The sequence below is a fragment of the Ranitomeya variabilis genome, chromosome 1, assembly GCF_051348905.1.
Source record: "Ranitomeya variabilis isolate aRanVar5 chromosome 1, aRanVar5.hap1, whole genome shotgun sequence".
Classification (NCBI taxonomy): Eukaryota; Metazoa; Chordata; class Amphibia; order Anura; family Dendrobatidae; genus Ranitomeya; species Ranitomeya variabilis.
The window spans coordinates 365062047-365134135 of record NC_135232.1 but is presented as its reverse complement, the minus strand read 5'-3'; positions in this window follow the sequence as shown (position 1 = coordinate 365134135).

The following is a 72089-nucleotide window of genomic DNA, read 5'->3' as shown; positions in this document are numbered from 1 at the left end:
AGAAGCAGAAGAGAAGCTCGTTGTTACAGGACCACGAGTATGAAAATCGCATATGAGTGACGTGTCCATGTGTCGACGACTGGAACCTGCAGAGCTGAATCCTGACATCGCAGCTTCTGAATTCTCACAACTAATGCACTGCACACTTTTAGGATTCTCCCTGGCCGGTGGACGGTCATGTCAGCACAAGCATGTGATTTGTATACTTCTGACCACATTCCGACTAGACGTGCCCAGCCTCGCTCAGTTCATTATCATAGAGTGAGGCCACACATGTCTAGTCAGCATGTGACCGCATGTATGTAAATCGCCAGCACGAGAGAATCCTGACAGTGTGCAGTGCGCACTGTGAAAAGTCAGAAGTCTGCAGTCACAAAGAATGACTGCAGACTCATTACAAACCTGGACATCCCCTTTAATGCTCCTAACATAAATAAAAACATGAGAGTTAGTTAGTATCACAAATAACATTTACATCCAGGTACCTTATAGATGACGTCGCCTCTGGAGTTGTTCTCCTTCATTTCTTCATCTTGTCCAGACCCCATGATGAGTTTTCTGATCCACAGCCGTCTCTGCAGACTTCCATCTTCTCCGTTCTTTTGCAGAAAATCTCCACATGACGCCCTTAAAGATACAAGTGTCATTATAATGCTCCTGAATAAAAAATTGCCCCTCACTATATTGTCTGCATAAAATATGACCCCCACACTGTCCGTCTTATGGTACTTGCTCTTCACACTGACCTCCCCTTTCTATACCGGACCCCTCTTCACACTGACCTCTCACACTGTGTCCCCCCTATAGGGCCCAGTATTTATACTGTACTCTCTCATCACACTCCCCCTCCTTTGTATACTATCCCCTCCTGGCTGTGCCCTTACACTGTCCCCCATGCTACGCATGCACACATCCCAACACCCTCACTCCCCGTACTCTGTCCACATACGTTTTTCACATCGCTACTCATACTGTATCCGCATACATCCCCCCGTTTGACCCCAAGCTGTCTGCACCCATCCCCCATACTGTTTCCTCATATATGCCCCCCCATCTCCCCCTTTGCTCTTCATTTTGTGTCCTCAGATCTCCCCCACACATTAAATCCCCCATCTCCACTCACATTAAATCTCCCCCCACAATAAATCCCCTCATCTCCACTCATATTAAATATCCCCAATCCAATAATATATCCCACTATCCCCACTCACATTAAATCCCCCCCACTCACAGTAAATCCCCCCCACAATATATGCCCCCCATCCCCACTCACATTAAATCCCCCCCACAATATATGCCCCCATCCCCACTCACAGTAAATCCCCCCACAATATATGCCCCCCATCCCCGCACATTAAATCCCCCCCACAATATATCCCCCCCATCCCCGCACATTAAATCCCCCCCCACAATATATCCCCCCCATCCCCGCACATTAAATCCCCCCCACAATATATGCCCCCCATCCCCGCACATTAAATCCCCCCCACAATATATGCCCCCCATCCCCACTCACAGTAAATCCCCCCCACAATATATGCCCCCCATCCCCTCACATTAAATCCCCCCCACAATATATGCCCCCCATCCCCTCACATTAAATCCCCCCCCACAATATATGCCCCCCATCCCCTCACATTAAATCCCCCCACAATATATGCCCCCCATCCCCTCACATTAAATCCCCCCCCACAATATATGCCCCCCATCCCCACTCACAGTAAATCCCCCCCACAATATATGCCCCCCATCCCCACTCACAGTAAATCCCGACCACAATATATGCCCCCCATCCCCTCACATTAAATCCCCCCCACAATATATGCCCCCATCCCCACTCACAGTAAATCCCCCCCACAATATATGCCCCCCATCCCCACTCACAGTAAATCCCCCCCACAATATATGCCCCCCATCCCCTCACATTAAATCCCCCCCACAATATATGCCCCCATCCCCACTCACAGTAAATCCCCCCACAATATATGCCCCCCATCCCCACTCACAGTAAATCCCCCCCACAATATATGCCCCCCATCCCCTCACATTAAATCCCCCCCACAATATATGCCCCCATCCCCACTCACAGTAAATCCCCCCCACAATATATGCCCCCCATCCCCACTCACAGTAAATCCCCCCCACAATATATGCCCCCCATCCCCTCACAGTAAATCCCCCCCACAATATATGCCCCCATCCCCACTCACAGTAAATCCCCCCCCCTGCACTTTCGGTGTCTTCAGCTCCACTGGAGCACTTACCACCGCTCTGCATCTCCTGCTCTGCCGCGCAGGTGAGTGACGTCAGCAGCGTGATCACATGACCTGATCACACTGCTGGCGTCGCTCTGACCAGGCAGTCAGAGCTTCAATTGTACTCGCATCTCAGATACGAGTACAATTGAACATTGGGAGCCGGCGCGCCGCAGCTTCTCTGTGCCGGCTGTCAGCTTGACAGTCGGCACAGAGAACAGCTGACTCCCAGTGCGGGGGGTGACAGAATGCAGCCGCCGGGGGAGACACTGCGGACCGCCGCTTTAGGCGTCCCGACTGCGCCCCCCTGCCGGCTGCTCCCCCCTAGATACGCCACTGACTCACCCCCGCATTGTGCCGCCCCTCCGCATTGTGCCGCCCGGGGCGGCCCGCCCCCCCCCGCACCCCCCTTCCTACGCCACTGCTCTCTCCCCATTCCGTTGCCCCATGAGACCTTACATGAGGTCCATTCTATGATATCAAAATTTATTTGGCAGGGAAAAAAACCCAGAATCCGTCAAAAAACTATGTTCATACACAGAAAGTTGGGGGGGCTTTCCATGCCTAATTTTACATTGTATTACAAGTCGGCACAGCTGGCACAATTGACTAATGCCTGTGCTACCACTTATGCTCCGAGATGGGTTGACCTGGAATCGTCCCTCCTACTACCATTTTCCTTGCCTGGCCTTATGTGGTCCACACAAAAACTACCAAAAGGTCTACACATTACAGCACCTTTCACAGCTCATTCCCTGATCCTTTGGAGGAAGGAAAGGTTTAAATTTGAACTCCAATCTAAGTCCGCCCCTCTGACCCCCCTCTTCTGTAACCCCATGTTCCCACCGGGACTTGACCCACGTTCTTTTGCTTGGTGGAAACTTAATGGAATCACCACACTAAAACACCTTTGCTCACCCTTTAATATAATTCTATCTAGACAAGAATTCCTACATAAACACAATCCACCCGCTAATGAAACCTTTCGTATCTATCAGGTTTTCCATTTCGCAGAACAGCTTCTACAACATAAAATCCCTTTTCGCGCAACTATCTTTGAACAGAGGTGTATGAATGACCCACTGGGAAGGGGAACCATTTCTCTGCTATACAGTTCTCTCAATACGGCACATGGAGTTGACAAACTACATTACATGAAACAGTGGGAGGAAGACCTGGGTATCCAATTAACTTTGGAAAATTGGAGGCGATGCTGCGACACAGTTTCCAGGGGTAGTCATCAAGCCTCCCTAGCAGAGACATCCATTAAGGTCATGCATAGAACATACCAAGTCCCAAGTAAACTCCACACTATATACCCCAACATTTCAGATAAATGCTTTAGAGGATGTGACGCAGTGGGAGATATGAAGCATATTTGGTGGGAATGTCCGATAGCCTCGACCTTGTGGCGGGAAGTAGGATTCATAATTGAAAAAATGTATGGCGGGGCAATACAACCTGACCCGACCACATTCCTCTTGGGAGCTAAGTACCCAGGATTCTCTAAGGCTACGTTCACATTAGCGTTTGGCTAATGTGCGTCGGGTTTGCGTCGGCGACGCAGCGGCGACGCATGCGTCATGCGCCCCCTATACTTAACATGGGGGACGCATGCGTTTTTTTTTGTTGCGTCGTGCCACACATGCGTCTTTTTTGCCGCAAGCGTCGGACCAAGAAAACGCAACAAGTTGCATTTTTCTTGCGTCCGATTTTCGGCAAAAACCGACGCATGCGTCGCAAAACGCAGCGTTTTTGCGTGTGTTTTGCCGCGTTTTTGCGTGCGTTGTGCGTTGCGTCGCCGACGCAGCGGCGCACAACGCTAGTGTGAACGTAGCCTAACAAATTCCACAGGCTGATAAGCCAGTTGCTTATGGCCGCTAAGCTACATATAGCTACCAATTGGAGGACGCCATTCCTCTCTGTCCAAGCAGTTAGAGATAAAATGAATACAATCCTCTTATATGAACGTATACACGCGACTAGGGAAGATTTGCGGGAGACCTTCTACCAAATTTGGAAACCATGGATGGATCTTAACACAAACTCGAATCTTGAACAAACCTTGACTTTATCTATATGAGATTCCATTATCTTTTGAGTGATTCCGATGACACTGGGGTTGCGCCTGTGTTGGGTGGGGTGCGGGGAGGTGGAAGGCGGAACTCGCACAACGGAACAAAGTATAATCTTGTCTTGTAAATATGCTGCAGTTTACCGCGAAGTAAAGTGCAAAATCTCATTTCCCTCCCCTTTTTCCCTCTTTTATGTCCCCCCATGTTCTTGTCCCGTCATATTTGTATTTTTGTAATCTGAGTTAATATATGTAGGCTTTTTCTCTTTGTTTAGTTTGATGCCTACTGAACTCCCTTGTAAGGGAATCTGTTGTTCAACTGATATGTTATTGAAAATAAAAATTATTGAAACTAAAACCCTATCTTGGAAGCAAAAATAATTGTAATGACTAACAAAATCCAAGGAAAAAAAATAAATAAATAAAAAAAATAAAAAATAAATAAATAAATAAAAATAACAGAGTGTAACAATTGCTAAGTAGTAGAAACAATAAATGATTTTACAATAACATCCAAACAACCAGCTAGGTCATTATTCTTTATTTTAATTATGTTTTAACTTTGTACACGTTTTTTTTTTTTTTTTTTTCCATGACAGAAAAATCTACAAACATTGAATTCAAGAAGGTTGTGTGTAAATAGCCAGCACAGACAGCTGTGAAATTAATATGTGATAAAATAATGTAGAATTAAAGAAAGATGGAGATGAAGCTCAGCTCTTCAGAAAATGCAGAACCATGACCCCATGTTAGAGGGTATTAGTAACGCTAACCAGTTACATACAAGTTAAAAGCAAGAATCACTAGCTGTATGTTATAAAATATGTCAAGCGTTATTATATTCACTAATCCAACAAGTTCTAGAACCAAATTTCTACACATGGTGTTTATTGTAGAGATCCATAAACCCGCTGCATAAGCCTTTGTCACATTATCATCAAGGATAATTTTCATCATTTTTGTTTTATAACTGGAGCGGCCAATTCTGTAGCATTATTCTTTCCATAACTATTATGTGGTAATGGTTGATAGAAACCCCTTAGACCCCATTAAAATCAATGGTGTATGTCCGGATTTGAAAGTAGCTATTTGGCTCTATTTTAAGCTACAGATATTACAATAGTCTGAACAGATCCTAAGATGTAACTTCATATGAAACTACTGTGGTACATTATAAATTACAAAATAGTTTTGAAGCTTTGTGTAGAAATATATCAGACAAAGAATATAAACTACTAGACACTCTAAAAGGATAGTTAAACACAGCCCCTGGACACGCTGAAAAATTATGCTGGCACTGGACAATTCATTTACCCATATTTATATAGAAAAGGTAAGAATCACAACTGAAGAAGACGCCGATAATACACGAACAAAAGTAGCATCAGGAAAATAAAATACTGTAACAATTATCAGTGAACTATATGCGATTTTAATTAATTATCTGCTGGTCAAATAAATATTATTGGGGCTATAGGTTTATGAAAATGTCAATAAAATTCTTCCACAATCTAATAAAATTAATACAAATGTACTTTTTCTAATATGCCAACAAACTCGCACAGATCATGCTAAATCTTTCTGTGGTACGTGTGAAAAACTGATAAATGCCTGTCCAACACCTGACATTATCGCTGAACTATATGATTTTAAATCAGATCAAACTAAAATCTTTCTGTAATACGTATGAAAAACTGATAAATGACTGACCAACACCTGACATTATCGCTGAACTATATGATTTAAATCAGATCAAACTAAAATCTTTCTGTGACACGTATGAAAAACTGATAAATGACTGTCCAACACCTGACATTATCGCTGAGCTATATGATTTTAAATCAGATCAAACTAAAATCTTTCTGTGACGCGTATGAAAAACTGATAAATGACTGTCCAACACCTGACATTATCGCTGAACTATATGATTTTAAATCAGATCAAACTAAAATCTTTCTGTAATACGTATGAAAAACTGATAAATGACTGTCCAACACCTGACATTATCGCTGAACTATATGATTTTAAATCAGATCAAACTAAAATCTTTCTGTAATACGTATGAAAAACTGATAAATGACTGACCAACACCTGACATTATCGCTGAACTATATGATTTAAATCAGATCAAACTAAAATCTTTCTGTGACACGTATGAAAAACTGATAAATGACTGTCCAACACCTGACATTATCGCTGAGCTATATGATTTTAAATCAGATCAAACTAAAATCTTTCTGTGACGCGTATGAAAAACTGTTAAATGACTGTCCAACACCTGACATTATCGCTGAACTATATGATTTTAAATCAGATCAAACTAAAATCTTTCTGTAATACGTATGAAAAACTGATAAATGACTGTCCAACACCTGACATTATCGCTGAACTATATGATTTTAAATCAGATCAAGCTAAAATCTTTCTGTGGTACGTATGAAAAACTGATAAATGCCTGCCCAATTAACTAATAATTATACATAATACGTCCGTAAATCAGTCTGCTGTGTTATAAAGCTCATAAAATGAGAATCACAGTATGAAATAATGATGCATAAACACAGAATATACATATGTCCGCAAACTCGCACAGATCAAGCTAAAATCTTTCTGTGGTACGTATGAAAAACTGATAAATGTCTGTCCAACACCTGACATTATCGCTGAACTATATGCGATTTTAATTAATTATCTGCTGGTCAAATAAATATTATTGGGACTATAGGTTTATGAAAATGTCAATAAAAGAGAATAAATATTGTTGGTACACTTTTGATATTATTATCAATTTGTTGGAAACGTATCAGTAATCAATTTAATACATTTTGATTCACTATGATTTTGGTGTAATGTCTATTTAACACGCTTTATGCGATTTTAATTAATTATCTGCTGGTCAAATAAATATTATTGGGCCTATAGGTTTATGAAAATGTCAATAAAAGAGAATAAATATTGTTGGTACACTTTTGATATTATTATCAATTTGTTGGAAACGTATCAGTAATCAATTTAATACATTTTGATTCACTATGATTTTGGTGTAATGTCTATTTAACACGCTTTATGCGATTTTAATTAATTATCTGCTGGTCAAATAAATATTATTGGGACTATAGGTTTATGAAAATGTCAATAAAAGAGAATAAATATTGTTGGTACACTTTTGATATTATTATCAATTTGTTGGAAACGTATCAGTAATCAATTTAATACATTTTGATTCACTATGATTTTGGTGTAATGTCTATTTAACACGCTTTATGCGATTTTAATTAATTATCTGCTGGTCAAATAAATATTATTGGGACTATAGGTTTATGAAAATGTCAATAAAAGAGAATAAATATTGTTGGTACACTTTTGATATTATTATCAATTTGTTGGAAGAGTAACAGTAATCAATTTAATACATTTTATACTCACTACGGTATCCGTATGATACCTATTTAACACTGCTTGTGTGGAATGTTTGTATCTCCAACACAGAAAGCCTGGCTGTCTGGTTAGTGATCAGTACAGATACATTTTAACAGCTGCTAGCTAGTGGAATGTTTGTATCTCCTGTTGGAAGAGTATCAGTAATCAATTTAATACATTTTGCTGACACTTTGATAACAATTTATTATCAAATGGGCAGCCTGCAGCTTACAGCGATACTGAAGTCCGATAATTGTACAGACTCTAAATCTCTGATAAAGCTTTCTGTGTTTTGACACAATGCCCCTGTAAAATGCTATTTGCAGACATGTCTGTCATGTGAAACTCACGATTCTAAAACACACAATGCCCTTATTCTCAAAACAGTTACATATGAGCATCTAATACTAATCTAAGACACAAATGACATGGCATGTGATTCTTGCAGGATTCCTGAATCTTGTGTAAAATGCTGCTTGCAGACATAGACCAATATCACGGGGCTCTTACATTGTGTATTACTGGGATAATAAACACTGTATTAACAATATTAAACACTGTGATAGGGAGAATGAGCCTGTGTTTCTACTATCACAGGCTTATCAAACAAGGGTAAACTCTAATACAGCACATTAATCTAATATAAAACAACTACTGGGATAATAAACACTGTATCAAATACAGTGGTAATAATATTAAACTATATAAAAAGGGAGGGAGAGCAGTCACACAGCTGCTGTCTGAAGACAGGGTAGGGGTGGGGTTACACACTTTGATACACTCTGATAGGGGCGTGTCCACCTGTCAAATTGAGTTTGACGAAACCACCCGACGCTCTACTACTAGGGTTAGTGATCTGCAGGCCCTCTCCAGACAGCCTCCATACATTCAATTTAGAGAAGATAGAATGGTGTTAAAAACAGATCCTCTTTACCTTCCAAAGGTAGCGTCAAAGTTCCACAGACTACAGGAGATAGTTCTCCCCTCTTTTTGTCCTAATCCCTCTAATCAAAAGGAAATCAAACTTCATTCGTTAGATGTAAAAAGATGCCTGTTCAGATATATTTCAGTTACAGACTCGTGGAAGAAAGATAATTCCTTATTTGTATCCTTTCAGGGAGTTAGGAAAGGACTTAGAGTGTCCAAAAACACTTTAGGCAGATGGATTAGAGAAGGGATTTCTTTAGCTTATTCTGCAGGTGGCATGGAAATTCCGGAAGGTATGAGAGCTCACTCCACTCGAGCCATGGCAACATCCTGGGCGGAGAGGTCGGACGTATCAATTGAGGACATTTGTAAGGCGGCCACATGGTCATCTCCGTCTACTTTCTTTAAGCATTATAGACTAGATCTGGGTGCTTCCTCTGATCTCACATTTGGAAGAAGGGTGCTGGAGGCAGTAGTACCTCCCTAAGACTCTTTTTTCTGTAATTCTCTCGTTGGTGCTGTCATAGCGACTGAATAAATACTCAAGCTACTTACCGGTAGCGGTGTTTTTCAGGAGCCCATGACAGCACCCTTATATTCCCTCCCTTGCTTTCTTGTATGGCCTAACACCTTTTTGTTTCTTTGGAGTCTTAAGTTACTCACATGGGTGAAGTATAAAAGTTATTTATGTGCTACTAACCAAGAAGGTCCTCTCATGCTCTGTAATCCAACTGATGCGGGAGAGAGGTACCGCCCTTTTATGTCTGTAGGTTTCCTGTACCCGAAGGGCAGATCCCCTCTCTCGTTGGTGCTGTCATGGGCTCCTGAAAAACACCGCTACTGGTAAGTAGCTTGAGTATTTCAGCGTTATTATGGAGCAAAAACATAAGCGCCACCTTCACAGAATGCAACCTTAGTGCTGCAGAAGGTGGCTCTTTTACTTAAAAACGCCCGGGGGGGTTGACAGGTTCCTTTTATGGAAGGACTGGAGGGGTGTGAGAGTGTTAGAAGGTAGGCCACAAAGGAGGATGTTGCAGTAGTCGAGGCAGGAGATGATTAGGGCATGCACAAGCATTTTGATAGAGTGAGGGTTGAGGAAAGGACGGATTCTGGAAATATTTTTGAGCCGAAGGTGACAGGAGGTGGTGAGAGCTTGGATGTGAGGTTTAAAGGACAGGGCAGAGTCAAGTGTTATGATCTGGTGGCCTAAGAGCAGCATGAGACGTACTCTGGAGAAGGTAGTACCTGTACTGACCGCAGACCCTGAACTTAACACTGCAACTAGAAGTAGCTGTGGAATGTACCTATCACTCCCTAGACATCTCGACACAGCTGGAGGACTAATTACCCCTAGAGATAGAAAAGGGAAAACTATCTTGCCTCAGAGAAAATTCCCAAAGGATAGCCAGCCCCCCACAAATATTGACTGTGAGAGGAGAGGGAAAAAACATACACAGACTGAAATCAGAATTTAGCAAAGGAGGCCACTTCTAGCTAAATAGAAAGGATAGGACTGAGTACTATGCGGTCAGTATTAAAACACTAGAAAATATCCACCACAGAAAATACAAAAATCTCCACAGCTAACTAAAGATATGGAGGGTATATCTGCATCTCCAGAGATACCAGCTTGGCTAAAACAAATCCTTATTCAGACCAAGCTGGACAAGACAAAAACATGGAAAAGAACTGAACAATAAGGCCACAGCATGTGGACAGCAAAAATCAAGGCCAAAACTTATCTTTGTTGAAAGGAACAGCAAAGCAGGAGAGAGCAGGCAAGGATGTGAATCCTCCAGGAACAATGGACAACTGGCACTGACTAAAGGGTCAAGCAAGGCTAAATAGCCCAGTCAGGATTGCAAAAACTTGACACACCTGATGAATGCTGCGATCCAGAGACAGCAGCACTACCACTTATAACCACCGGAGGGAGCCCAAGAGCAGAATTCACAACAGTCAAGGGTTACTCCGAGGCAGTGGATTACCGGGACAGGGGAAAGTGTGAATTCATTTATTGTGATAGATAGATCAGGTAGGGAAGGTGTGCGAGATGGAGGAAAGATAATTAGTTCAGATTTGTCCACATTGAGTTTGAGGAAGCGAGAGGAGAAGAAGGAGGATATGGCTGATAGACACTCTGGGATTCTGGAGAGCAGAGGGGTGACATCTGGGCCAGAGAGGTAGGTCTGAGTGTCATCGGCATATATATGGTACTGGACGCCATAGGACTTTGAGTTGTCCCAGGCCAAGGGTATAGATTGAGAAGAGAAGGGGTCCTAGGACAGAGCCTTGAGGAACACCAACAGAGAGGGGGTGAGATGAAGAGGTAGTATGGGAGTAGGAAACGCTAAATTTGTTGTAGGTAAGGTATGAGGAGATCCAGGATAGGGCAAGGTCTTTGACACCAAAGGAAGAGAGCATCTGTAGTAGGAGGCAGTGGTCAACTGTGTTGAAGGCAGAGGACAGGTCTAGAAGGAGGAGTATAGACAATTGTCTGTTAGCTTTGGCTGTAAGTAAGTCATTCGTAAGTTTGGTCAGGGCCGTCTCAGTGGACTGGTGGGGACGGAAGCTAGATTGTAGGTTGTCGAAGAGAGAGTTAGATGCAAGGTGAGAGGAAAGTTCAGTGTGAACATGCTGCTCGAGTAGTTTGGAAGCAAATGGGAGCAAAGGTATGGGGCGGTATCTGGACATAGCGCTTGGGTCAAGGGATGGCTTTTGAGGATAGGTGTGGTTATGGCATGTTTGAAAGCAGAGGGGAAGGTACCAGAAGTTAGTGATAGATTGAAGAGATGGGATAGGGATGGGATAAGTGTAGTGGTGAGGTTGGGGAGGTGAGATGGGGTCAAGTGCACAAGTGGTGAGGTGTGATTTGGAGAGAAGATGAGCAAGCTGTCCTTCAGTGATTTTGGAGAGGGAAGTTATGGGGTTAGGGCATTGGTCTGGCATACAAAGGGGTTGTGGTGGTCGGACAACAAAGACTTGCCTTGTTTGGTCTATCTTATTTTTGAAGTGTAAGGCAAAGTCCTCGGCAGAGATTAGGGCAGTCGGAGGGGGCAGTGGTGGGCGGATTAGGGAATTAAAGGTGTTGAACAACTGTTTGGGGTTGTGGGATAGGGAAGATACAAGGGATGTAAAGTAGGCGCTCTCTTCCAACGCTGTTGTGCAATTCCGGATACTTGCCAAAGATTTTTAGTGATGTTATTGTGCCAGGGTTGTCTATTGATTCGTCGCACTCTGCTATGCATGACAGGGGCGACCGAGTCGATGGCTGATGCAAGAGTGGCATTGTAGAAACTAGTGGCAGTGTCTGTGTCGTGGAGTAAAGCTATGGAGGACAGTGGCTGAATAGAATCAGAGAGTGTGCGAGGGTCTAGGTGTGCGAGGTTTCTGCGGGGGTGCACATGTTGCTGGACATGGGTGACAGGTGAGGAGGACAGGGATGAGAAATTGAGTAGATGGTGGTCAGATAGAGGGAGAGGGGAGGTTGTGAATTTAGATAGGGAGCAGAGACTGGTGAAGACCAGGTCTAATGTATGTCAGTCTGTGTGGGTGGCTGAGGAGGACCACTGAGTAAGTCCAAAGGATGAAGTAAGGGACAGGAGTCTGGAGGCCGCAGACTGGTGGGTGTCAATGGGGCTGTTGAAGTCATCCATGATGATGGTGGGAATGTCAGCAGAGAAAGAAAGTGAAGCCAGGTGGAGAATTGGTCAATAAAGGCAGTGTTCGGGCCCGGAGGTCGCTATATGATGGCCATTTGGAGGCTGGAGGGAGAGTAGATGTGGACAAACTTCAAAAGAGGGGAGGATAAGGGAGGGTAGAGGTGGGATTGGGTTAAAGGTACAGTTGAAAGAAAGGAGAAGGCCCACTCCTCCACCATGTCTGTTGCCAGGGCAAGAAGTGTGGGTGAAGTGGAGGCCGCATTAACACAGCACAGCAGGGGAAGCCTGTGTCAGAGGGTGTCATGTTGTGTATCCGCTTTTTGGGCTCCCCTGGTGGTTGCTGGTGGTACTGGTGACTTGTTTGCACTTTGCTTCTTCTGTTCACCTGCTTCCATCAGTGTTTGGGTGTTTCCTATTTAGCCTTGCTCTCCAGTCATTTCCTTGCCGGTCATCATTGTAACCAGAGCCTTCGGTTGCATGTTCCTGCTACTAGTCTGCTGATCAGCTAAGTGGACTTTGTCCTTTTGTTTTGTACCTTTTGTCCAGTTTGCAGTTTTTGTAATTCTCTGTAGCTGGAAGCTCTTGCGGGCTGAAATTGCCACTCCTGTGTCATGAGTTGACACAGGAGTCTTAAAGTAATTTCAGGATGGTTTTTGAAAGGGTTTTCAGTTGACCGTGAAGTCCTCTTTTGTATCCTTCTGCTATCTAGTAAGTGGACCTCTCTTTGCTAAATCTACTTTCATACTGTGTATGTCTTTTCCTCTTAATTCACCGTTATTACATGTGGGGTGCTGCTATCATCTTTTGGGGTATTTCCCTAGAGGTAAGCCAGGTCTGTTTCTTCCTCTACCAGGCGTAGTTAGTCCTCCGGCTGGCGCGTGGCATATAGGAAGCCGTAGGTATGCTCCCTGGCTACTGTTAGTTGTGTGGTAGATTTAGCTCACGGTCAACTCGAGTTTCCATCACCCGAGAGCTCGTTCGTTACTTATGTGTTTTTTACGTTCCCTTGCCATTGGGAACCATGACAGTATGACCGGCCAACAAAGTGTTAATTGTTTGGGCTGAAGCAGGAGAAAAAGAAGTGTTGAAGGGAAATTTTTTTTTTTTTCTTTCCCTCAGAGTTTTGCTGCCTAGCCCTTAATTGCTGTCTAGCTGCTTCTTACCTCCTCTCAACCCTTGAATGGCTCTGACCTTAGCTGTTTAACATGGATGTCCAGAGTTTGGCTGCAGGTTTAAATAATCTTGCTACGAAGGTTCAAAATTTACAAGATTTTGTTATACATGCTCCTATTTCTGAACCTAAAATCCCTACACCAGAGGTGTTTTCCGGAGATAGATCTCGGTTTTTGAATTTCAAATATAATTGTAAATTATTCCTTTCTCTCAGACCTCACTCCTCAGGAGATCCTGTCCAGCAGGTTAAGATTGTAATCTCTTTGCTGCGAGGTGACCCTCAAAATTGGGCATTTTCATTGGCACCAGGGGATCCTGCGTTGCTCAATGTGGATGCGTTTTTCCTGGCTTTAGGGTTGCTTTATGAGGAACCTAATTTGGAGATTCAAGCTGAAAAAGCTTTGATAGCCCTATCTCAAGGGCAAGATGAAGCGGAGATATACTGCCAAAAATTTCGTAGGTGGTCTGTGCTTACTCAGTGGAATGAGTGCGCCTTAGCGGCAAATTTCAGAGAGGGCCTTTCTGATGCCGTTAAAGATGTTATGGTCGGGTTCCCTGCGCCTACAGGTCTGAATGAGTCCATGACAATGGCAATTCAGATTGATCGGCGTTTGCGGGAGCGCAAACCCGTGCACCATTTGGCGGTATCTTCTGAAGAGACGCCAGAGAAAATGCAATGTGACAGAGTTATGTCCAGAAGCGAGCGTCAGAATTATAGGCGTAAAAATGGGTTATGCTTCTATTGTGGTGATTCTGCTCATGTTATATCGGCATGCTCTAAGCGTACTAGGAAGGTTGACAAGTCCATTTCAATTGGCACTTTACAGTCCAAATTTATTTTGTCTGTAACCTTGATTTGTTCATTATCAGTTATTACCGTGGATGCCTATGTGGACTCGGGCGCCGCTCTGAGTCTTATGGACTGGTCCTTTGCCAGGCGCTGTGAGTTTGATTTAGAGCCTCTGGAAGTCCCTATACCTCTGAAGGGTATTGATTCTACACCTTTGGCTTGTAATAAACCACAGTTCTGGACGCAAGTGACTATGCGTATGACTCCAGACCATCAGGAGGTGATTCGCTTCCTTGTGTTGTACAATTTACATGATGTTTTGGTGCTTGGATTACCATGGTTACAGTCTCATAACCCAGTCCTTGACTGGAAGGCTATGTCTGTGTTAAGCTGGGGATGTCGGGGGGCTCATGGGGACACTCCTATGGTGTCCATTTCGTCATCTATTCCATCTGAGATTCCGGCATTTTTGTCTGATTATCGTGATAGTTTTGAAGAGCCTAAGATTGGTTCACTCCCTCCTCACAGGGATTGTGATTGCGCCATAGATCTGATTCCTGGCAGTAAATTTCCAAAGGGTCGTTTGTTTAACCTATCTGTACCTGAACATGCTGCTATGCGCGAGTATATTAAGGAGTCCCTGGAAAAGGGACATATTCGTCCTTCTTCATCACCTTTAGGAGCCGGTTTTTTCTTTGTCTCTAAAAAGGATGGCTCTCTGAGGCCTTGTATTGATTATCGTCTCCTGAATAAAATTACAGTCAAATATCAGTATCCGTTGCCTTTGCTGACTGATTTGTTTGCTCGCATAAGGGGGGCTAAGTGGTTCTCTAAGATTGATCTTCGTGGGGCGTATAATTTGGTGCGAATTAAGCAGGGGGATGAGTGGAAGACCGCATTTAATACGCCTGAGGGCCATTTTGAGTATTTGGTAATGCCTTTCGGCCTTTCTAATGCACCTTCTGTCTTTCAGTCCTTAATGCATGATATTTTCCGGGAATATTTGGATAAATTTATGATTGTGTACTTGGATGATATTTTGATTTTTTTCTGATGACTGGGAGTCTCATGTTCAGCAGGTCAGGAGGGTTTTTCAGGTTTTGCGGGAGAATTCTTTGTGTGTAAAGGGTTCAAAGTGTGTTTTTGGGGTTCAAAAAATTTCATTTTTGGGGTATATTTTTTCCCCTTCTTCTATTGAGATGGACCCTGTCAAGGTTCGGGCTATTTACGACTGGACGCAGCCTACTTCTTTGAAGAGTCTCCAGAAATTCTTGGGCTTTGCTAATTTTTATCGTCGATTTATAGCTGGTTTTTCTGGCGTTGCTAAACCTCTGACGGATTTGACTAAAAAGGGTGCTGATGTTGCCAATTGGTCCCCTGCTGCTGTGGAGGCCTTTCGGGAGCTTAAGCGCCGCTTTTTGTCTGCCCCTGTGTTGCGCCAGCCTGATGTTTCTCTTCCCTTTCAGGTTGAGGTCGATGCTTCCGAGATCGGAGCGGGGGCGGTTTTGTCACAGAAAAGTTCCGACTGCTCAGTGATGAGACCTTGTGCGTTCTTTTCACGAAAATTTTCGGCCGCCGAGCGAAACTATGATGTTGGTAATCGGGAGCTTTTGGCCATGAAGTGGGCATTTGAGGAGTGGCGTCATTGGCTTGAGGGTGCCAGACATCAGGTGGTAGTTTTGACTGATCACAAGAATTTAATTTATTTGGAGTCTGCCAGGCGCCTGAATCCTAGACAGGCACGTTGGTCGTTGTTCTTTTCCCGGTTTGATTTTGTGGTCTCGTACTTACCGGGTTCTAGGAATGTGAAAGCAGATGCTCTTTCTAGGAGTTTTGAGCCTGACTCTCCTGGGAATTCTGAACCTGCTGGTGTCCTTAAGGATGGAGTGGTTTTGTCTGCTGTCTCTCCAGATTTGCGACGTGCTTTGCAAGAATTTCAGGCGGATAGACCTGATCGTTGTCCGTCTGGTAGACTGTTTGTTCCTGACGAGTGGACCACTAGAGTCATCTCGGAAGTTCATTCTTCTACTCTGGCAGGTCATCCGGGAATTTTTGGCACCAGAGATTTGGTGGCTAGATCCTTCTGGTGGCCTTCCCTGTCTCGAGATGTGCGTGTTTTTGTGCAGTCTTGCGATGTGTGTGCTCGGGCCAAGCCTTGTTGTTCTAGGGCTAGTGGGTTGTTGTTGCCCTTGCCTATTCCGAAGAGGCCTTGGACGCACATCTCTATGGACTTTATCTCGGATCTCCCTGTTTCTCAGAAGATGTCTGTCATCTGGGTGGTGTGTGACCGTTTTTCTAAAATGGTTCATTTGGTGCCATTGCCTAAGTTGCCTTCCTCATCTGAGTTGGTCCCTCTGTTTTTTCAAAATGTGGTTCGCTTGCATGGTATTCCGGAAAACATCGTTTCTGACAGGGGTACCCAGTTCGTGTCTAGATTTTGGCGGGCAGTCTGTGCCAGGTTGGGCATTGATTTGTCCTTTTCGTCTGCATTCCATCCTCAGACCAATGGCCAGACGGAGCGAACTAATCAAACTTTGGAGACTTATTTGAGGTGTTTTGTGTCTGCGGATCAGGATGATTGGGTTGCCTTTCTGCCGTTGGCGGAGTTTGCTCTTAATAATCGGGCTAGTTCTGCCACTTTGGTTTCTCCTTTCTTTTGCAATTCAGGGTTTCATCCACGTTTTTCATCTGGTCAGGTTGAATCTTCGGATTGTCCTGGAGTGGATGCGGTGGTGGATCGGTTGCATCGGATTTGGGGACAAGTGGTGGATAATTTGGAATTGTCCCAGGAGAGGACTCAGCAGTTTGCTAACCGTCGTCGTCGTGTTGGTCCCCACCTTCGCGTTGGGGACTTGGTGTGGTTGTCTTCCCGTTTTGTCCCTATGAGGGTTTCTTCTCCCAAATTTAAGCCTCGGTTCATCGGTCCTTATAGGATTTTGGAGATTCTTAACCCTGTTTCCTTTCGTTTGGACCTCCCGGCATCTTTCGCTATCCATAATGTGTTCCATCGGTCGTTGTTGCGGAGATATGAGGTACCGGTGGTTCCTTCTACTGAACCTCCTGCTCCTGTGCTGGTGGAGGGTGAATTGGAGTACGTCGTGGAGAAGATCTTGGACTCCCGTATTTCCAGACGGAGACTTCAATATCTGGTTAAATGGAAAGGCTATGGTCAGGAAGATAATTCTTGGGTAACTGCCTCTGATGTTCATGCCTCGGATTTGGTTCGTGCCTTTCATAGGGCTCATCCAGATCGCCCTGGCGGTTCTTGTGAGGGTTCGGTGCCCCCTCCTTAAGGGGAGGGTACTGTTGTGTATCCGCTTTTTGGGCTCCCCTGGTGGTTGCTGGTGGTACTGGTGACTTGTTTGCACTTTGCTTCTTCTGTTCACCTGCTTCCATCAGTGTTTGGGAGTTTCCTATTTAGCCTTGCTCTCCAGTCATTTCCTTGCCGGTCATCATTGTAACCAGAGCCTTCGGTTGCATGTTCCTGCTACTAGTCTGCTGATCAGCTAAGTGGACTTTGTCCTTTTGTTTTGTACCTTTTGTCCAGTTTGCAGTTTTTGTAATTCTCTGTAGCTGGAAGCTCTTGCGGGCTGAAATTGCCACTCCTGTGTCATGAGTTGACACAGGAGTCTTAAAGTAATTTCAGGATGGTTTTTGAAAGGGTTTTCAGTTGACCGTGAAGTCCTCTTTTGTATCCTTCTGCTATCTAGTAAGTGGACCTCTCTTTGCTAAATCTACTTTCATACTGTGTATGTCTTTTCCTCTTAATTCACCGTTATTACATGTGGGGGGCTGCTATCATCTTTTGGGGTATTTCCCTAGAGGTAAGCCAGGTCTGTTTCTTCCTCTACCAGGCGTAGTTAGTCCTCCGGCTGGCGCGTGGCATATAGGAAGCCGTAGGTATGCTCCCTGGCTACTGTTAGTTGTGTGGTAGATTTAGCTCACGGTCAACTCGAGTTTCCATCACCCGAGAGCTCGTTCGTTACTTATGTGTTTTTTACGTTCCCTTGCCATTGGGAACCATGACAGTATGACCGGCCAACAAAGTGTTAATTGTTTGGGCTGAAGCAGGAGAAAAAGAAGTGTTGAAGGGAAATTTTTATTTTTTTTTCTTTCCTTCAGAGTTTTGCTGCCTAGCCCTTAATTGCTGTCTAGCTGCTTCTTACCTCCTCTTAACCCTTGAATGGCTCTGACCTTAGCTGTTTAACATGGATGTCCAGAGTTTGGCTGCAGGTTTAAATAATCTTGCTACGAAGGTTCAAAATTTACAAGATTTTGTTATACATGCTCCTATTTCTGAACCTAAAATCCCTACACCAGAGGTGTTTTCCGGAGATAGATCTCGGTTTTTGAATTTCAAATATAATTGTAAATTATTCCTTTCTCTCAGACCTCACTCCTCAGGAGATCCTGTCCAGCAGGTTAAGATTGTAATCTCTTTGCTGCGAGGTGACCCTCAAAATTGGGCATTTTCATTGGCACCAGGGGATCCTGCGTTGCTCAATGTGGATGCGTTTTTCCTGGCTTTAGGGTTGCTTTATGAGGAACCTAATTTGGAGATTCAAGCTGAAAAAGCTTTGATAGCCCTATCTCAAGGGCAAGATGAAGCGGAGATATACTGCCAAAAATTTCGTAGGTGGTCTGTGCTTACTCAGTGGAATGAGTGCGCCTTAGCGGCAAATTTCAGAGAGGGCCTTTCTGATGCCGTTAAAGATGTTATGGTCGGGTTCCCTGCGCCTACAGGTCTGAATGAGTCCATGACAATGGCAATTCAGATTGATCGGCGTTTGCGGGAGCGCAAACCCGTGCACCATTTGGCGGTATCTTCTGAAGAGACGCCAGAGAAAATGCAATGTGACAGAGTTATGTCCAGAAGCGAGCGGCAGAATTATAGGCGTAAAAATGGGTTATGCTTCTATTGTGGTGATTCTGCTCATGTTATATCGGCATGCTCTAAGCGTACTAGGAAGGTTGACAAGTCCATTTCAATTGGCACTTTACAGTCCAAATTTATTTTGTCTGTAACCTTGATTTGTTCATTATCAGTTATTACCGTGGATGCCTATGTGGACTCGGGCGCCGCTCTGAGTCTTATGGACTGGTCCTTTGCCAGGAGCTGTGGGTTTGATTTAGAGCCTCTGGAAGTCCCTATACCTCTGAAGGGTATTGATTCTACACCTTTGGCTTGTAATAAACCACAGTTCTGGACGCAAGTGACTATGCGTATGACTCCAGACCATCAGGAGGTGATTCGCTTCCTTGTGTTGTACAATTTACATGATGTTTTGGTGCTTGGATTACCATGGTTACAGTCTCATAACCCAGTCCTTGACTGGAAGGCTATGTCTGTGTTAAGCTGGGGATGTCGGGGGGCTCATGGGGACACTCCTATGGTGTCCATTTCGTCATCTATTCCATCTGAGATTCCGGCATTTTTGTCTGATTATCGTGATATTTTTGAAGAGCCTAAGATTGGTTCACTCCCTCCTCACAGGGATTGTGATTGCGCCATAGATCTGATTCCTGGCAGTAAATTTCCAAAGGGTCGTTTGTTTAACCTATCTGTACCTGAACATGCTGCTATGCGCGAGTATATTAAGGAGTCCCTGGAAAAGGGACATATTCGTCCTTCTTCATCACCTTTAGGAGCCGGTTTTTTCTTTGTCTCTAAAAAGGATGTCTCTCTGAGGCCTTGTATTGATTATCGTCTCCTGAATAAAATTACAGTCAAATATCAGTATCCGTTGCCTTTGCTGACTGATTTGTTTGCTCGCATAAGGGGGGCTAAGTGGTTCTCTAAGATTGATCTTCGTGGGGCGTATAATTTGGTGCGAATTAAGCAGGGGGATGAGTGGAAGACCGCATTTAATACGCCTGAGGGCCATTTTGAGTATTTGGTAATGCCTTTCGGCCTTTCTAATGCACCTTCTGTCTTTCAGTCCTTAATGCATGATATTTTCCGGGAATATTTGTATAAATTTATGATTGTGTACTTGGATGATATTTTGATTTTTTCTGATGACTGGGAGTCTCATGTTCAGCAGGTCAGGAGGGTTTTTCAGGTTTTGCGGGAGAATTCTTTGTGTGTAAAGGGTTCAAAGTGTGTTTTTGGGGTTCAAAAAATTTCATTTTTGGGGTATATTTTTTCCCCTTCTTCTATTGAGATGGACCCTGTCAAGGTTCGGGCTATTTACGACTGGACGCAGCCTACTTCTTTGAAGAGTCTCCAGAAATTCTTGGGCTTTGCTAATTTTTATCGTCGATTTATAGCTGGTTTTTCTGGCGTTGCTAAACCTCTGACGGATTTGACTAAAAAGGGTGCTGATGTTGCCAATTGGTCCCCTGCTGCTGTGGAGGCCTTTCGGGAGCTTAAGCGCCGCTTTTTGTCTGCCCCTGTGTTGCGCCAGCCTGATGTTTCTCTTCCCTTTCAGGTTGAGGTCGATGCTTCCGAGATCGGAGCGGGGGCGGTTTTGTCGCAGAAAAGTTCCGACTGCTCAGTGATGAGACCTTGTGCGTTCTTTTCGCGAAAATTTTCGGCCGCCGAGCGAAACTATGATGTTGGTAATCGGGAGCTTTTGGCCATGAAGTGGGCATTTGAGGAGTGGCGTCATTGGCTTGAGGGTGCCAGACATCAGGTGGTAGTTTTGACTGATCACAAGAATTTCATTTATTTGGAGTCTGCCAGGCGCCTGAATCCTAGACAGACACGTTGGTCGTTGTTCTTTTCCCGGTTTGATTTTGTGGTCTCGTACTTACCGGGTTCTAGGAATGTGAAAGCAGATGCTCTTTCTAGGAGTTTTGAGCCTGACTCTCCTGGGAATTCTGAACCTGCTGGTGTCCTTAAGGATGGAGTGGTTTTGTCTGCTGTCTCTCCAGATTTGCGACGTGCTTTGCAAGAATTTCAGGCGGATAGACCTGATCGTTGTCCGTCTGGTAGACTGTTTGTTCCTGACGAGTGGACCACTAGAGTCATCCCGGAAGTTCATTCTTCTACTCTGGCAGGTCATCCGGGAATTTTTGGCACCAGAGATTTGGTGGCTAGATCCTTCTGGTGGCCTTCCCTGTCTCGAGATGTGCGTGTTTTTGTGCAGTCTTGCGATGTGTGTGCTCGGGCCAAGCCTTGTTGTTCTAGGGCTAGTGGGTTGTTGTTGCCCTTGCCTATTCCGAAGAGGCCTTGGACGCACATCTCTATGGACTTTATCTCGGATCTCCCTGTTTCTCAGAAGATGTCTGTCATCTGGGTGGTGTGTGACCGTTTTTCTAAAATGGTTCATTTGGTGCCATTGCCTAAGTTGCCTTCCTCATCTGAGTTGGTCCCTCTGTTTTTTCAAAATGTGGTTCGCTTGCATGGTATTCCGGAAAACATCGTTTCTGACAGGGGTACCCAGTTCGTGTCTAGATTTTGGCGGGCAGTCTGTGCCAGGTTGGGCATTGATTTGTCCTTTTCGTCTGCATTCCATCCTCAGACCAATGGCCAGACGGAGCGAACTAATCAAACTTTGGAGACTTATTTGAGGTGTTTTGTGTCTGCGGATCAGGATGATTGGGTTGCCTTTCTGCCGTTGGCGGAGTTTGCTCTTAATAATCGGGCTAGTTCTGCCACTTTGGTTTCTCCTTTCTTTTGCAATTCAGGGTTTCATCCACGTTTTTCATCTGGTCAGGTTGAATCTTCGGATTGTCCTGGAGTGGATGCGGTGGTGGATCGGTTGCATCGGATTTGGGGACAAGTGGTGGATAATTTGGAATTGTCCCAGGAGAGGACTCAGCAGTTTGCTAACCGTCGTCGTCGTGTTGGTCCCCACCTTCGCGTTGGGGACTTGGTGTGGTTGTCTTCCTGTTTTGTCCCTATGAGGGTTTCTTCTCCCAAATTTAAGCCTCGGTTCATCGGTCCTTATAGGATTTTGGAGATTCTTAACCCTGTTTCCTTTCGTTTGGACCTCCCGGCATCTTTCGCTATCCATAATGTGTTCCATCGGTCGTTGTTGCGGAGATATGAGGTACCGGTGGTTCCTTCTACTGAACCTCCTGCTCCTGTGCTGGTGGAGGGTGAATTGGAGTACGTCGTGGAGAAGATCTTGGACTCCCGTATTTCCAGACGGAGACTTCAATGTCTGGTTAAATGGAAAGGCTATGGTCAGGAAGATAATTCTTGGGTAACTGCCTCTGATGTTCATGCCTCGGATTTGGTTCGTGCCTTTCATAGGGCTCATCCAGATCGCCCTGGCGGTTCTTGTGAGGGTTCGGTGCCCCCTCCTTAAGGGGAGGGTACTGTTGTGTATCCGCTTTTTGGGCTCCCCTGGTGGTTGCTGGTGGTACTGGTGACTTGTTTGCACTTTGCTTCTTCTGTTCACCTGCTTCCATCAGTGTTTGGGAGTTTCCTATTTAGCCTTGCTCTCCAGTCATTTCCTTGCCGGTCATCATTGTAACCAGAGCCTTCGGTTGCATGTTCCTGCTACTAGTCTGCTGATCAGCTAAGTGGACTTTGTCCTTTTGTTTTGTACCTTTTGTCCAGTTTGCAGTTTTTGTAATTCTCTGTAGCTGGAAGCTCTTGCGGGCTGAAATTGCCACTCCTGTGTCATGAGTTGACACAGGAGTCTTAAAGTAATTTCAGGATGGTTTTTGAAAGGGTTTTCAGTTGACCGTGAAGTCCTCTTTTGTATCCTTCTGCTATCTAGTAAGTGGACCTCTCTTTGCTAAATCTACTTTCATATTGTGTATGTCTTTTCCTCTTAATTCACCGTTATTACATGTGGGGGGCTGCTATCATCTTTTGGGGTATTTCCCTAGAGGTAAGCCAGGTCTGTTTCTTCCTCTACCAGGCGTAGTTAGTCCTCCGGCTGGCGCGTGGCATATAGGAAGCCGTAGGTATGCTCCCTGGCTACTGTTAGTTGTGTGGTAGATTTAGCTCACGGTCAACTCGAGTTTCCATCACCCGAGAGCTCGTTCGTTACTTATGTGTTTTTTACGTTCCCTTGCCATTGGGAACCATGACAGTATGACCGGCCAACAAAGTGTTAATTGTTTGGGCTGAAGCAGGAGAAAAAGAAGTGTTGAAGGGAAATTTTTATTTTTTTTTCTTTCCCTCAGAGTTTTGCTGCCTAGCCCTTAATTGCTGTCTAGCTGCTTCTTACCTCCTCTTAACCCTTGAATGGCTCTGACCTTAGCTGTTTAACATGGATGTCCAGAGTTTGGCTGCAGGTTTAAATAATCTTGCTACGAAGGTTCAAAATTTACAAGATTTTGTTATACATGCTCCTATTTCTGAACCTAAAATCCCTACACCAGAGGTGTTTTCCGGAGATAGATCTCGGTTTTTGAATTTCAAATATAATTGTAAATTATTCCTTTCTCTCAGACCTCACTCCTCAGGAGATCCTGTCCAGCAGGTTAAGATTGTAATCTCTTTGCTGCGAGGTGACCCTCAAAATTGGGCATTTTCATTGGCACCAGGGGATCCTGCGTTGCTCAATGTGGATGCGTTTTTCCTGGCTTTAGGGTTGCTTTATGAGGAACCTAATTTGGAGATTCAAGCTGAAAAAGCTTTGATAGCCCTATCTCAAGGGCAAGATGAAGCGGAGATATACTGCCAAAAATTTCGTAGGTGGTCTGTGCTTACTCAGTGGAATGAGTGCGCCTTAGCGGCAAATTTCAGAGAGGGCCTTTCTGATGCCGTTAAAGATGTTATGGTCGGGTTCCCTGCGCCTACAGGTCTGAATGAGTCCATGACAATGGCAATTCAGATTGATCGGCGTTTGCGGGAGCGCAAACCCGTGCACCATTTGGCGGTATCTTCTGAAGAGACGCCAGAGAAAATGCAATGTGACAGAGTTATGTCCAGAAGCGAGCGTCAGAATTATAGGCGTAAAAATGGGTTATGCTTCTATTGTGGTGATTCTGCTCATGTTATATCGGCATGCTCTAAGCGTACTAGGAAGGTTGACAAGTCCATTTCAATTGGCACTTTACAGTCCAAATTTATTTTGTCTGTAACCTTGATTTGTTCATTATCAGTTATTACCGTGGATGCCTATGTGGACTCGGGCGCCGCTCTGAGTCTTATGGACTGGTCCTTTGCCAGGCGCTGTGAGTTTGATTTAGAGCCTCTGGAAGTCCCTATACCTCTGAAGGGTATTGATTCTACACCTTTGGCTTGTAATAAACCACAGTTCTGGACGCAAGTGACTATGCGTATGACTCCAGACCATCAGGAGGTGATTCGCTTCCTTGTGTTGTACAATTTACATGATGTTTTGGTGCTTGGATTACCATGGTTACAGTCTCATAACCCAGTCCTTGACTGGAAGGCTATGTCTGTGTTAAGCTGGGGATGTCGGGGGGCTCATGGGGACACTCCTATGGTGTCCATTTCGTCATCTATTCCATCTGAGATTCCGGCATTTTTGTCTGATTATCGTGATAGTTTTGAAGAGCCTAAGATTGGTTCACTCCCTCCTCACAGGGATTGTGATTGCGCCATAGATCTGATTCCTGGCAGTAAATTTCCAAAGGGTCGTTTGTTTAACCTATCTGTACCTGAACATGCTGCTATGCGCGAGTATATTAAGGAGTCCCTGGAAAAGGGACATATTCGTCCTTCTTCATCACCTTTAGGAGCCGGTTTTTTCTTTGTCTCTAAAAAGGATGGCTCTCTGAGGCCTTGTATTGATTATCGTCTCCTGAATAAAATTACAGTCAAATATCAGTATCCGTTGCCTTTGCTGACTGATTTGTTTGCTCGCATAAGGGGGGCTAAGTGGTTCTCTAAGATTGATCTTCGTGGGGCGTATAATTTGGTGCGAATTAAGCAGGGGGATGAGTGGAAGACCGCATTTAATACGCCTGAGGGCCATTTTGAGTATTTGGTAATGCCTTTCGGCCTTTCTAATGCACCTTCTGTCTTTCAGTCCTTAATGCATGATATTTTCCGGGAATATTTGGATAAATTTATGATTGTGTACTTGGATGATATTTTGATTTTTTTCTGATGACTGGGAGTCTCATGTTCAGCAGGTCAGGAGGGTTTTTCAGGTTTTGCGGGAGAATTCTTTGTGTGTAAAGGGTTCAAAGTGTGTTTTTGGGGTTCAAAAAATTTCATTTTTGGGGTATATTTTTTCCCCTTCTTCTATTGAGATGGACCCTGTCAAGGTTCGGGCTATTTACGACTGGACGCAGCCTACTTCTTTGAAGAGTCTCCAGAAATTCTTGGGCTTTGCTAATTTTTATCGTCGATTTATAGCTGGTTTTTCTGGCGTTGCTAAACCTCTGACGGATTTGACTAAAAAGGGTGCTGATGTTGCCAATTGGTCCCCTGCTGCTGTGGAGGCCTTTCGGGAGCTTAAGCGCCGCTTTTTGTCTGCCCCTGTGTTGCGCCAGCCTGATGTTTCTCTTCCCTTTCAGGTTGAGGTCGATGCTTCCGAGATCGGAGCGGGGGCGGTTTTGTCACAGAAAAGTTCCGACTGCTCAGTGATGAGACCTTGTGCGTTCTTTTCACGAAAATTTTCGGCCGCCGAGCGAAACTATGATGTTGGTAATCGGGAGCTTTTGGCCATGAAGTGGGCATTTGAGGAGTGGCGTCATTGGCTTGAGGGTGCCAGACATCAGGTGGTAGTTTTGACTGATCACAAGAATTTAATTTATTTGGAGTCTGCCAGGCGCCTGAATCCTAGACAGGCACGTTGGTCGTTGTTCTTTTCCCGGTTTGATTTTGTGGTCTCGTACTTACCGGGTTCTAGGAATGTGAAAGCAGATGCTCTTTCTAGGAGTTTTGAGCCTGACTCTCCTGGGAATTCTGAACCTGCTGGTGTCCTTAAGGATGGAGTGGTTTTGTCTGCTGTCTCTCCAGATTTGCGACGTGCTTTGCAAGAATTTCAGGCGGATAGACCTGATCGTTGTCCGTCTGGTAGACTGTTTGTTCCTGACGAGTGGACCACTAGAGTCATCTCGGAAGTTCATTCTTCTACTCTGGCAGGTCATCCGGGAATTTTTGGCACCAGAGATTTGGTGGCTAGATCCTTCTGGTGGCCTTCCCTGTCTCGAGATGTGCGTGTTTTTGTGCAGTCTTGCGATGTGTGTGCTCGGGCCAAGCCTTGTTGTTCTAGGGCTAGTGGGTTGTTGTTGCCCTTGCCTATTCCGAAGAGGCCTTGGACGCACATCTCTATGGACTTTATCTCGGATCTCCCTGTTTCTCAGAAGATGTCTGTCATCTGGGTGGTGTGTGACCGTTTTTCTAAAATGGTTCATTTGGTGCCATTGCCTAAGTTGCCTTCCTCATCTGAGTTGGTCCCTCTGTTTTTTCAAAATGTGGTTCGCTTGCATGGTATTCCGGAAAACATCGTTTCTGACAGGGGTACCCAGTTCGTGTCTAGATTTTGGCGGGCAGTCTGTGCCAGGTTGGGCATTGATTTGTCCTTTTCGTCTGCATTCCATCCTCAGACCAATGGCCAGACGGAGCGAACTAATCAAACTTTGGAGACTTATTTGAGGTGTTTTGTGTCTGCGGATCAGGATGATTGGGTTGCCTTTCTGCCGTTGGCGGAGTTTGCTCTTAATAATCGGGCTAGTTCTGCCACTTTGGTTTCTCCTTTCTTTTGCAATTCAGGGTTTCATCCACGTTTTTCATCTGGTCAGGTTGAATCTTCGGATTGTCCTGGAGTGGATGCGGTGGTGGATCGGTTGCATCGGATTTGGGGACAAGTGGTGGATAATTTGGAATTGTCCCAGGAGAGGACTCAGCAGTTTGCTAACCGTCGTCGTCGTGTTGGTCCCCACCTTCGCGTTGGGGACTTGGTGTGGTTGTCTTCCCGTTTTGTCCCTATGAGGGTTTCTTCTCCCAAATTTAAGCCTCGGTTCATCGGTCCTTATAGGATTTTGGAGATTCTTAACCCTGTTTCCTTTCGTTTGGACCTCCCGGCATCTTTCGCTATCCATAATGTGTTCCATCGGTCGTTGTTGCGGAGATATGAGGTACCGGTGGTTCCTTCTACTGAACCTCCTGCTCCTGTGCTGGTGGAGGGTGAATTGGAGTACGTCGTGGAGAAGATCTTGGACTCCCGTATTTCCAGACGGAGACTTCAATATCTGGTTAAATGGAAAGGCTATGGTCAGGAAGATAATTCTTGGGTAACTGCCTCTGATGTTCATGCCTCGGATTTGGTTCGTGCCTTTCATAGGGCTCATCCAGATCGCCCTGGCGGTTCTTGTGAGGGTTCGGTGCCCCCTCCTTAAGGGGAGGGTACTGTTGTGTATCCGCTTTTTGGGCTCCCCTGGTGGTTGCTGGTGGTACTGGTGACTTGTTTGCACTTTGCTTCTTCTGTTCACCTGCTTCCATCAGTGTTTGGGAGTTTCCTATTTAGCCTTGCTCTCCAGTCATTTCCTTGCCGGTCATCATTGTAACCAGAGCCTTCGGTTGCATGTTCCTGCTACTAGTCTGCTGATCAGCTAAGTGGACTTTGTCCTTTTGTTTTGTACCTTTTGTCCAGTTTGCAGTTTTTGTAATTCTCTGTAGCTGGAAGCTCTTGCGGGCTGAAATTGCCACTCCTGTGTCATGAGTTGACACAGGAGTCTTAAAGTAATTTCAGGATGGTTTTTGAAAGGGTTTTCAGTTGACCGTGAAGTCCTCTTTTGTATCCTTCTGCTATCTAGTAAGTGGACCTCTCTTTGCTAAATCTACTTTCATACTGTGTATGTCTTTTCCTCTTAATTCACCGTTATTACATGTGGGGGGCTGCTATCATCTTTTGGGGTATTTCCCTAGAGGTAAGCCAGGTCTGTTTCTTCCTCTACCAGGCGTAGTTAGTCCTCCGGCTGGCGCGTGGCATATAGGAAGCCGTAGGTATGCTCCCTGGCTACTGTTAGTTGTGTGGTAGATTTAGCTCACGGTCAACTCGAGTTTCCATCACCCGAGAGCTCGTTCGTTACTTATGTGTTTTTTACGTTCCCTTGCCATTGGGAACCATGACAGTATGACCGGCCAACAAAGTGTTAATTGTTTGGGCTGAAGCAGGAGAAAAAGAAGTGTTGAAGGGAAATTTTTATTTTTTTTTCTTTCCTTCAGAGTTTTGCTGCCTAGCCCTTAATTGCTGTCTAGCTGCTTCTTACCTCCTCTTAACCCTTGAATGGCTCTGACCTTAGCTGTTTAACATGGATGTCCAGAGTTTGGCTGCAGGTTTAAATAATCTTGCTACGAAGGTTCAAAATTTACAAGATTTTGTTATACATGCTCCTATTTCTGAACCTAAAATCCCTACACCAGAGGTGTTTTCCGGAGATAGATCTCGGTTTTTGAATTTCAAATATAATTGTAAATTATTCCTTTCTCTCAGACCTCACTCCTCAGGAGATCCTGTCCAGCAGGTTAAGATTGTAATCTCTTTGCTGCGAGGTGACCCTCAAAATTGGGCATTTTCATTGGCACCAGGGGATCCTGCGTTGCTCAATGTGGATGCGTTTTTCCTGGCTTTAGGGTTGCTTTATGAGGAACCTAATTTGGAGATTCAAGCTGAAAAAGCTTTGATAGCCCTATCTCAAGGGCAAGATGAAGCGGAGATATACTGCCAAAAATTTCGTAGGTGGTCTGTGCTTACTCAGTGGAATGAGTGCGCCTTAGCGGCAAATTTCAGAGAGGGCCTTTCTGATGCCGTTAAAGATGTTATGGTCGGGTTCCCTGCGCCTACAGGTCTGAATGAGTCCATGACAATGGCAATTCAGATTGATCGGCGTTTGCGGGAGCGCAAACCCGTGCACCATTTGGCGGTATCTTCTGAAGAGACGCCAGAGAAAATGCAATGTGACAGAGTTATGTCCAGAAGCGAGCGGCAGAATTATAGGCGTAAAAATGGGTTATGCTTCTATTGTGGTGATTCTGCTCATGTTATATCGGCATGCTCTAAGCGTACTAGGAAGGTTGACAAGTCCATTTCAATTGGCACTTTACAGTCCAAATTTATTTTGTCTGTAACCTTGATTTGTTCATTATCAGTTATTACCGTGGATGCCTATGTGGACTCGGGCGCCGCTCTGAGTCTTATGGACTGGTCCTTTGCCAGGAGCTGTGGGTTTGATTTAGAGCCTCTGGAAGTCCCTATACCTCTGAAGGGTATTGATTCTACACCTTTGGCTTGTAATAAACCACAGTTCTGGACGCAAGTGACTATGCGTATGACTCCAGACCATCAGGAGGTGATTCGCTTCCTTGTGTTGTACAATTTACATGATGTTTTGGTGCTTGGATTACCATGGTTACAGTCTCATAACCCAGTCCTTGACTGGAAGGCTATGTCTGTGTTAAGCTGGGGATGTCGGGGGGCTCATGGGGACACTCCTATGGTGTCCATTTCGTCATCTATTCCATCTGAGATTCCGGCATTTTTGTCTGATTATCGTGATATTTTTGAAGAGCCTAAGATTGGTTCACTCCCTCCTCACAGGGATTGTGATTGCGCCATAGATCTGATTCCTGGCAGTAAATTTCCAAAGGGTCGTTTGTTTAACCTATCTGTACCTGAACATGCTGCTATGCGCGAGTATATTAAGGAGTCCCTGGAAAAGGGACATATTCGTCCTTCTTCATCACCTTTAGGAGCCGGTTTTTTCTTTGTCTCTAAAAAGGATGTCTCTCTGAGGCCTTGTATTGATTATCGTCTCCTGAATTAAATTACAGTCAAATATCAGTATCCGTTGCCTTTGCTGACTGATTTGTTTGCTCGCATAAGGGGGGCTAAGTGGTTCTCTAAGATTGATCTTCGTGGGGCGTATAATTTGGTGCGAATTAAGCAGGGGGATGAGTGGAAGACCGCATTTAATACGCCTGAGGGCCATTTTGAGTATTTGGTAATGCCTTTCGGCCTTTCTAATGCACCTTCTGTCTTTCAGTCCTTAATGCATGATATTTTCCGGGAATATTTGTATAAATTTATGATTGTGTACTTGGATGATATTTTGATTTTTTCTGATGACTGGGAGTCTCATGTTCAGCAGGTCAGGAGGGTTTTTCAGGTTTTGCGGGAGAATTCTTTGTGTGTAAAGGGTTCAAAGTGTGTTTTTGGGGTTCAAAAAATTTCATTTTTGGGGTATATTTTTTCCCCTTCTTCTATTGAGATGGACCCTGTCAAGGTTCGGGCTATTTACGACTGGACGCAGCCTACTTCTTTGAAGAGTCTCCAGAAATTCTTGGGCTTTGCTAATTTTTATCGTCGATTTATAGCTGGTTTTTCTGGCGTTGCTAAACCTCTGACGGATTTGACTAAAAAGGGTGCTGATGTTGCCAATTGGTCCCCTGCTGCTGTGGAGGCCTTTCGGGAGCTTAAGCGCCGCTTTTTGTCTGCCCCTGTGTTGCGCCAGCCTGATGTTTCTCTTCCCTTTCAGGTTGAGGTCGATGCTTCCGAGATCGGAGCGGGGGCGGTTTTGTCGCAGAAAAGTTCCGACTGCTCAGTGATGAGACCTTGTGCGTTCTTTTCGCGAAAATTTTCGGCCGCCGAGCGAAACTATGATGTTGGTAATCGGGAGCTTTTGGCCATGAAGTGGGCATTTGAGGAGTGGCGTCATTGGCTTGAGGGTGCCAGACATCAGGTGGTAGTTTTGACTGATCACAAGAATTTCATTTATTTGGAGTCTGCCAGGCGCCTGAATCCTAGACAGACACGTTGGTCGTTGTTCTTTTCCCGGTTTGATTTTGTGGTCTCGTACTTACCGGGTTCTAGGAATGTGAAAGCAGATGCTCTTTCTAGGAGTTTTGAGCCTGACTCTCCTGGGAATTCTGAACCTGCTGGTGTCCTTAAGGATGGAGTGGTTTTGTCTGCTGTCTCTCCAGATTTGCGACGTGCTTTGCAAGAATTTCAGGCGGATAGACCTGATCGTTGTCCGTCTGGTAGACTGTTTGTTCCTGACGAGTGGACCACTAGAGTCATCCCGGAAGTTCATTCTTCTACTCTGGCAGGTCATCCGGGAATTTTTGGCACCAGAGATTTGGTGGCTAGATCCTTCTGGTGGCCTTCCCTGTCTCGAGATGTGCGTGTTTTTGTGCAGTCTTGCGATGTGTGTGCTCGGGCCAAGCCTTGTTGTTCTAGGGCTAGTGGGTTGTTGTTGCCCTTGCCTATTCCGAAGAGGCCTTGGACGCACATCTCTATGGACTTTATCTCGGATCTCCCTGTTTCTCAGAAGATGTCTGTCATCTGGGTGGTGTGTGACCGTTTTTCTAAAATGGTTCATTTGGTGCCATTGCCTAAGTTGCCTTCCTCATCTGAGTTGGTCCCTCTGTTTTTTCAAAATGTGGTTCGCTTGCATGGTATTCCGGAAAACATCGTTTCTGACAGGGGTACCCAGTTCGTGTCTAGATTTTGGCGGGCAGTCTGTGCCAGGTTGGGCATTGATTTGTCCTTTTCGTCTGCATTCCATCCTCAGACCAATGGCCAGACGGAGCGAACTAATCAAACTTTGGAGACTTATTTGAGGTGTTTTGTGTCTGCGGATCAGGATGATTGGGTTGCCTTTCTGCCGTTGGCGGAGTTTGCTCTTAATAATCGGGCTAGTTCTGCCACTTTGGTTTCTCCTTTCTTTTGCAATTCAGGGTTTCATCCACGTTTTTCATCTGGTCAGGTTGAATCTTCGGATTGTCCTGGAGTGGATGCGGTGGTGGATCGGTTGCATCGGATTTGGGGACAAGTGGTGGATAATTTGGAATTGTCCCAGGAGAGGACTCAGCAGTTTGCTAACCGTCGTCGTCGTGTTGGTCCCCACCTTCGCGTTGGGGACTTGGTGTGGTTGTCTTCCTGTTTTGTCCCTATGAGGGTTTCTTCTCCCAAATTTAAGCCTCGGTTCATCGGTCCTTATAGGATTTTGGAGATTCTTAACCCTGTTTCCTTTCGTTTGGACCTCCCGGCATCTTTCGCTATCCATAATGTGTTCCATCGGTCGTTGTTGCGGAGATATGAGGTACCGGTGGTTCCTTCTACTGAACCTCCTGCTCCTGTGCTGGTGGAGGGTGAATTGGAGTACGTCGTGGAGAAGATCTTGGACTCCCGTATTTCCAGACGGAGACTTCAATGTCTGGTTAAATGGAAAGGCTATGGTCAGGAAGATAATTCTTGGGTAACTGCCTCTGATGTTCATGCCTCGGATTTGGTTCGTGCCTTTCATAGGGCTCATCCAGATCGCCCTGGCGGTTCTTGTGAGGGTTCGGTGCCCCCTCCTTAAGGGGAGGGTACTGTTGTGTATCCGCTTTTTGGGCTCCCCTGGTGGTTGCTGGTGGTACTGGTGACTTGTTTGCACTTTGCTTCTTCTGTTCACCTGCTTCCATCAGTGTTTGGGAGTTTCCTATTTAGCCTTGCTCTCCAGTCATTTCCTTGCCGGTCATCATTGTAACCAGAGCCTTCGGTTGCATGTTCCTGCTACTAGTCTGCTGATCAGCTAAGTGGACTTTGTCCTTTTGTTTTGTACCTTTTGTCCAGTTTGCAGTTTTTGTAATTCTCTGTAGCTGGAAGCTCTTGCGGGCTGAAATTGCCACTCCTGTGTCATGAGTTGACACAGGAGTCTTAAAGTAATTTCAGGATGGTTTTTGAAAGGGTTTTCAGTTGACCGTGAAGTCCTCTTTTGTATCCTTCTGCTATCTAGTAAGTGGACCTCTCTTTGCTAAATCTACTTTCATATTGTGTATGTCTTTTCCTCTTAATTCACCGTTATTACATGTGGGGGGCTGCTATCATCTTTTGGGGTATTTCCCTAGAGGTAAGCCAGGTCTGTTTCTTCCTCTACCAGGCGTAGTTAGTCCTCCGGCTGGCGCGTGGCATATAGGAAGCCGTAGGTATGCTCCCTGGCTACTGTTAGTTGTGTGGTAGATTTAGCTCACGGTCAACTCGAGTTTCCATCACCCGAGAGCTCGTTCGTTACTTATGTGTTTTTTACGTTCCCTTGCCATTGGGAACCATGACAGTATGACCGGCCAACAAAGTGTTAATTGTTTGGGCTGAAGCAGGAGAAAAAGAAGTGTTGAAGGGAAATTTTTATTTTTTTTTCTTTCCCTCAGAGTTTTGCTGCCTAGCCCTTAATTGCTGTCTAGCTGCTTCTTACCTCCTCTTAACCCTTGAATGGCTCTGACCTTAGCTGTTTAACATGGATGTCCAGAGTTTGGCTGCAGGTTTAAATAATCTTGCTACGAAGGTTCAAAATTTACAAGATTTTGTTATACATGCTCCTATTTCTGAACCTAAAATCCCTACACCAGAGGTGTTTTCCGGAGATAGATCTCGGTTTTTGAATTTCAAATATAATTGTAAATTATTCCTTTCTCTCAGACCTCACTCCTCAGGAGATCCTGTCCAGCAGGTTAAGATTGTAATCTCTTTGCTGCGAGGTGACCCTCAAAATTGGGCATTTTCATTGGCACCAGGGGATCCTGCGTTGCTCAATGTGGATGCGTTTTTCCTGGCTTTAGGGTTGCTTTATGAGGAACCTAATTTGGAGATTCAAGCTGAAAAAGCTTTGATAGCCCTATCTCAAGGGCAAGATGAAGCGGAGATATACTGCCAAAAATTTCGTAGGTGGTCTGTGCTTACTCAGTGGAATGAGTGCGCCTTAGCGGCAAATTTCAGAGAGGGCCTTTCTGATGCCGTTAAAGATGTTATGGTCGGGTTCCCTGCGCCTACAGGTCTGAATGAGTCCATGACAATGGCAATTCAGATTGATCGGCGTTTGCGGGAGCGCAAACCCGTGCACCATTTGGCGGTATCTTCTGAAGAGACGCCAGAGAAAATGCAATGTGACAGAGTTATGTCCAGAAGCGAGAGGCAGAATTGTAGGCGTAAAAATGGGTTATGCTTCTATTGTGGTGATTCTGCTCATGTTATATCGGCATGCTCTAAGCGTACTAGGAAGGTTGACAAGTCCATTTCAATTGGCACTTTACAGTCCAAATTTATTTTGTCTGTAACCTTGATTTGTTCATTATCAATTACCGTGGATGCCTATGTGGACTCGGGCGCCGCTCTGAGTCTTATGGACTGGTCCTTTGCCAGGAGCTGTGGGTTTGATTTAGAGCCTCTGGAAGTCCCTATACCTCTGAAGGGTATTGATTCTACACCTTTGGCTTGTAATAAACCACAGTTCTGGACGCAAGTGACTATGCGTATGACTCCAGACCATCAGGAGGTGATTCGCTTCCTTGTGTTGTACAATTTACATGATGTTTTGGTGCTTGGATTACCATGGTTACAGTCTCATAACCCAGTCCTTGACTGGAAGGCTATGTCTGTGTTAAGCTGGGGATGTTGGGGGGCTCATGGGGACACTCCTATGGTGTCCATTTCGTCATCTATTCCATCTGAGATTCCGGCATTTTTGTCTGATTATCGTGATATTTTTGAAGAGCCTAAGATTGGTTCACTCCCTCCTCACAGGGATTGTGATTGCGCCATAGATCTGATTCCTGGCAGTAAATTTCCAAAGGGTCGTTTGTTTAACCTATCTGTACCTGAACATGCTGCTATGCGCGAGTATATTAAGGAGTCCCTGGAAAAGGGACATATTCGTCCTTCTTCATCACCTTTAGGAGCCGTTTTTTTCTTTGTCTCTAAAAAGGATGTCTCTCTGAGGCCTTGTATTGATTATCGTCTCCTGAATAAAATTACAGTCAAATATCAGTATCCGTTGCCTTTGCTGACTGATTTGTTTGCTCGCATAAGGGGGGCTAAGTGGTTCTCTAAGATTGATCTTCGTGGGGCGTATAATTTGGTGCGAATTAAGCAGGGGGATGAGTGGAAGACCGCATTTAATACGCCTGAGGGCCATTTTGAGTATTTGGTAATGCCTTTCGGCCTTTCTAATGCACCTTCTGTCTTTCAGTCCTTAATGCATGATATTTTCCGGGAATATTTGGATAAATTTATGATTGTGTACTTGGATGATATTTTGATTTTTTCTGATGACTGGGAGTCTCATGTTCAGCAGGTCAGGAGGGTTTTTCAGGTTTTGCGGGAGAATTCTTTGTGTGTAAAGGGTTCAAAGTGTGTTTTTGGGGTTCAAAAAATTTCATTTTTGGGGTATATTTTTTCCCCTTCTTCTATTGAGATGGACCCTGTCAAGGTTCGGGCTATTTACGACTGGACGCAGCCTACTTCTTTGAAGAGTCTCCAGAAATTCTTGGGCTTTGCTAATTTTTATCGTCGATTTATAGCTGGTTTTTCTGGCGTTGCTAAACCTCTGACGGATTTGACTAAAAAGGGTGCTGATGTTGCCAATTGGTCCCCTGCTGCTGTGGAGGCCTTTCGGGAGCTTAAGCGCCGCTTTTTGTCTGCCCCTGTGTTGCGCCAGCCTGATGTTTCTCTTCCTTTCAGGTTGAGGTCGATGCTTCCGAGATCGGAGCGGGGGCGGTTTTGTCGCAGAAAAGTTCCGACTGCTCAGTGATGAGACCTTGTGCGTTCTTTTCGCGAAAATTTTTGGCCGCCGAGCGAAACTATGATGTTGGTAATCGGGAGCTTTTGGCCATGAAGTGGGCATTTGAGGAGTGGCGTCATTGGCTTGAGGGTGCCAGACATCAGGTGGTAGTTTTGACTGATCACAAGAATTTAATTTATTTGGAGTCTGCCAGGCGCCTGAATCCTAGACAGACACGTTGGTCGTTGTTCTTTTCCCGGTTTGATTTTGTGGTCTCGTACTTACCGGGTTCTAGGAATGTGAAAGCAGATGCTCTTTCTAGGAGTTTTGAGCCTGACTCTCCTGGGAATTCTGAACCTGCTGGTGTCCTTAAGGATGGAGTGGTTTTGTCTGCTGTCTCTCCAGATTTGCGACGTGCTTTGCAAGAATTTCAGGCGGATAGACCTGATCGTTGTCCGTCTGGTAGACTGTTTGTTCCTGACGAGTGGACCACTAGAGTCATCTCGGAAGTTCATTCTTCTACTCTGGCAGGTCATCCGGGAATTTTTGGCACCAGAGATTTGGTGGCTAGATCCTTCTGGTGGCCTTCCCTGTCTCGAGATGTGCGTGTTTTTGTGCAGTCTTGCGATGTGTGTGCTCGGGCCAAGCCTTGTTGTTCTAGGGCTAGTGGGTTGTTGTTGCCCTTGCCTATTCCGAAGAGGCCTTGGACGCACATCTCTATGGACTTTATCTCGGATCTCCCTGTTTCTCAGAAGATGTCTGTCATCTGGGTGGTGTGTGACCGTTTTTCTAAAATGGTTCATTTGGTGCCATTGCCTAAGTTGCCTTCCTCATCTGAGTTGGTCCCTCTGTTTTTTCAAAATGTGGTTCGCTTGCATGGTATTCCGGAAAACATCGTTTCTGACAGGGGTACCCAGTTCGTGTCTAGATTTTGGCGGGCAGTCTGTGCCAGGTTGGTCATTGATTTGTCCTTTTCGTCTGCATTCCATCCTCAGACCAATGGCCAGACGGAGCGAACTAATCAAACTTTGGAGACTTATTTGAGGTGTTTTGTGTCTGCGGATCAGGATGATTGGGTTGCCTTTCTGCCGTTGGCGGAGTTTGCTCTTAATAATCGGGCTAGTTCTGCCACTTTGGTTTCTCCTTTCTTTTGCAATTCAGGGTTTCATCCACGTTTTTCATCTGGTCAGGTTGAATCTTCGGATTGTCCTGGAGTGGATGCGGTGGTGGATCGGTTGCATCGGATTTGGGGACAAGTGGTGGATAATTTGGAATTGTCCCAGGAGAGGACTCAGCAGTTTGCTAACCGTCGTCGTCGTGTTGGTCCCCACCTTCGTGTTGGGGACTTGGTGTGGTTGTCTTCCCGTTTTGTCCCTATGAGGGTTTCTTCTCCCAAATTTAAGCCTCGGTTCATCGGTCCTTATAGGATTTTGGAGATTCTTAACCCTGTTTCCTTTCGTTTGGACCTCCCGGCATCTTTCGCTATCCATAATGTGTTCCATCGGTCGTTGTTGCGGAGATATGAGGTACCGGTGGTTCCTTCTACTGAACCTCCTGCTCCTGTGCTGGTGGAGGGTGAATTGGAGTACGTCGTGGAGAAGATCTTGGACTCCCGTATTTCCAGACGGAGACTTCAATATCTGGTTAAATGGAAAGGCTATGGTCAGGAAGATAATTCTTGGGTAACTGCCTCTGATGTTCATGCCTCGGATTTGGTTCGTGCCTTTCATAGGGCTCATCCAGATCGCCCTGGCGGTTCTTGTGAGGGTTCGGTGCCCCCTCCTTAAGGGGAGGGTACTGTTGTGTATCCGCTTTTTGGGCTCCCCTGGTGGTTGCTGGTGGTACTGGTGACTTGTTTGCACTTTGCTTCTTCTGTTCACCTGCTTCCATCAGTGTTTGGGAGTTTCCTATTTAGCCTTGCTCTCCAGTCATTTCCTTGCCGGTCATCATTGTAACCAGAGCCTTCGGTTGCATGTTCCTGCTACTAGTCTGCTGATCAGCTAAGTGGACTTTGTCCTTTTGTTTTGTACCTTTTGTCCAGTTTGCAGTTTTTGTAATTCTCTGTAGCTGGAAGCTCTTGCGGGCTGAAATTGCCACTCCTGTGTCATGAGTTGACACAGGAGTCTTAAAGTAATTTCAGGATGGTTTTTGAAAGGGTTTTCAGTTGACCGTGAAGTCCTCTTTTGTATCCTTCTGCTATCTAGTAAGTGGACCTCTCTTTGCTAAATCTACTTTCATACTGTGTATGTCTTTTCCTCTTAATTCACCGTTATTACATGTGGGGGGCTGCTATCATCTTTTGGGGTATTTCCCTAGAGGTAAGCCAGGTCTGTTTCTTCCTCTACCAGGCGTAGTTAGTCCTCCGGCTGGCGCGTGGCATATAGGAAGCCGTAGGTATGCTCCCTGGCTACTGTTAGTTGTGTGGTAGATTTAGCTCACGGTCAACTCGAGTTTCCATCACCCGAGAGCTCGTTCGTTACTTATGTGTTTTTTACGTTCCCTTGCCATTGGGAACCATGACAGTGTCAGCCATGTTTCGGTGAGGCCCAGGAAGGAAAGATTATGAGAGGTAAAGAGGTTGTGAATCACGTGGAGTTTATTGCAGACGGAGCATGCATTCCACAGTGATTCAGAGAGAGGGAGCAGGGTGGTGGGTGTCAAGGGCACGTATTTGAGGTGGGCAAGATTTCGGGTGTTTATGTTGGGTCGGGAGCGATAGAAGGGGGTAATAATGGCAGGTATGAGAATTGGGGGTCCAGGATTGGGAGATATGTCGCCAGCAGTGAGGAGAAGCAGAGAGAGAGACAGAGCAGGTGGGAGGAGAGTGGGCGGCTTGTTTTGTGTTTTATTAGGAGAGATCTGAGGTTGAGGAGCAAGTCAGCGGAGGATGTCAGGTGGGGAGGCAAGAGGGAAGGAGAAATTATTACTTGGTTAGAGGGTGCTGGGGTTTGAGGATAGCGAAGGAGAATGAGTAGTAATGGAGCCAAAACTGTTAGAGTGTATGTTAGCATGATGAGAGTAAGTGTGGTGGAAAGGGAAAGAAATGTAGTACATTTATTAACAGTGGTTAGTCATACCTTCTGTTTATTTCTGGCTCATTTCTGGCATATTTCTGCTGTTATACTTTTAGAGCCATCCTTAAAGGGACACTATCACCCCCTCCAGCCGTTAGAAACTAAAAGAGCCACCTTGTGCAGCAGTAATGCTGCATTCTGACAAGGTGGCTCTTTTAGTTATTGGTGCAGTTAAAGCCAAAATAAAGCGTTTTATAATTTCGCCAAAATACCTGTCTTTAGCCAGGGAGGCAGGTCTTAACCCCCCTGCTGGATACGCCACACTGCCGTCATTCAAATCTTCTTCGGCGCTGGGCGCCGCCCCCTCCGCGCTGTTTTCCAATGAAATCCGGCGCCTGCGCTGTTTAGTACTGGCTGGGGCAGGCGCAGTGAGCTCTGGCCGTCTGACCTCCGATGCAGTCTTGCAGACTGCGCCTGTGCGGCCGCCCTGCTTGTGAATCCCAGCCCGGCAGTGTGTTATGCATTATGCAGAGTGCGGGGCTGGGATTCACAAGCAGGGCGGCCGCACAGGTGCAGTCTGCAAGACTGCATCGGAGGTCAGACGGCCAGAGCTCACTGCGCCTGCCCCAGCCAGTACTAAACAGCGCAGGCGCCGGATTTCATTGGAAAACAGCGCGGAGGGGGCGGCACCCAGCGCCGAAGAAGATTTGAATGACGGCAGTGTGGCGTTTCCAGCAGGGGGGTTAAGACCTGCCTCCCTGGCTAAAGACAGGTATTTTGGCGAAATTATAAAACGCTTTATTTTGGCTTTAACTGCACCAATAACTAAAAGAGCCACCTTGTCAGAATGCAGCATTACTGCTGCACAAGGTGGCTCTTTTAGTTTCTAATGGCTGGAGGGGGTGACAGTATCCCTTTAAGGTGTATACCATATGGAGGTATAATGGTGTATACTATATGGAAGTATAATGGTGTATACTATGTGGAGGTATAAAGGTGTATGCTATATGAAGGTATAATATGTAGTATGTGGAGGTATAATGGTGTATGCTACATGGAGGTTTAATGGTGTACACTATATGGAGGTATAATGGTATATACTATGTGGAGGTATAATGGTGTATGCTATATGGAGGTATAATATGTACTATGTGGAGGTATAATGGTGTTTACTATATAGAGATTTACTGGTCTGTCCTATATGGAGGTATAATGGTGTATATACTATATGGACATATAATGGTGTATACTATAGAGGTATAATGGTGTATGCTATATGGAGGCATACTGGTGAGGTATACCGGTGTATACTATATAGAGGTTTAATGGTCTGTGCTATATGGAGGTATAATGGTGTATATTATATTGAGATATAATGGTGTATACTATATGGAGATATAATCGTGTATACTATATAGAGGTATAATGGTGTATACTATATGGAGGTATAATGGTGTATACTATGTGGAGGTATAATGGTGTATGCTATATGGCGGTATAATGCACTGCTCAAAAAAATAAAGGGAACACTAAAATCCCACATCCTAGATATCACTGAATGAAATAGTCCAGTTATAAATATTTATTCATTACATAGTGGAATGTGTTGAGAACAATAAAACCTAAAAATTATCAACGTAAATCTAAACTAATATCCCATGGAGGTCTGGAGTTGGAATGATGCTCAAAATCAAAGTGGAAAATGAAGTTATAGGCTGATCCAACTTCAGTGGAAATGCCTCAAGACAAGGAAATGATGCTCAGTAGTGTGTGTGGCCTCCACGTGCCCGTATGACCTCCCTTCAACACCTGGGCATGCTCCTGATGAGGTGGCGGATGGTCTCCTGAGGGATCTCCTCCCAGACCTGGACTAAAGCATCAGCCAACTCCTGGACAGTCTGTGGTGCAACCTGATGTTGGTGGATGGTGTGAGACATGATGTCCCAGATGTGTTCAGTCGGATTCAGGTCTGGGGATCGGGCGGGCCAGTCCATAGCTTCAATGCCTTCATCTTGCAGGAACTGCTGACACACTCCAGCCACATGAGGTCTGGCATTGTCCTGCATTAGAAGGAACCCAGGGCCAACCGCACCAGCATATGGTCTCACAAGGAGTCTGAGGATCTCATCTCGGTATCTAATGGCAGTCAGGCTACCTCTTGCGAGCACATGGAGGACTGTGCGGCCCTCCAAAGAAATGCCACCTCACACCATTACTGACCCACTGCCAAACCGGTCATGCTGAAAGATGTTGCAGGCAGCAGATCGCTCTCCATGGCGTCTCCAGACTCTGTCACGTCTGTCACATGTGCTCAGTGTGAACCTGCTTTCATCTGTGAAGAGCACAGGACGCCAGTGGCGAATTTGCTAATCCTGGTGTTCTGTGGCAAATGACAATCGCCTTGCATGTTGTTGGGCTGTGAGCACATCCCCCATCTGTGGATGTCGGGCACTCAGACCATCCTCATGGAGTCAGTTTATAACTGTTTGTGCAGACACATGCACATTTGTGGCCTGCTGGAGGTCATTTTGCAGGGCTCTGGCAGTGCTCCTACTGTTCCTCCTTGCACAAAGGCTGATGTAGCGGTCCTTCTGCTGGGTTGTTGCCCTCCTACGGACCCCTCCAAGTCTCCTGGTGTACAGGCCCGTCTCCTGGTAGCGCCTCCAGCCTCTGGACACTACGCTGACAGACACAGCAAACCTTCTTGCCACAGCTCGCATTGATGTGCCATCCTGGATGAGCTGCATTACCTGAGCCACTTGTGTGGGTTGTAGAGTCCGCCTCATGCTAACACGAGTGTGAAAGCACAACCAACATTCAAAAGTGACCAAAACATCAGCCAGAAAGCATTGGTACTGAGATGTGGTCTGTGGTCCCAACCTGCAGAACCACTCCTTTATTGAGGGTGTCTTGATAATTGCCAATAATTTCCATCTGTTGTCTATTCCATTTGCACAACAACATGTGAAATTGATTGTCAAACAGTGTTGCTTCCTAAGTGGACAGTTTGATTTCACAGAAGTTTGATTTGCTTAGAGTTATATTCTGTTGTATAAGTGTCCCTTTTATTTTTTTGAGCAGTATATTTTTCAGTGGTTGTTCTTATGTATGTACATTATGTTAATAGGGGTGTGTAGTGTGATTTTTGTGCATGCATATGTGCATCATACATGGCCACACAAGGCCCATTCATACAATAAAAGACACAACAAACAATATATGGAAAGAATGGCCGTGTCATTTATTTTTGAGTTACTTGCAAATTCAAAACACACATTTTCCCTTTTAAAATTAACTCTTAAATAACCGGAAGTTTAACCAACCTCAAAAACCAATCCACCCAAAAGGGCGATTTTCCTCGCAAAATAAAATGAACACGGCAGGATAATACATAAATAGGGGGAGGGTGGGCGGGATCTTCGGTTTCTTCAGACCAACCGTCGACTGAGGTAAATTCAAACAGCAGGGCTTTTTATAACCACTCAAAAAGCCCGCCAATCCCCACAACAACCAATGAAAAGCCGTTATTTTGAGCGCCGAGTAACTGTAAATAACCAGTTTAAACCTGCTCTTGGCATAACGGCCAAAGCTTACCTCAGATTACAATTAACCCTACATTTACCGATAAACAAAAACCATTACATTTCCTTCAGGACCTGTGAGGCCATGAGACCCCCCTATAATTTTATTATTATGGACGGGGGAGGGCTGACAAGGCCCATTCATACAATAAAAGACACAACAAACAATATATGGAAAGAATGGCCGTGTCATTTATTTTTGAGTTACTTGCAAATTCAAAACACACATTTTCCCTTTTAAAATTAACTCTTAAATAACCGGAAGTTTAACCAACCTCAAAAACCAATCCACCCAAAAGGGCGATTTTCCACACGCCAGGGATCAAAGAGACCTGGCCCCCCCACAGCAGAACAGCCATCTTTCCACCATTGTTTGCAGGTTCAGGTTAAAAATGTCCAAACCTATATCAGAAAGGTGAACTAAATCGTTTCTGTATAAGCCGGGTAAAAATCCCTCCAAGTCCTCGTGTCTGAAAGAGAAGCCATTAATCATTGGGAGAAATTTATACATCCCTCTGTTGACCCTTTTCCGTATTTTCTCCAAAAAAGAAAGTTCTTTTCTAATCCATAATAACCTGGGGATGATCTCTGAAAATACAAAACAAGTAAAAGGAGAAGATTGTTTAAAATAAACAAAATCCGACCTCAAAAGGGCTAATAAATCCAACGTTTTGGTTTTCCCGAGATCATTTCCACCCAGGTGAAAAACTACCAGATCTGGAGAGGGAAACTTAGCGAAACATCTATTAAACTCAGAGGTTAAATTATACCAAGACATGCCTCTAACGCTGTGCCAAAAAATTGGAACTGTATCCTGGCTGAAAGAAAGGTTTTCAGAATAAGAACGTTGATTGGCTCTCTTCTGAGCCCAAAATACATAGGAGTGTCCCACGATCCAAACAACCTTGGCACCTGAAATAAAATCAAAGTCAGTTATCATATAGATCGTGTCTCACATAGAGTTTGAATCTACCCGACTCCCATCTGCCCAGTTGCATAATCTGAGAATCCTGCAGACCAGCTCTCGCTGCCTCTGTTGCCGCTCCTATACGAAAAGAATGTGACGTAAATTTTAAATGATCTTTGTTCAATAACCGTAAACACTTTTTTAACACCGCATTAAATTGAAAGATCGTCGCCGGAGTGCCATCCAAATGAATAAATAAGGGCCCGGGAATAAGAGTCCTAATGCGAAGCCAATCTCTGGCATTGGCTACTGTGCAAAAATGATCCTCCGGCCTTGAATCAAGTTTTAACCTAACACCTCTACCTAACTGATCCGTTTTAGATCTCCTGACAAATAAAAACAAATGCGAATCGAATAGAGACACGTCTGAAACCATAAGACCCGATGGTTTAGATTTTTTCGCAGAAACTAATTCTCCAACCCGCAAGGCTCCGAAATACGCTAACGAAAAAGCCGAAGAAAACAAAACAGACTCAAATGAATTGATACAAACTTTTTGAAGGGATAAACAAAGGTCTTTTAAAAGCGACAGAGAAATCGGGCGCCTAGAATCCGGTTTGAAACTGGATCTTTTAAATCCCTTCAAAAATTGTTTGATGGGAAATAAACCCATCAACAGAGTTTTGCCAAGTAATTTTAGAAAAAATGACACCCCAGCCAGGGATTTAGCAACCACCGAATAAGATAATCCTTTGCTACAAAGAAATTCTAGGAATCTCAGACCAGAAATAGGACTGGAAATACTAAAGTCAAAATTATTTAGATTACAGAAGTTGATCCACTGTTGCCATGCGGCTGAGTAATCAGCCCATGATCGAGCTGACAATGAATTTTCAATAAAATGCGGAATCAGTTCAGAATTACTTCCCAAATCTCTTGAGGGCAAGCTGTTGGATCCAGGTCTGCAGTAGGCACCTGTTGGCGAAAAATTTGCCATTGTTGATAGCACAGAGAATCTGTGATTAAAGCTAGCCTACTCGTTCCCAGTTTGGCTTTCAACCAGATATTTAACTTTAAACAGAGCAAGACTAACTGTCTTAAAATTCTCATGGCCCACAAATTTTTGGAAGACAATGTGTTAATACCAAGAATAACACCCTTATTGTTTGACAAAATTAAAATCCTATTATCCTTCATACGGTGCCCCCACAAAAAAAGGCCTAAAAAAATAGAAAAGAGCTCTAAAACCATCGCATTACTCACTACTTTGTTCCGGAACCAAGAATCAGGCCATTTGTGAGAAAACCAATGAGAAGAAAATAGGATCCCACAAACCGCATCCGGAATGCAAGAAAAGGCAAAATTTAGAGTGTCAGCAAGGACAAAGGCCGACTGCCAACAAGATTTACCGTTGTATCCCGATAAAAAGGCCCGCCAAATCTTGGCGTCCTCTTTCAACTCTGAGTACCCTGATATGCGACTCAGGGGAAGAAACTCCTATGGTAGAATTATAGAGCCGTCTAGAAAAAATTCTACCCATCTGAATTACACGTAAGGCGAAGTTCAAAAGGCCTAATAGAGATTGCATTTCTTTTAAAGTAACCTTCTTACTAGACAAGAATTTATCTAAAGCGTTGAACAATTTCACAATTTTTTCTTCTGGAAGTCTGCATTCCATTTTAACTGAATCCAGGGTAATACCTAAAAATTCGATTACATTTGTAGGTAGGCAGGTTTTATCATGAGCTAACGGGACCCCGAAATTCTCGCACATGGAAATAAAGCTATTCAAAGTTACTAGGCAAGAATCAGAAGAAGGAGGTCCGACAAAAAGAAAATCGTCTAGGTAGTGTAGAATTCCAGCGTCTTGAGTGCTGGTTTCCAACACCCTATGCAAAAAACACGAAAAACTCTCAAAATAAAAACAGGATAATGCAAAACCCATGGGTAAACACTTGTCAAAGAAAAATTGATCTTCAAAATGAAAGCCCAAAGAATTAAAGCCAGTTGGGTGAACGGAAAGCAACCTAAATGCAGACTTGATGTGAGACTTTGCCATTAGAGAGAACCTACCAAATTTCCTAAGCAGATCTATGGCAGAATCAAATGATGAGTATGACACGGAACATAAGGATTTATCCACTTCATCGTTCAAAGAGGAACCTATAGGATAAGACAGGTGGTGTTGTCGGGGTCGTAACGACAATATACTCTCATTCACCAGTCATTCCAAATTAAGTATGAGCCGAGCATCTGGTACCGGGTAAGAATGACTCAGACAAGGTGCTGATTCAATCTCAATTGAATGCCCGTGCATCTACTCATGTCTGCAACGGTCACAACAACTGGCTTTATTCTAAAATACACAATACTATATTGAGTGTTAGGGGAAGGCGTGCATTAGGCGGGGTTTGAACAGTATACGTCTAGTGCTCAATCTCCTCCTGATTCGCTGGACATTTTCTGGTGGATTCTCCTTTTCTTCTCATTCCTTAAGTTTCGATTTCAGAAGAAATGAAAGTTAACTCTTTAGACACTGAACTAAAATAAGAATGAACACTGGCAGCCATCTTTAAATACAATTACATTTGCAAGCAAGCAGTTAGGAAAAACTTATTGTTTCACAGTATAAGAGTATAAAAGTACAAAAAGGTATATAAGAAATATATTTTCACCTTGACAGTGTATCATGTGAAAACTTCCAACCTCTTTTTGGGGTACAATCCCGAGAGGGGAAACCCGAAAGTTCACAAAGGGGGGGGGGGGGGCAAGAAAAGGGGCCCGCAATCCTGCCTAATTCCAATTCTTCCAAAATCTTTTTTCTTGCCACCTCGTGGTGGTTTTTTAAAGATGACAGTTTTTTTACCAAAGTACAACCTGGGCCTTCAAATTGAGGGACATCGAAACTAAAACAGAAGCCATTAAACAAGAGTCTACTGATCTCCTGTTTTGGATAAATGTTTAGCCACCATAGCATTTCTAGTAGCTTCACTGGCGTCTGCGCTTTTTGAAATAGGCTCCTTGGAGGCTGAGTGAGATGCCTGCTTACGAAAACACTTGTACAATGGGTGTGAGTTCCCGCAAAAGGAGCACTCATGGCGAAACCTGTATGAGCTGCCCCATTTGCATATAGACTCATTAAACGCGAAGCATACACCCTTTTTTGAAAACCCAGAAGCTGGTTGTTTACTAGAATAATGCCTTTGTGGAAGCATCAAATTAATCCACAATCCTAAATCTTTAACTCCCCAATTAACATCCGGGTGGACTGCTAGTTTTTGCCTAAACTCCTCGTCATAATGGAGCCAAGCGATGCCTCCAAAATTACGGTAGGCCTCCAAAATGATATCTATATGCTGGAATAACTTACTACATAGGTTGGGAAACTTCTCCCCTAAGACCGCTAAATAGATAGAGAAGGCCTGAATCCAGTTGTTAAAGGACTTCAAAGAGCCACGTTTAGCGTCATCATTATCAGGCTTAACATCCTTATCTGACCTATTCAGGTGGTCTTTCCGGGGAAGTAAAGAAAATAAATCCACATAATTATTATTCCAAATGAGCTCCTTAACTGATGAGCTCAAATGAAATCCAAGAGGTGACAGGTCACAAGTCAATGCCTCTTTGAATGGGTTCTGAGGTGTTGGGTTTCACTCGGGATTAAGGGATGTTAAAGAAGTAGCAGAAGTATTAATAACATCCCCTAAGGATTCCGATAATACACTTTTTATAATGTCCCTAAGCTGATTAGGATGGAGAGACAGGGGTACATTAAATATCTCACCCCTTCTGGATAAACTTCCTCTGGGTATCTGATCTGGAGGGCAGCCAGCGCTCGAGCCTTGCAGGGAAGGCGAGCACAGCTGAAGATTCCTTGGTGCTGCAGAAATTTGTTCGCCGTCTGAATCTTCTGCCTGGATGCTGATGGTCGGCGCTGGAGGCAGACAGCTGGAGTCCCGAATCGAAGCCGCTGCTTCCGCCTGACAGGATGATGCCGCTGCAGCGCATTTACGGCTGCAAGGGGCAAGAGACCTGCCAGCGCTTTGTAACGACGTTGATGGCGCCTCTTGTTGCCGACACTGCGATTCTCGTGCTGGGCTGCGGGATTTGCAGGAAGATGGACGGCGTGGCCTCTTATGTACATCCGGTGCACGGCTACTGGGACTTGTAGGCGGAAGTGGCGGCGAGAATGATCTCTGGGGCGTCTTCCTCCTCGAACGGCCCGAAGGAATCACTGCTGCGGCTACCTCTTGGTCCGGCAGCTGTACCTGAGGGCTCGGCTCCAAAGAAGGGGGAACGGCATCAGAAGCTGCAGGTAAGGGTTCAGAAGCTAAGCAGCTTCTCAGCCAGTCCTCCCCATCCTCTTTGCCGGCTCTTAACAGGAGCTGCTGCAGCAGGTTTTCCATCTTTGTATCTTTCGGTTTCTTCAGACCAACCGTCGACTGAGGTAAATTCAAACAGCAGGGCTTTTTATAACCACTCAAAAAGCCCGCCAATCCCCACAACAACCAATGAAAAGCCGTTATTTTGAGCGCCAAGTAACTGTAAATAACCAGTTTAAACCTGCTCTTGGCATAACGGCCAAAGCTTACCTCAGATTACAATTAACCCTACATTTACCGATAAACAAAAACCATTACATTTCCTTCAGGACCTGTGAGGCCATGAGACCCCCCCTATAATTTTATTATTATGGACGGGGGAGGGCTGACATTACCCACTCTTTTTGTTAGCCATCCATCATGGTCTTATCAGTCAAGGACTTCAAATGAAGTCGCCGGCGCACTATGTCCCGGAACACAGCAAAATACTTCCGGGACATAGTGCGCCGGCGCATGCGCACTAATGCTTTTTGGCTTTGCCCGCAGTTGGGCAAAGCATACTGCGCGTGCGCAAGGCAAGATTGCCTTGCGCAGGCGTGTTCTACAGAGAACAGCGAATCAACTTCAAGCCAATATTGCGGCCAGCGTGCAGCCAGCGGGAAAGGAAGCGGTGAATAAAACACCCGAAAACACCGCCCATCGGACCGAAAAAAGGTCCCGCCAAAATCAGATGACAGGTTCCCTTTAATGGAATGTGGAAGGAAAAATTGAACATTTAACTGTTTACTTTAGACCCTAAATTCTTTATTTTCACAAGGGAAAAAAGAAAATGGACCACAAAATTTGTTGTGCAATTTCTCCTGAGCACGTCGAAACCCCATATGTTGGGGAAAAGTACTGTTTGGGCACACAGCAGGGCTCGGAAGGGAAGGAGCAGCATTTGACTTTTTGAATGCAAAATTGGCTGGAATTGAAAGTGGACGCCATTTCCCATTTGCAGTGCCCCTGGTGTGCCTAAACAGTGCAAAACCCCCCACAAGTGACACCATTTTGGAAACAAGACCCCTCAAGGAACTTATCTTGATGTGTGGTGAGCACCTTAAACCCCATGGTGCTTCATAGAAGTTTATATCATTGAGCTGTGAAAAAAAACCCAATTATTTTAGCCTCAATTTTTTTATTTTCACAAGAGTAGCAGGAGAAATTGCACCATACAAATTGTTGTGCCATTTCTACTGAGTATGCTTTAGTCCCAAGTTTTTCATTTTCACAAGGATAGCCAAGTTTGACGATTTTCCATATGTGGTCGAAAACTACTTTTGAGGAACAATGCAAAGCTCAGAAGGGAAGAACAGCCATTTTGGAGTTCAGATTTTGCTGGAATGGTTTGAGGGTGCCATGTCACATTAGCAGAGCCACTGACGTGCCAGAACAGCAGAACCCCCCATATATGATCTCATTTTACAAATTACACCCCCCATTGAAATCATTTAGGGGTGCGGGGATGATATTGACACCACATGTGTCTCACAGAATTTTATACTATTGGGTGGTGAAGAAAGAATAATTAAATTTTTATCACTAAAATGTTGTTTTAGCCCCAAGTTTGTTTTTTTTTCTATGGGCTAATAGGAAAAAATGGACCTTAGTTTGTTGTAAAAATTTCTTCTGAGTGTGCCAATACCCTGCATGTAAACGGGAAATACTTTTCAAGCACAATGCAAAGCTCAGAAGGGAAGTAGAAACATATTATAGTGCAGAGTTTAATGTTATGGTTTGCAGGTGCCATGACCCACTGAGAGAGCCCCTGAGGTGCCAGAAAAGCAGAACTCCTCATAAGTGACCCCATTTTACAAACTATACCTGTTGATTAATTAATCTATTGGTGCAGTGATCATATTTACACCACAGGTGTGTTACAAAATATTACATCATTGGGAAGTGAAGAAAAAATAATAACATTTTTACCACGAAAAATTTAGCTCCATATTTAACATTTTCACAAGGAGAAATGTGTAAAAATGGCACCAAAATTAGTCCCACAATTTCTGCTGAATGTAGAAATACCCCATATGTGGCTGTAAAGTACTATTTAACCATAAGGACAGACTCGGGAGGGACAGAGTGATATTTGCCTCCTGTAGCGCAGATTTTCCTAGAACAATTTGAGGACTGCATATTCCGAGCCCCTAAGTGCTAGAAGAGCAGAATCCCCCCTCAAGTTACCCCATTTTGGAAAATATACCTCTTTGAACAATTATCTACAGGTATAGTGAAGAGTTTGACTCCATGGGTGTTTTCCAGAAACAAGAAGCAGTGGATGTTATTTAGTAAATTGCAAACTGCCAATGTAATACCCAGCTCATGCTTCTGTAGACAAACACCCATAAATTAGGCGGTCTCGCATTACTACAGAATTGCCAATCATGTGGGCTCTAAATGTGGTTTAGGCGCACTGGGGCTCAGAAGGGAGAGGGGTATTTGGATGCACGGATTTCTTTTGTGGTGCGAGGAGCCATAGCACTTTTCCAGAGCCTTTGTACTACCAGTAATGTGGAAGCCCCCAATATTTCCATTGACAGGTGACAAACCTGAGTGGGGACTTGCTATTTTTGTGGATTGAGTTGAAGCTTTTATTGAGAACATTTTACATAACGTTTAGGATCACATTTATCCTGCGCTCTATGGTGAGCATTTACTTTGGGGTTTCCAGTTCAATCGCCGAGTGACGTGATTCAGATTAAACCCCCGAGGGATCCATTCACTATAAAGAGGCAGCAGAGTTACTGTTGAATCCTTCTCGCCTCTATTCAGTATTGTCGTTCTTTTCAGAAGTGCACAAAACTGCGCTTTTATGCACACGTAAAATGATAGGTACAGCCGGATCATTGGCCAGACACCATCCACCTGCCTCATTATAGGGAATCCTCTGCCGAGGATTTCATCTGAATCACGTATTTCAGAGATTTACACGGAAACCCAGGTGTAAGCGCTCAGTGTAGAGCGCATGATAAATGTGCGTCGAGCCTTACTGTGATTTTTGGGAGACAGAATGAACAAATCAACAGCAGGTGAAAAATTGGTTTTATTTTTTTTTTTTAATGCCGTTCCTCATGCCTTATAAGTGATTAATTTATTCTTCAGGTCGGTGCGATTACAGCGATACCAGATTTATATTGTTTTTTTTATGTTTGGCTGCTGTCACACACTAAAAGATGCTTTTTATGCATCGCCATATTCTGATTTTTGGAAGGCAGAATGAACAAAAACCAACAATTCAGGATTTTTTTTTTTTTTTTTTTTAAAGGCAGCTTTATTTTTTGGGTCAGTATGATTACAACAATTCCACATTTATATTTTTTATGATTTGGCGCTTTTACATGATAAAAACTATTTTATAGAAAAAATAATAATTTTTGCATCACTTCATTCTGAGAGCTATAACTTTTATATTGTTTTTTGCAGGACAAGATGACGCTTTCAATGATACCATGTTTATTTACATTTGTGTTTTTTATTACACTTTATTGCGCTTTTTGTTCGGCAATATGATGAAAAGCATAGTTTTTGGCCCTTTTTTTGTTACTGAAGTGGTTAACTAGTGGGACGGTTTTTATGGGGTAGGTCGTCCTAGACACGGCGATACCATACTTTTTTGTCTATTTTTTTTTTATTAAAAATAGAAATTTATCAGTACATTATATTTTTTATTTACTTTTTATTATTTTCTGATTTTTGATAAAAACATTTTTACAATTTACTATACGACTTTCACTTTCATCAGCCTGTGCTGTTATAATTCATTGAAAAGCACGAGCATTGCAATGGATTATAGCTGTCAGTGCTGCACTGACACAAGCCCCTAGACCTCTGCACATGATCTGAGGGGCTTGCCGTAGACTGGTGACCCGGATGACGACATTGGGTCACCATGGCAATGATTGGGTCCTTGCGATGATGTTGTGGGGGGCGCCGATTAGAGGGGCTCTCTCTGCATGCCTGCTAAATGCTGTGATTAAAAAACACCTTCAAGAAAAATATAGGGGTTTACAAATCGATTAAACACCACAACAGAAAAAACAACCCTCTAAAACAGGGGTGGGCAATTAATTTTGCCATGGGGCCGCATGAGAAATTGGGATGGTTTTAGAGGGCCGGACTAATATAATTACCGTATTTTTCGGACTATAAGACGCACCGGACCATAAGGCGCACCCCAAATTTGGGGTGAAAATTGCAGAAAAAAAGATTTTTTTATAAGATGGGGGTCCGCCTTATTGTCCGAATTTACAGTATCTTAGGCTACTTTCACATTAGCGTCGTGCACTGCACGTCGCAATGCGACGTTGCGGCGCACCGACGCATACTGTGGAAGCGCCGCACAACGGGGGCAGCGGATGCTGTTTTTCAACGCATCAGCTGCCCCATTGTGAGGTGCCGGGAGGAGGGGGCGGAGTTCCGGCCGCGCATGCGCGGTCGGAAATGCTGGACACGACGCACCAAAAAACATTACATGCAACGTTTTTTGGTGGCGACGGTCCGACGCAACCGTCGTACGACGGTTGCGACGTGTGGCAATGCGTCGCATGGCATCGCTAATGCAAGCCAATGGAGAAAAACGCATCCTGCAAGCACTTTTGCAGGATGCGTTTTTTCTACAAAATGATGCATAGCGACGTGCAGTGCACGACGCTAGTGTGCAAGTAGCCTTACCTGAAGGCTGGCGGTGGCAGAGCAGGGTCACAGGAGGCATGGTGTCGGCAGAGGTGGGGTGATGCGGTGTGGCGTGCACCTGAGCAGGGTCCCTTCCTGCTTAGGTGGGCGACGCCACGGCCTGGTGTCCATGGGGGGGGGTTGAGCAGTGGTGTGGCGACGGCAGAGGTGCGGCATGGCGTGCGCAGGGTCCCTTCCACCGGTGAGGTGACGCAGCGGCCCGGAATGCAATGTGAGCAGGGAGGCCGCGGGCTCAGGAAAATGGCCGCAGGAGGCCGCGCGTGCGCAGATGGAGATCGCGGCAGCCATTTTCCTGAAGCCGAGATCTAAATCTGCAAACTCGGCTTCAGGCAAATGGCCGCCGCGATCTCCATCTGCGCACGTGCGGCCTCCCGCGGCCATTTGCCTGAAGCCCCGTGAAGCAGAGCACTCCATCTGCGCACGCACGGCCTCGGGAAGATGGCCGCCGCCACCGATATTCAACCAGGCTCTGATGCTCACATTGTACAGGGCCGATGCGTATCAGCTCAGGGCCTTCACTCCAGCCACCAGCGGTCCTCCTCAGAAGCGTCTGGCGGCTGGCCGAGCGGTGCCGGGGGCGGCTGTCAGAAGTGACAGCTAGCTGGCGGGCCGTTTAAAATCATCAGGCGGGCCGCATCTTGCCCAGGCCTGCTCTAAAATATACCTTTTAATAATATAGTTAAAAAATGCCCAATTGCTTGTGACAATAGTAGCACTCACATATAAATACAGAAAATAAACTAAATTTAATTGACACAAAAATATACAGTACAGACCAAAAGTTTGGACACACTTTCTCATTTAAAGATTTTTTTGTATTTTCATGACTATGAAAATTGTACATTCACACTGAAGGCATCAAAACTATGAATTAACACATGTAGAATTATATACTTAACAAAAAAGTGTGAAACAACTGAAAATATGTCATATTATAGGTTCTTCAAAGTAGCCACCTTTTGCTTTGATGACGGCTTTGCACACTCTTCACATAAACACTTTGTTGAGCGGGCACCATGTTATAGTGTTTCTTACGGTGTACACCTTCCTATTGTACTTTTTATATATGCTATTTGGTCCTGTTGCTTACTTTGCTTAATAAGCTTTGAGGATATGTATCAGCTGTGTAGGGTGCTTTTTTCTGTCAGCATTTATCTGTTATAACGGTGGACCCATTATTTTCTTTGTTTTTAGATGTTTTTAAATGTTCTGTGCATGTTGTTCTTTGAATAAAGATTTTTTCTATTTCTAACTATATATTGTGGTGATACCTATGTTTATGCATACGCTTTTTTTCTTTCTTTTTTGCTACTACTACTTATTGGTATGCATATGGTGATCCCCTTTTCTTGGATGGTGCCCACTCAACAAAGTGTTTATGTGTAGAGTTTTTTGACTGGTTCTTTTAGCTGGTTTTCTCTAGCGGAGGCACATCTTGGTACATTTATATAGGGTGCTTATATTGATTATTCTATTGGCTTGCAGCTATGGATTTGAGCGCCAGGGAAGCGGCTTGGCGCAATCAGGAGACTGACATTTTTGGCCAGGTGGCGCTGGGGGCTGAGCCAGGGGTAGTCAGGGATGAGGGATTTGAAAGTATAACATCAGAAATTATACAATTGCATAAAAATCTAACAAAAACATGGTGGAATGTTAAAACACTAGAGAGCTATAAGAAACATAACATCATACCCAGAGGCTTAAGGGTGCAGATTTTCCCAGCTTGGGAAGTGGATACCGAGTTTAAAGGCATCTGGGAAAAGGGCCTTCATAGTTGTTCTTTTATTCTCATTGATTTACTCATTGCACACGATTATCAGTTATTGACCAAATTGAAGGATGAGATTAGGAGTAAGGAGGAGAAATTGGAGGAATTTGATAAAAAGGAAAAGGTTACTCCTTTTAAGGAGAACCTTAAAGTGATTTTTGACAAATTTGAGAAAGAGATAATCAGGGGTAAGAAGGATAAATTCCAAAGGGATAGAATCGATTATGCGGAAGGGAAGGCCTTTAGATGGACTCATCAGGGGAATAAAAGGTTGACTAATAGGAGACATGTGGCCCAGGATGTGATGATTGGCAGTACAACTCAAGAATTAGTCTCGAGTGATTTTTTGTCTACCGACACCAGCGACCGCGAAAGCGGCACAGACGTGGGAGAAGGAAGCACCGTAGGCCGGAAGAAGCGGAGTGGCAGGAACAGAGACTGGTCACCGAGTTTCAAGAGGGTCACTTGCTACAACAATCGCAAGCGGTAGAGGGGGATACCGTACCGGTGGGTGATATGGGAAAGTTGAACATCATAAATTTGTCCTCTTACACCCTAACTGCTGCAGAAAGGAAACTGCTCTCCAGGGGCTTGTCCTTTTCCCCCATGAATATTTTGGATAAATTTGAGCTAACCAAGGACTTGTATTTGTTCTGCAGACAGTTGACTTTTAGGATGCTTCATCAGAACCCTGCGGCGTTGGATGAGCTTACGGATACGGACCGACAATTACTACGAGACCTTACGGACCTGCTGGAAGAGAGTGAAAACTATCAAGGTAGGCGCAAGTTTAATGGCAGGTTGCCTTCACAATCCACTCCATCTTTTTCCTTGTTCCCCGCTATACAAATTTTCTTCGAAAAGGCCAGTAGGGATATCCAGGAATTGAGGCCGGACAGACTGGGCCATAATAATCTATCAAGAGAGGAAAAACGGGCACTCAAGGGATTGAGATCTAATGAGGCCTTTGAAATCAAGGAGGCGGATAAGGGGGGCAACATAGTGCTGTGGCCAAAGGATATGTACTGTAGGGAGGCTAGGAGACAATTGGACAACCCACAGCACTATGTTGCACTCCCTTCGGACCCAACCCCAGTCTTTAAGTCCAGCTTGGATGGACTACTGAATTGTGCCTTCGATCAGGGAATTATTAACAAAAAAGAACTTGATTTCCTGACGGTGGGGTACCCGGTGGTTCCGACGTTTTATATGTTACCAAAAGTGCATAAATCTTTGTCGGAGCCGCCGGGTAGACCCATCGTGTCGGGGATTGGGGGACTATATGAAAAGTCATGCATCTATCTGGACTTTTTCTTGCAGCCCATCGTACTCAAATTGGACTCCTATATACGGGATTCATCATTTCTCATTCAGCAGCTGGACCCCCTCTTATTACCCGATGACACCATCCTGGCTACATTTGATGTAGAGGCATTATATACCAACATTAATCATGACCTAGGTATTGCAGCTGTGGGATATTTTCTCGACAAGTTTACAACGGGGAATAGGGGCCATGACTCGTTTGTCTTGGACCTTCTCAGAATTATTCTAGAGAAAAACTATTTTGTTTTTGATAGGGTCTATTACAAGCAGGTGTCGGGTACAGCAATGGGGGCGAGGTGTGCGCCCTCTTACGCAAACCTCTTTATGGGGTGGTGGGAGGAGACTCAGGTGTATGGGAATTATGACTATCAGAAGCACGTCTTAAAATGGTACCGCTTTATTGATGACATCATTGTCTTATGGACAGGTACAGCGGAAGCCTTGGAAGATTTTGTCAAGGAATTGAATACCAACCAATGTGGTATCCGGTTGACGTTGTGTTATTCTAGCAGAACGGTGGATTTTCTCGATCTGAAGATTATGCTCAGGGATAATCGAATTACCACGACTCTCTTCCGGAAAAAGACGGCTACCAATAACATCTTACACTACTCTAGTTTCCACCCGAACCACCTACGAAACAGCATCCCCAAGGGTCAGTTCCTGCGCGTGAGGAGGAACTGTAGTACCATGGTGGGTTTTCAAGAACAATCAAAGTTGCTCACCAGACGCTTCCAGGAACGAGGGTATCCACGGAGGGTGGTCTCGAGAGCATACGAGTTCTCCAGACAGAAACCAAGGGAGGAAATCCTTAGGACACAACAACAAAATAATAAGAACCAACTTAGTCTGATTACAAGGTTCAATAACCAATGGAGGGATGTGTACCATATAATGGAGTCCAACTGGGGGATTCTACTCAGTGACCTGAGATTAAAGAACATTATCCCGAATAGACCAAGAATGGTGGCAAGGAGAGCGCATAACCTGAAGGATTGCCTGACCAGGAGCCACTACAAACGACCGATGACCAGGACTTGTACAGGTAAGACCATCATTGGGTCTTACCCGTGTGGTAACTGTTCAATCTGCCCCCTAATGCTAGCAGAGGAGGGGACACATATTCCATCTGTACCTTTCCGGGTTAAATCTAAATCATATTTCAACTGCCGCACGAGGAATCTGATTTACGCCCTAATTTGTGGTTGTCAAAAAATCTATGTTGGCCAAACCACCCAAGAGCTGCGCCGCAGGGTGCAGCAGCACATTTCCAACATTACCACGGCCAAGGGTGACAGGGAGAAAGGAAAACAAATCATCTCAGTGGCATCCCATTTCCTAGATCATCATAAGGGTAGCCATAGGAGTCTCCGTGTTATGGGCCTTGAGGGGGTGACCTCCAACATTAGGGGCGGTAGGCTCACAGATGAATTGTTGAGAAAGGAATCCCGCCTAATTTATGAACTAGGAAGCCTGGCACCGAGCGGACTAAATGAAGAGCTTTTGTACATGGGTTTCTACAAAAAGATTTAGATCTTATGACCTATGACCATCTTGTGGTTCTCTGTGTACTCTGGGTCACGGGCCGGGTCTGGCTGTGAGCATCATTTTTTGATTGTTTCCTGGCTCTTTTAGGTGATGGAGGCTGCCTTACTGGCCTTTCGGCAGTTTGAGCGGGCAGACGGATCCTTAGTCTTGAGGTGAACGGATATCCCCTGGAAACAGCAAAGGAGGAATTTCTGGAGGACCAGGAGCCCTTAACCCCTGATTTGAGGATCACATTGAAGCGGTGTTTACATTGTTCTAGTATTTTATCTTTTGTCTGCCCTCATTTATTATTATTTTGTATAAATTATATATATATATATTTTTTTTTCTCTGTGAACAATACAGGCAGCTTTTGATAGAGTACATACATCTATTGACGTATGTCAATATGTGAACTCCATGAATGTGTACCTGGATGTGTGGGTGCTTGAACCCTGGCCAGGGTGGTTGGTTGGTTGTATGCATGCGTTACCCTGCTCCTGTGCACTATACCCTGTCTGTCACTACTGCGACTTAGATTGGGTATAGGTTCCAACATTGATCTGGGATATAATATTAATGTGGCTGGGGGCCATAATTGTGGCGCCGGTTTATTTTGCACCTGACAGGTGCTTGATTTATACTTATGGGCACACAATAATAATATGGCTTTATATGGTGTTTCCCTTAGATATGAGTACAATCACATATGTGTGGAACATGGACGCATGAGTCTTTACTCAGCCCACATGGTTGTATGCTCTTCGGCTGAAACATACCCTATGAAGGAGGTTAACAGCTCCTCCTTATGGGCGTGGTTTGCATGCACTGTTCAAGGCGATAATGATAATGATAATCCCACTATCTTAGTTGGGGTGGAGTGCCCTCTTGTCCGAGCGCCTGACCGGCGTTGTCGGACCTTGCTCTGCTGCTATCTATGAATACCGCTTACCCATTTAGTACTGGCGGTTGCCATGGTGATCGGACCGGCGGTATAGCTGCTCTGCGCATGTCCTGATGGCCATGAACAGCTTCCTGTGACTTCTCTCCCCTCAGCGCCTGCGCGGTGATTTTAGAATAACGCCGGGCTGAATTACCGACGCCGCCATGTTCCTGCGTAGCCTGATTGGTGCTCATGACGTGATTTGTGATATAAATATCAGAGAACAACGTAACAGCATACTGGCCTTGAGAAAGACGCCGTGAGCGTCGATACGCGTGGGTCTTGGTACCCACACAGCTTGACTGACCTGACATGCTTGACAGCTCAGGACCGCTCTGTTAGGTGCTTACACCGGGCTGGGTAAGAGGCTCTCTAGGATTGCTGAGGAAGGCTAGGTGGAGGTAGTCACTGGATTTTGGGGTGCTCTCCAATATATATATCACCACCTGAGGATATCGTGCCTTTGGTACCATGTTATTTTGTGGTGTAGGGGTACCTTTCTAACTGCCTAGCAATTTGTTATAGTGTTTCTTACGGTGTACACCTTCCTATTGTACTTTTTATATATGCTATTTGGTCCTGTTGCTTACTTTGCTTAATAAGCTTTGAGGATATGTATCAGCTGTGTAGGGTGCTTTTTTCTGTCAGCATTTATCTGTTATAACGGTGGACCCATTATTTTCTTTGTTTTTAGATGTTTTTAAATGTTCTGTGCATGTTGTTCTTTGAATAAAGATTTTTTCTATTTCTAACTATATATTGTGGTGATCCCTATGTTTATGCATACGCTTTTTTCTTTCTTTTTTGGCTTTGCACACTCTTGGCATTCTCTTGATGAACTTCAAGAAGTATTCTCCGGGAATGGTCTTCCAACAATCTTGAAGAAGTTCCCAGAGATGCTTAGCACTTGTTGGCCCTTTTGCCCTCACTCTGGGGTCCAGCTCACCCCAAACCATCTCGATTGGGTTCAGCATACCTCCCAACCGTCCCGGATCCCGCGGGACTGTCCTGATTTTGACAGTCAGCCCCGGGATCCCGGGAGGGACATTAGTTGTCCCGCACTACGTGCCTAGGGCGGGGACAATGCAGGGGGCGGCACCTAAGTAACTTAGGTTTGTGGCTGTTTTTTTTTTTTTTTTATAAAAGCTGGGTCTCACCTCCTGACCGCCCGCGCCCCCCCCCCCCGCCCCCTGTGCGGCGCTACCACGCTGAGGGAGAGAGGCTGAGAGCCAGCAGCAATCAAGAAGAAAGGTCAGCGATTCACTACCTCTGGCTGTGTGTGCACGGAGCTCCGGCTTCTCCTGCTCTTATCTGCTATCCCGGCAGAGAAGGAGAGACGGGGGAGGTGCCGGGACAGTGCAGAGCTGTGAGCAGGAGACTGAAGACTTCAGCAGAGAGCTGCACATGGACATCAGCCGCCCCTGCATCACAGAGGAGATTGTGTGTGTGTGTGATGTGTGTGATGCTGCATGTGTGTGTGTGTGTGTGATGGCTGCGTGTGTGTGTGTGATGGCTGCGTGTGTGTGTGTGATGGCTGTGTGTGTGATGGCTGCGTGTGTGTGTGTGTGATGGCTGCGTGTGTGTGTGTGATGGCTGTGTGTGTGTGTGTGATGGCTGTGTGTGTGTGTTATGGCTGCGTGTGTGTGTGATGGCTGTGTGTGTGTGATGGCTGCGTGTGTGTGTGTGATGGCTGCGTGTGTGTGTGTGATGGCTGTGTGTGTGATGGCTGCGTGTGTGTGTTATGGCTGCATGTGTGTGTGATGGCTGTGTGTGTGTGTGATGGCTGTGTGTGTGTGTTATGGCTGCGTGTGTGTGTTATGGCTGCGTGTGTGTGATGGCTGTGTGTGTGTGTGATGGCTGCGTGTGTGTGTGATGGCTGTGTGTGTGTGATGTCTGCGTGTGTGTGTGTGATGGCTGTGTGTGTGTGTGTGATGGCTGCGTGTGTGTGTGTGATGGCTGTGTGTGTGTGTTATGGCTGCGTGTGTGTGTGATGGCTGTGTGTGTGTGTGTGATGGCTGTGTGTGTGTGTGTGTGTGATGGCTGCGTGTGTGTGTGTGATGGCTGCGTGTGTGTGTGTGATGGCTGCGTGTGTGTGATGGCTGCGTGTGTGTGATGGCTGCGTGTGTGTGATGGCTGCGTGTGTGTGTGATGGCTGCGTGTGTGTGATGGCTGCATGTGTGTGTGATGGCTGCGTGTGTGTGTGTGATGGCTGCGTGTGTGTGTGTGTGTGTGATGGCTGCGTGTGTGATGGCTGCGTGTGTGTGTGTGTGATGGCTGCATGTGTGATGCATTTGTGTCAAAGCTGCATGTGTTTGTGAGCTGCATTTTTGATGCTGCGTGTGTGAGCTGCGTGCCTGTGTGTGAGCTGCGTGCCTGTATGTCATTATACAGTATGGAGCATCATGTGTGGTCATTATACAATATGGAGCATCATGTCCGGTCATTATACAGTATGGAGTATCATGTGCAGTCATTAGACAGTATGGAGCATCATGTGCGGTCATTATACAGTATGGAGCATCATGTGTGGTCATTATACAGTATGGAGCATCATGTGCAGTCATTAGACAGTATGGAGCATCATGTGCAGTCATTAGACAGTATGGAGCATCATGTGCGGTCATTAGACAGTATGGAGCATCATGTGCGGTCATTAGACAGTATGGAGCATCATGTGGTCATTATACAGTATGGAGCATCATGTGTGGTCATTATACAGTATGGAGCATCATGTGTGGCCATTATACAGTATGGAGCATCATGTGCAGTCATTATACAGTATGGAGCATCATGTGTGGCCATTATACAGTATGGAGCATCATGTGCGGCCATTATACAGTATGAAGCATCATGTGTGGCCATTATACAGTATGGAGCATCATGTGCGGTCATTATACAGTATGGAGCATCATGTGCGGTCATTATACAGTATGGAGCATCATGTGTGGCCATTATACAGTATGGAGCATCATGTGCAGTCATTATACAGTATGGAGCATCATGTGCAGTCATTATACAGTATGGAGCATCATGTGTGGCCATTACACAGTATGGAGCATCATGTGCGGTCATTATACAGTATGGAGCATCATGTGTGGCCATTATACAGTATGGAGCATCATGTGCGGTCATTATACAGTATGGAGCATCATGTGCGGCCATTATACAGTATGGAGCATCATGTGCGGTCATTATACAGTATGAAGCATCATGTGTGGCCATTATACAGTATGGAGCATCATGTGCGGCCATTATACAGTAAGGAGCATCATGTGCAGTCATTATACAGTATGGAGCATCATGTGCGGTCATTATACAGTATGGAGCATCATGTGCGGTCATTATACAGTATGGAGCATCATGTGTGGCCATTATACAGTATGGAGCATCATGTGTGGTCATTATACAGTATGGAGCATCATGTGTGGCCATTATACAGTATGGAGCATCATTTGTGGTCATTATACAGTATGGGGCACTGTGTGGCCATATTTTTTTGTTTATAATTATTGTATATGAAACAGTGTGATCGGCAGTGCTAAATGGGTGTGGTTGGGATGTGGATATGGGTGTGACTAATTATGAATGGGTGTGGTCAGAAGCGTGGCCTAAAATTTGTCCCTCTATCCCGTCTTCAAAAGTTGGGAGGTATGGGTTCAGGTCTGGTGACTGTGGAGACCAGGTCATCTGGTGTAGCACCCCATCACTCTCCTTCTTGGTCAAGTAGCCCTTACACAGCCTGGAGGTGTGTTTGGGGTCATTGTCCTGTTGAAAAATAAATGATGGTCCAACTAAGCGAAAACTGGATGGCATAGCATGCCGCTGCAAGATGCTGTGGCAGCCATGCTGGTTCAGTATGCCTTCAATTTTGAATAAATCCCCAACAGTGTCACCAGCAAAGCACCCCCACACCATCAAACCTCCTCCATGCTTCACGATGGGAACCAGGCATTTAGAGTCCATCCGTTTACCTTTTCTGCGTCGCACAAAGACACAGTGGTTGGAATCAATGATCTCAAATTTGGACTCATCAGACCAAAGCACAGATTTCCACTGGTCTAATTTCCATTCCTTGTTTTCTTTAGCCCAAACAAGTCTCTTCTGCTTGTTGCCTGTCCTTAGCAGTGGTTTCCTACCAGCTATTTTACCATTAAGGCCTGCTGCACAAAGTCTCCTCTTAACAGTGGTTGTAGAGAGGTGTCTGCTGCTAGAACTCTGTGTGGCATTGACCTGGTCTCTAATCTGAGCTGCTGTTAACCTGCAATTTCTGAGGCTGGTGACTCAGATAAACTTATCCTCAGAAGCAGAGGTGACCCTTGGTCTTCCTTTCCTGGGGCGGTCCTCATGTGAGCCAGTTTATTTGTAGCGCTTGATGGTTTTTGCCTCTGCAGTTGGGGACACTTTCAAAGTTTTCCCAATTTTTCTGACTGACTGACCTTCATTTCTCAAAGTAATGATGGCCACTCGTTTTTCTTTACTTAGCTGCTTTTTTCTTGCCATAATACAAATTCTAACAGTCTATTCGGTAGGACTATCAGCTGTGTATCCACAAGACTTCTGCACAACAGAACTGATGGTCCCAACCCCATTTATAAGGCAAGAAATCCCACTTATTAAACCTGACAGGGCACACCTGTGAAGTAAAAACTATTCCCGGTGACTACCTCTTGAAGCTCATCAAGAGAATGCCAACAGTGTGCAAAGCAGTCATCAAAGCAAAAGGTGGCTACTTTGAAGAACCTAGAATATGTCATATTTTCAGTAGTTTCACACTTTTTTGTTAAGTATATAATTCTACATGTGTTAATTGATAGTTTTGATGCCTTCAGTGTGAATGTACAATTTTCATAGTCCTGAAAATACAAAAAAAATCTTTAAATGAGAAAGTGTGTCCAAACTTTTGGTCTGCACTGTATATTTTTGTGTCAATTAAATTTAGTTTATTTTCTGTATTTATATGTGAGTGCTACTATTGTCACAAGCAATTGGGCATTTTTTAACTATATCATTAAAAGGTATATTTTAGAGCAGACCTGGGCAAGATGTGGCCCGCCTGATGATTTTAAACGGCCCGCCAGCTAGCTGTCACTTCTGACAGCCGCCCCCAGCACCGCTCGGCCAGCCGCCAGATGCTTCTGAGGAAGACCGCTGGTGGCTGGAGTGAAGGCCCTGAGCTGATACGCATCGGCCCTGTACAATGTGAGCAGCAGAGCCTGGTTGAATATCGGTGGCGGCGGCCATCTTCCCAAGGCCGTGCGTGCGCAGATGGAGTGCTCTGCTTCACGGAGCTTCAGGAAAATGGCCGCGGGAGGCCGCACGCGCGCAGATGGAGATCGCGCGGCCATTTTCCTGAAGCCGAGTTTGCAGATTTAGATCTCGGCTTCAGGAAAATGGCCGCCGCGATCTCCATCTGCGCACGCGCGGCCTCCCGCGGCCATTTTCCTGAGCCCGTGGCCTCCCTGCTCACATTGCATTCCGGGCCGCTGCGTCACCTCACCGGTGGAAGGGACCCTGCGCACGCCATGCCGCACCTCTGCCGTCGCCACACCACTGCTCAACCCCCCCCATGGACACCAGGCCGTGGCGTCTGTTATGATCCTTAGTGGTTGAGGATCACAAATTACTCCAGCTAAGTAACAAACATATGACAAGCTCTAGGGAGGTGGCAAGCTGGACTGACCGCAAATCTGAACCTAACCAAACACACTAGAAGTAGCCGGTGAACGTGCCTGAATTCCTAGACGTCTCGAGCCAGCCTAAGGAAATAACTACCCCTAGAGAGAAAGAAAGACCTCTCTTGCCTCCAGAGAAATAATCCCCAAAGATATAGAAGCCCCCAACAAATAATAACGGTGAGGTAAGAGGAAGGCACATACACAGGGGTGAAAGCAGATTCAGCAAATGAGGCCCACTAATACTAGATAGCAGAAAATAGAAAAGGGAATCTATGCGGTCAGTAAAAAACCCTTACAAAATATCCACTCTGAGATTTTAAGAACCCCCACACCAACTAACGGTGTGGGGGGAGAAACTCAGTCCCCTAGAGCAACCAGCAAGCGAAGAAATCACATTTTAGCGAGCTGGACTAAAAACATAATGAACACTGATAATCAAAAAATGATCAAACAAAAACTTAGCTTGTCTTGGAGAGACTGGGAGCAAGGTAGACACACTGAATCTGAAGAGCACTGAATACATTGATAGCAGGCAAGGAACTGAGTATCCAGGTGGGCTAAATAGAAAACCAACCAAGGATAACGAACCAGCTGATGAAGCCAACCTGCAGAAGGACAACACTACACAGTACCGCTTGTGACCACTAGAGGGAGCCCAGAAATAGAGTTCACAACAGTACCCCCCCCTTGAGGAGGGGTCACCGAACCCTCATCAAGACCCCCAGGGCGATCAGGACGAGCTGCGTGGAAGGCGCGAACCAAATCTGCCACATGAACATCAGAGGCGACAACCCAGGAATTATCCTCCTGACCATAGCCCTTCCACTTAACCAGATACTGAAGTCTCCGTCTAGAGATACGAGAATCCAAAATCTTCTCCACCACGTACTCCAATTCGCCCTCAACCAGCACCGGAGCAGGAGGCTCAACAGAAGGAACCACAGGTACCACATACCTCCGCAACAAAGACCTATGGAACACATTATGGATGGCAAACGATGCCGGGAGATCCAAACGAAAAGACACCGGGTTAAGGATTTCCAAGATCTTATAAGGACCGATGAAGCGAGGCTTAAACTTAGGAGACGAGACCTTCATAGGAACATACCGAGAAGACAGCCACACCAAATCCCCAACACGAAGTCGGGGACCCACACCGCGGCGGCGGTTGGCAAAGCGCTGAGCCCTCTCCTGTGACAATTTCAGATTGTCCACCACATGGCTCCAAATCTGCTGCAACCTATCCACCACAGAATCCACCCCAGGACAGTCAGAAGACTCAACCTGACCTGAGGAAAAACGAGGATGGAAACCAGAATTGCAGAAAAAAGGCGAAACCAAGGTAGCAGAACTAGCCCGATTATTAAGGGCAAACTCGGCCAATGGCAAAAAAGTCACCCAATCATCCTGATCAGCAGAAACAAAACATCTCAAATAAGTCTCCAACGTCTGATTAGTTCGCTCGGTTTGGCCATTAGTCTGAGGATGGAAGGCCGACGAAAAAGACAAATCAATGCCCATCTTAGCACAAAAAGTTCGCCAAAACCTGGACACAAACTGGGATCCTCTATCAGACACAATATTTTCAGGAATGCCGTGCAAGCGAACCACATTCTGAAAAAATAGAGGAACCAAATCGGAGGAGGAAGGCAGCTTAGGCAAGGGCACCAAATGGACCATCTTGGAAAAACGATCACACACCACCCAGATGACAGACATTCTCTGAGATACTGGCAGATCCGAAATAAAATCCATGGAGATGTGCGTCCAAGGCCTTTTCGAGACAGGCAAAGGCAAAAGCAACCCGCTGGCACGAGAACAGCAAGGCTTAGCCCGAGCACAAATCCCACAAGACTGCACAAAGGAACGCACATCCCGCGACAAGGAAGGCCACCAGAAGGACCTAGCCACCAAATCTCTGGTACCAAAAATCCCAGGATGACCCGCCAACACCGAAGAATGAACCTCGGAAATAACTCTGCTGGTCCATCTATCCGGGACAAACAGTCTCTCTGGTGGACAACGGTCAGGTCTATCCGCCTGAAATTTCTGCAGCACTCGTCGCAAATCTGGAGAAATGGCAGACAAAATCACTCCCTCTCTAAGAATACCAGCCGGCTCAGAAACTCCCGGAGAGTCAGGCACAAAGCTCCTAGAAAGTGCATCAGCTTTCACGTTCTTCGAACCAGGCAGGTATGAGACCACGAAGTTGAAACGGGAGAAAAACAACGACCAACGAGCCTGTCTAGGATTAAGGCGCTTGGCCGACTCGAGGTAAATCAGATTTTTGTGATCAGTCAGGACCACCACACGATGTCTAGCTCCCTCGAGCCAATGACGCCACTCCTCAAATGCCCACTTCATAGCCAACAACTCCCGATTACCAACATCATAATTTCGCTCGGCAGGCGAAAACTTTCTTGAAAAGAAAGCACACGGCTTCATCACAGAGCCCTCAGAACTTCTCTGTGACAAAACAGCCCCTGCTCCAATCTCGGAAGCATCAACCTCGACCTGAAAGGGGAGAGAGACATCTGGCTGACATAAGACTGGAGCTGAAGAAAACCGGTGCTTAAGCTCCCGAAAGGCCTCCACGGCCGCAGGAGACCAATTAGTCACATCAGAGCCCTTCCTGGTCAAATCCGTCAAAGGTTTAACCACGCTAGAAAAATTAGCGATGAAACGACGGTAAAAATTAGCAAAACCCAAGAACTTCTGAAGACTCTTAACAGACGTGGGCTGAGTCCAGTCATGAATAGCCTGGACCTTGACTGGGTCCATCTCCACAGCAGAAGGAGAAAAAATAAAACCCAAAAAGGAGACCTTCTGTACTCCGAAGAGGCATTTTGAGCCCTTCACAAATAAAGCATTGGCACGCAGGACCTGAAACACCATCCTGACCTGCTTCACATGGGACTCCCAATCATCAGAAAAGACCAAAATGTCATCCAGATAAACAATCATAAATTTATCCAGATATTCACGGAAAATGTCATGCATGAAGGACTGAAACACAGAAGGAGCATTAGAGAGTCCAAAAGGCATCACCAAGTACTCAAAATGGCCTTCGGGCGTATTAAATGCTGTTTTCCATTCATCTCCCTGCTTAATGCGCACAAGATTATACGCACCACGGAGATCTATCTTGGTGAACCAACTGGCACCCTTAATCCGAGCAAACAAATCAGATAATAGTGGCAAAGGATACTGAAATTTGACTGTAATTTTATTCAGAAGGCGATAATCTATACACGGTCTCAAAGAACCGTCCTTCTTGGCCACAAAAAAGAATCCTGCACCAAGAGGGGAAGAGGATGGGCGAATATGTCCCTTCTCCAAAGACTCCTTTATATAACTCCGCATCGCGGCATGCTCTGGTATAGACAAATTAAAAAGTCGTCCCTTAGGGAATTTACTACCAGGAATTAAATTTATAGCACAGTCACAATCCCTATGAGGGGGCAGGGCACTGGACCTGGGCTCATCAAATACATCCTGGTAGTCAGACAAAAACTCAGGGACCTCAGAAGGAGTGGAAGAAGCAATAGACACCAATGGAGTATCGCCATGAATTCCCTGACAACCCCAACTAGACACAGACATAGCTTTCCAATCTAAAACTGGATTATGAGCCTGCAACCATGGCAGACCCAAAACGACAACATCATGTAAATTATGCAGAACAAGAAAGCGAATCACCTCCTGGTGAACGGGAGTCATGCACATGGTCATTTGCGTCCAATACTGAGGTTTATTCTCAGCCAATGGCGTAGCATCAATTCCCCTCAGAGGAATAGGAAATTCCAAAGGCTCCAGGACAAAACCACAGCGCCTGGCAAATGACAAATCCATCAGATTCAGGGCAGCACCCAAATCCACAAAGGCCATAACCGAGTAGGACGACAAAGAACAAATCAAAGTAACAGACAAAATAAACTTAGGCTGTATAGTATCAATGGTGACAGGTTTAGCGACCTTTTTTAAGCGTTTAGAGCATACTGAGATAACATGAGCAGAATCACCACAGTAAAAGCACAACCCATTTTGACGTCTATGACTTTGTCGCTCAATTCTGGTCAGAGTTCGATCACATTGCATAGACTCAGGTCTCTGTTCAGAAAATACCGCCAAAGGATGAGCAGATCTGCGCTCCCGCAAACGCCGATCAACCTGAATGGCTAAAGCCATAGAATCACTCAGACTTGTAGGGGTGGGGAACCCCACCATAACATCCTTAATGGCTTCAGAAAGACCTTCTCTGAAATTTGCAGCCAGGGCACACTCATTCCATTGAGTAAGCACTGACCATTTCCGAAATTTTTGACAATACACCTCTGCTTCATCCTGCCCTTGAGAAAGGGCCAGCAACGCTTTTTCTGCCTGATTCTCAAGATTAGGCTCCTCATAAAGCAGTCCAAGAGCCAGAAAAAACGCATCCACATTAAGCAATGCAGGATCTCCTGGCGCCAGAGAGAAGGCCCAATCCTGAGGGTCGCCACGTAACAAGGAGATAACAATCTTTACTTGCCGAGCGGAAACACCAGAGGAACGAGGTCTCAGAGATAGAAATAACTTTCAATTATTCCTAAAATTCTGAAACCTAGATCTATCTCCAGAAAACAACTCAGGAATGGGTATCTTTGGTTCTGACATAGGGCTATGAATAACAAAATCCTGAATACTTTGCACCCGTGCAGCAAGATGATCCACACTAGAAGTCAGAGTCTGAACATCCATGTCTTCAGCTGAGCTCAAAACCACCCAGAGTTCAAGGGGATGAAAGAAGCTAAACAGACTGCAGCAAAGGAAAAGCGGGAGGAGGAAAAAAAAAAATGTATTCAGGTCTTCTTTTTATCCCACTTCTGCGATGCATTAAACACTTTTTGGCCTGCTATACTGTTATGATCCTTAGTGGTTGAGGATCACAAATTACTCCAGCTAAGTAACAAACATAGGACAAGCTCTAGGGAGGTGGCAAGCTGGACTGACCGCAAATCTGAACCTAACCAAACACACTAGAAGTAGCCGGTGAACGTGCCTGAATTCCTAGACGTCTCGAGCCAGCCTAAGGAACTAACTACCCCTAGAGAGAAAGAAAGACCTCTCTTGCCTCCAGAGAAATAATCCCCAAAGATACAGAAGCCCCCAACAAATAATAACGGTGAGGTAAGAGGAAGGCACATACACAGGGGTGAAAGCAGATTCAGCAAATGAGGCCCACTAATACTAGATAGCAGAAAATAGAAAAGGGAATCTATGCGGTCAGTAAAAAACCCTTACAAAATATCCACTCTGAGATTTCAAGAACCCCCACACCAACTAACGGTGTGGGGGGAGCAGGGGCGGATTATAATAGGGTCAATCTGGGCGGTGGCCCAGGGCCCGGTGGTGCGGGGGGGCCCTGGGCTACCGCTCAGATTGCCTGCCGCCATCAGGGCATTACTGCCCTGACTGGTGCATGGGCCCAGTGGGCAGAGGGGGCCCGCATCGGGCCCCGTCTCATCTGCTCACCGGGCCCCTACCGGTGCTGCGGCAGTTTCACCTATTGACATGCGGGCGCGCGCCCGCACGTCAATAGTTAACAACAGCCGCCAGCCAATTGGAGGCTGGCAGCTGAAGTCGACCGCAGGCGCAGCGCACACGTCGCCGGCATCTGACGTCATTGTCAGTCGTCTGCGAGTGCGCGCTGCTGGAGGGAGCTTCGCCACTGGAGCGATCTTCGCCGCTGGAGCGCAGGTCAGGTGAGGAGAACTCTTTTTTTTTTGTTTTTTTTTGCGAACGGCCAGAATGCTGGACACTATCTGGGGGCAGTGCTGGAGAGGAGACACTGGGGCAGATTGCTGGACACACTGGGGGCAATGTGCTGGACACACTGGGGCAGATTGCTGGACACACTGGGGGCAATGCTGGAGACACTGGGGCAGATTGCTGGACACTGGGGGCAATATGCTGGAGACACTGGGGCAGATTGCTGGACACACTGGGGCAGATTGCTGGACAGACTGGGGGCAATGCTGGAGACACTGGGGCAGATTGCTGGACACACTGGGGGCAATGCTGGACACACTGGGGCAGATTGCTGGACACTGGGGGCAATATGCTGGAGACACTGGGGCAGATTGCTGGACACACTGGGGCAGGTTGCTGGACAGACTGGGGGCAATGCTGGAGACACTGGGGCAGATTGCTGGACACACTGGGGGCAATATGCTGGAGACACTGGGGCAGATTGCTGGACACACTGGGGGTAATATGCTGGACAAACTGGGGGCAATATGCTGGAGACACTGGGGGCAATATGCTGGACACACTGGGGCAGATTGCTGGACACACTGGGGGCAATGCTGGACACAATGGGGAAGATTGCTGGACACACTGGGGGCAATATGCTGGACACACTGGGGGCAATATGCTGGACACACTGGGGGAATATGCTGGACACACCGGGGGCAATATGCTGGACACACCGGGGGCAATATGCTGGACACACTGGGGGCAATATGCTGGAGACACTGGGGCAGATTGCTGGACACACTGGGGGCAATATGCTGGACACACTGGGGGCAGGACTGGAGGCATGGGCAGAATGTAGATACGGGGCATGATTGGAGACATGGAGCAGAGTGAAAGACATGGGGCAGGATTGGATCATGGGGCAGGATGGATACGATGGAGACAGATGGGGCAGGATGGGGAGATCATATGGGGTAGAATGGATACTCATGAGGGCAGGATGCGAGAACATATGGCTGGAGCCAGGAATGAGATACACGGGGCCAGGATGAGGAATATTATTACCATAGGGGCTAATTAAGGGATATTATTACTGCAGTGATGTATTTATTTTATTTTTTTGAGTATACTGTTTTAAATGGGGGGGGGGCGGTCCTGTTACTGTGCAGAGTGACACTATGTCGCCTTTTTTTCTTTATGTGGTGTAATGTAGAAGTTGGGAAAAATTAAGTAATGTGTTCTGCAAGCGGAGCTCTAGATAACTGTTATTTCCTGCAGAAACGAGCCCTGGCTGGAAGAAATGATGGTGGTCTGTGCTGGATGAAAGATAAAGGACTTCACCTAGAGATGTCACTGGTGAGTCAGTGTTACCTATACACTGACACTATACACTGTATACTATATACAGAGGTCCTGTGTATAATGTCACCAGTGATCACTGTATAACCTCTACACAGACACTGCATACTAAGTACAGATCTCCTGTGAATACTGGCACTTATGGTGATAGTATTGTGTTTTTTTTTTTTATTACTGATCAGTATTGTAGTATTCAGTCACTCTGTGGTGGTAATATGTGGTCTGGAAATGGTGTTGCGGTATTTGTCCCTTGTATGTGCTATTTGGTCACCATGTGGTGGTAATATGTGGTCTTGACATGGTGTAGCGGTATTTGTTCCTTGTATGTGATATTATTCGATCACTGTGGTTGTAACATGTGGTCTGGTCATGGTGCGGTGGTATTTGTTCCTTGTATGTGATATTATTGGTCATTTTAAAAATTTAAAAATAAATCAAAATATACCTAAATTGTATTACATATTTTAAGAAATATTTAATAGGTTACAGTAGAGTAGGGCCCGGCCAAAAGTGTCTACCGTGTTATGGTGGCGGCTTACAAAATCTTTGTAACATGACACACATGACCCCGTCACATGACCCCGTCACATGACCGTGGGGGCCCACAGTGTCTGAACAGCCCGGGGGCCCAGGCTACCCTTAATCCACCCCTGGGGGGGAGAAACTCAGTCCCCTAGAGCAGCCAGCAAGCGAAGAAATCACATTTTAGCGAGCTGGACTAAAAACATAATGAACACTGATAATCAAAAAATGATCAAACAAAAACTTAGCTTGTCTTGGAGAGACTGGGAGCAAGGTAGACACACGGAATCTGAAGAGCACTGAATACATTGATAGCAGGCAAGGAACTGAGTATCCAGGTGGGCTAAATAGAAAACCGCTTTAGGCGTCCCGACTGCGCCCCCCTGCCGGCTGCTCCCCCCTAGATACGCCACTGACTCACCCCCGCATTGTGCCGCCCCTCCGCATTGTGCCGCCCGGGGCGGCCCGCCCCCCCCCGCACCCCCCTTCCTACGCCACTGCTCTCTCCCCATTCCGTTGCCCCATGAGACCTTACATGAGGTCCATTCTATGATATCAAAATTTATTTGGCAGGGAAAAAAACCCAGAATCCGTCAAAAAACTATGTTCATACACAGAAAGTTGGGGGGGCTTTCCATGCCTAATTTTACATTGTATTACAAGTCGGCACAGCTGGCACAATTGACTAATGCCTGTGCTACCACTTATGCTCCGAGATGGGTTGACCTGGAATCGTCCCTCCTACTACCATTTTCCTTGCCTGGCCTTATGTGGTCCACACAAAAACTACCAAAAGGTCTACACATTACAGCACCTTTCACAGCTCATTCCCTGATCCTTTGGAGGAAGGAAAGGTTTAAATTTGAACTCCAATCTAAGTCCGCCCCTCTGACCCCCCTCTTCTGTAACCCCATGTTCCCACCGGGACTTGACCCACGTTCTTTTGCTTGGTGGAAACTTAATGGAATCACCACACTAAAACACCTTTGCTCACCCTTTAATATAATTCTATCT